The sequence below is a fragment of the Cryptomeria japonica genome, chromosome 3 (assembly GCF_030272615.1).
Source record: "Cryptomeria japonica chromosome 3, Sugi_1.0, whole genome shotgun sequence".
Taxonomy (NCBI): Eukaryota; Viridiplantae; Streptophyta; class Pinopsida; order Cupressales; family Cupressaceae; genus Cryptomeria; species Cryptomeria japonica.
Window position 1 is genome coordinate 956710596 of NC_081407.1, and position 72089 is coordinate 956782684.

The following is a 72089-nucleotide window of genomic DNA, read 5'->3' on the forward strand; positions in this document are numbered from 1 at the left end:
TAAGTTTAGAGTATAATAGACTAATAATTAAATAAATAATTATTAGCTAAGAAAAGATAACTCTAACATTTATGTTCTTATTATTGTAAATTTTAAATATTATTGTATATTATATATTATATATTATTTTAAATGTATTATTTATTTATTTTGATCGATAATGGGTCATAGTCATAAAATTTTATTAATTAAAAGAAAATGTTTACATATTTCATTAAAAGTTCGATTCAGTATGGGCACCGGTAGGAAAGAACCGAACGAAGAAAACCTTCGGTCTTGCCCGAGGATAAAATCCTAGAACATAACTTATTGTCTCGTGAATGATCAATACAAACCCAAATGAGCCATTGGTTGGCTGCAAAGGGTGGTTACATATTATATTTCCCCCCCATGCTGAAGATACTGCATGAATAACCTTGTCCTCCTATGTTTGAGACTCCAATTACAAATAGGAGAGCCTTTCCATCTATGGAAGAGTCAGTTCTGCAATAACCCTAAAAGAAAATGCCTTTTCTACCTAGTTACAGAGATCAGAGAGTATTGGTTTCTTTAATTGCCTAAGGGTCTTGCAAATCACTGTAAAATATTTCTCTTGCTGACTGATAATCCATGTTAATCTTGAGATAAATTAAACCAAAAGTATGAATGAAATTATCAAACAAGGGAAGATGATTAGCATTTTCCTAACCAACTTCTTATAGCAAACCTCAGATGTGAAGCCGTGTACCATTAATGCTTCATGAGTGCCCAAAATTGACCAATTTTTAAGCCAGTCCATTAACACATAAAAAGCTAATACCTACATCGAAAACTTATTAAAGAACCTTGATAAAGACACGCAAAAATCGTGACCAACCGGACCAGGGCCATGAGAGTCATGGACCACTGTAGATTAATTACAAGAGAGCAGAGTCTAGACAAATCGTAGTCGAAAGCGATCTCAGAATATAGGAGAGGAATATCAACTATATAAAGAAAATAGCATAGGCCGAAAATACCTATGAATTTATATATTATCATATTAGAATAAAGATAAATAATGATCAGAAGAGGCTAATCTAAATAGATAGATTAGCCAAAAGATATAAATGAAAATACAGCTAAGATTATATAGGTGGAAATGATATTGACAATGACAATACATACATACATATATATATATATATATATATATATATATATATATATATATATATATATATATATATATATATATATATATATATATATATATATATATATATATATATATATATATATATATATATATATATATATGTATCTTTACATGTGAATACATATATACATATATGTGTGTGTGTGTGTATATATGTATATGTGTATATGTATATATATATATATATGTATATGTATATATATATATATGTATATATATACATCTATATATCCACATATATATATACCAACAAAGGAAATCATATATGTAGTTTCGAAGGGCACCAGAAAGATTATTGTACTTCGAAATATGAGAGTCGACAGGCTACTACAGATAATTATTGAAGTTTCAAAAAATTCCCGAGTCTGGGTAATAACAGAAGAGATTGAAAGTATATATATATATATATATATATATATATATATATATATATGTATCTTTACATGTGAATACATATATACATATATGTGTGTGTGTGTGTATATATGTATATGTGTATATGTATATATATATATATATGTATATGTATATATATATATATGTATATATATACATCTATATATCCACATATATATATACCAACAAAGGAAATCATATATGTAGTTTCGAAGGGCACCAGAAAGATTATTGTACTTCGAAATATGAGAGTCGACAGGCTACTACAGATAATTATTGAAGTTTCAAAAAATTCCCGAGTCTGGGTAATAACAGAAGAGACTGAAAGTGGCAGAACGTCTTGATTAGTTCAATCCAAAACCATTTCACATAATCTAACTAAAAGTGGCTAACCCCTTTCCTTTGTTCCCTACATGATCTGAAGGCAGGACCTTCAAAGAGGCTGAAATCTCCAGATTAGACTCCTCCATTGTGAGACTTTTTGTCAGTTCCATGCTTAGTCCCTCATCCCTTAGTTAAACAACCAACCAATACTTATAGGGGGGAAATTTCATATGAAGCAGCCACCACATAAGTAAATTTATATTCCTCAGAATGATAGGGTGCTTGTTTGCAAATTTTATCGAGTCACCAATTGCCGGAATTGGGAACTGGGGGACCTGACAATTATTCCACATTAGGATATCATAATGCCTGGGTTTAGGGGCCAAAATATCATTGGTGACATTTTCCATTACTCAGTCTAGTTCTCCCAGGGTACTGCGCTTAAATACCTTTACGCATAGCTACCTAATGTTCTCCCTATTGGGATCAAAATGAAACCGCACTACTAAAAACATAGAGGAAATATCAGAATTCACTCTGGTTCTGTTCTCATTGTGAATAAAATCCTCCCCGAGGATTTGCAGTATGGCATTAATAACCAGGTCATGAGGAGAATTGATAATACCTTTCAAACGAGTTGCCTTAATCTCACCAGAAACAATCATTTGTCTCTTCAAGCACTTGAGCTTAAGGATTGTGTCCATTTTAAACAATATTGAGCTCTTTGTCAAAACTACACCCTGCAAATGGAGAAAGGAGTGTTAATAAATGGCCAAAAATTCGGTCGAAAGATAGCAAATCATGACACAAATGATTGATGGATCGAATAAGCTAGAGTTAATTATCCATCATAATGTTGCGCTGGATTGAGGTACTTGACAATAGAGCCAAAGTACCAACTCACTTAGAAGTGATTACCACTATCTAATCATGATAACAATAACTTGGCGCCGCACAAACCAAGCGAGTAAATAAGGCCTTGCTTAAATGGCATATGTGAAAGAATCATTCAAACCTTGGGGCCAAAGTTAGCTAAGTAGAGAGTGGTGGGGCCTTTAATGATGGCATGGCAAATATGAATAAGAACAGATACTAATAATGAAATATATACATGTAAAACAGAATTTCAATGAAAGTTATGAAATAATTGAAAGAGATGGCGGTAGGAGAAAGGACAACGAAATTGTATAAGGAAGGAAGAGTAGTCAACTAAGTGGGAGAGGGAGAGAAATAAAACAAGAGAAGGAAGAGAAATGAATAATGAGGATGCGAGGAAGTTATGCTAAACTATGAGATAAACAACAAAATAGAAGGTGAGGAGAATAAATGAAAAATAATATGAGTATACAAATATATACGTATTCATGTTGGCGAAAGTTTATAAATATAATATGTGTACCTTCATATACATCTACATATATGTATATATATATACAAGCAAATGAATATAAATACGTACTTGTCTATATAAATGTATGTATATATATAAATATATATAAATACATATATAAATATATGTTACATATATAGATATATATACATATATAGATATATATACATATATATGTGTTATATATATATATATTTAGACGTATAAAAATGACTATATTCCTAAATGAATATTTTATGTTCATTTCCCTATTTAATTAAATCCAATTTAATTAAATTACCTGTATTCCTCTATTTAATTAAGTAAATTACTCAATTAAATTCACTATACCCATTTAATGAATCAATCATTTTATTCAATTAAATCCCTTCTATCCACTTTTAATTAAATTCGAATTTAATTAAATAGTTATCCTAAATTGAATAAATCTAATTTATTTAATTTCCCCAAATTGCAACCAAATTGAATGAAATTAACTTTATTTCAATTAAATCCTATTATCCCTCCATCCACTTGCATTTTTCTACATCACCCACTTGCATTCTAAAACTTATTCCTAATTTCTTCTAGACCCTTCTAATCACTTCTAAATTAACCTAACCCATCTTCTAAACTTTGTCACATCCCTAAGCAAAGGGAAGTCACTTCTCAAACCCTTAAAGTCTTTGATAACCGTTAAAGGCTTCAAGTCTTCAACCACTTAATTTTCCAGAGTCTCCCAAACCATTAATGGTTAACTCAACCCTCTAGCATGATTAGAGACTTTCTCTAAACTCCACCTCCATGTATCCCAAGGGTCTCATCAAGCATTCATTGCTTTGACTATGGTTATCCCTTAATCATTTTCACAAGAGTTTATCCTTGGATTAACTCTTAATCCAATGGGTAATCTTAACTTAAGCTTGACCCTTACCCTCTAGATAACCATAAGGTCTTCTTAGGCATTTAATGCCTCCAACCCCTTCTCTCAACCCAACCCTATGTTGACATTTGTCACCATTTCATTGGTGCAAATTTCAAACATGGATTCCCAACTTTCAAACTCAACCCTTGATTAACTCTTTCAATCCTGGCCATCCATTGCCCTATTTTTGCTATAAATAGAGCTCTCATTCCTCCATTCTAAGACATCCAAGTTTGTAGTATCATACTTATGCTCAAATACATTCAAGCTTTCATTTCATATATGCTCATCATTTAGCCTCTCTTTAAAATAGAAATTAATCTAATATGCATTTTAGAGTATTTCTATTATCATTAGCTTAAATCATTAACTAATATAGTATGCTAGGATAGTATTGCTACTAACCTTGTCATCTTATAGTTAGTTTATTGCATTTGTAGCATCATGCATAGCTTAGGATGCATCTCATATTAAATCAACAAAAAGCATCCCTCGTTCTTGCATTTGCCATCCCTAAACCATTTTGCTCAGTGATCTGAGAGCAAAAACATTGGTTTGAGGGACCGTGTAAGATAGAGAACCATGGGACCAACCTTGGGAAGCTGAGTGATACTTCATTACTCCATAGCTTGCACCAAGAAGTCCTATGAGTGTGTGAGAAAGGCTCCCTAGAACTCCATTTTTCACATTTCAAGTTCTATCGACTCGCTTTTCTCGCATACAATATATATATATATATATATATGAATATGTATATATATATATACCTATCCATATATGTATGTATATATACATATATGTTCAATATACATAAATATAAATATTTATGCACTGAAATAATTTATACCTAAATGTATATATATATATATATATAGGGATTAAGGGGAAAAAAAATTCAAATGTTAATGGAGATCTAAACCGACCAGATCTCTATTTTATGCCTTGATTCACAAACTCCCTGCCATCAACTCCCTCATTGGCTAGTTCATCTTCTCTTTTGTTATCTTCCCTATAAATATGATTGATGAGGATGGAGTTAAAGTATGACAGAAGATCCCTAACGCTTCTAATTAAGTTGCTTATTTTCCAATTGAGGGACATGCCTAATCTGAGAGAGTTTATGATGATCACGAAATCCCCTTCAATTTCAAGATTTTGAATTCCTAGCTTGTGACAAAGCAACAAGCCTTCTACTACTACATTAACTTCTGCTACATTGTTAGTGACTATCCCTAGAGTTTTTGCAAGTGCAGCAACCTCTTTCATGTCCCAAGAGTGAATAACACAACCTAAACTTGTTGTGCCTGGGTTGCCCCAAGAATCTCCATCAAAGCTGAGTTTGTGTCATCCTAGAGGCGAAGGAGCCCAAACACACTGCTTCCTAACCGTAGAATTGTGGTTCTCCCCTGAGCCAACATACAGGGGAAGAATGAGGCCCTCCCAGTTTCCTAAAGGCTTCGTCCCTAAGTGAAAATTTAGAATTATTGAAAGGGCATTTCCTAATATAGTTGTTGGCAATCTCTATAATGGAAGCTTCAATTTTTACAAGGAGAGTTGCGGAGTTGAGGGATTTCTCCTTAAAAATTATTGTGTTCCTTTCTTTCCAGACTTCCCAGAGGAGGATAGAGGGGGAAATAATCCAGATATGCCTGTAGTAACCAAAATTTTGGGAGACAGGCCAGCTCTGCAGGAAGGAAAGTAGGTCCTTTTGACAAGCCAGACTCAAGTTAAGTTTACCAAAAAGCCATTGCCAGCAGGAGGCAATAAATTCACAGTTAAGTAATAGGTGGTCTGCATCTTCCTCCATCTTACAACGTAATGGACATCTAAAGGGGTCAGCATATCCCAGTTTCCGGAACCAATCCATTGTGAGGATTCTCTTTTGCAGAGTAGCCCAAAGGAAGGTCCTTGTATTTATTTATATATTATATTTTATTTTAAGTGTCTATTTAATAATTAATAATATGTAAATAAATATTATTGTATACTATATTATATGTTATTTTAAGTGTGTTATTGAATTCAGAATAACATATAGATATTATAATTCTAAATGTATCTTATTTATTTATATTGTATTATTTTTATATGGACAATATTATAAGAGATGAGGCGAAACTAGTTCCTTTCATGTTGCTATACTCTGGCATGCCCTAGGTCATTTCCTATCATGATGCCATGTCCTGCCCTAGGTTGTTTCCCATTGTGATGTTGTGTTGTACCCTAGGTCATGCTTCATGAATAACATATTGCATCCACCAATGCTTTGAAATGGCGAGTTTTCAAACCAGTTTTTGCGATTTTCAACGATTTTTGTTTAAGAAATGCGGCGAGTCTATTGGAAAATGTGGCACTGAATATTTCTACAAGTGACCCGATGCCATTTCTAGTGCTTGAGTACTCACACCTCTAGCGAGTTTTTCATGATTTTTTCAACCAAGCTTGAGAGGACTAGGGTGCCTAGATATAATGTCTATCCATTTTGAGCTCAAATTTTAGACACAAGTCCCTCTCTACATCTCATTTTTCAATTTTGTACATCTTAGTTGATTCTCATATTTGTATTTGTTTTTTATGCTAATTATTGCCACTTTTGCACTATTTAGCCTAGTTTTTGCATTTTCAATCTCTAATCATATGCAAACAATTGAATCAAAACAGAACAATTTAATCAAAGTTCTTAGCTTTCCTAAGGGACTAAAGTTAGGCCTAATTGTTTGTTCTTCAATATAATTGTTGGGATTGGGTTTGATTCCTAGCTTGCATGTTTAAACTAGTGAACCCAATTTTCACTACATTACAAACCTTCTCAATATTAGTGTAGGAAGTTGTTCTACTACCTTAACTTCCTTTCAATTGGCATCAAAGATTGATCACCTTTAGTTTCGATTGTAGGTTGTTGGGTTTTTTAAACTAATCTAGATTTGAGTGGGAGCTTGTGCAGAAGATGCTTTATGATAGTGTTATAACAATTTTCAAGTGACAAGTTCCTCCTAGGTAGAATAGAGGTGGATAAATTTTCTAGAAATAATTTTGAGATATAGAAGTTGAAGATGGAGGATATGTTTATAGATTGAGATCTATGGGATGCTATTGATGAGAATTTCTTCAGACCTATAAATTGTACTTCAACTTCATAGTATGATGTTATCGACTGTAAAGGTAAGGGTCTAATCATATTGTTCTTGGTAGACTATTTTAATAAATGTCCATGAAGAGTCCTCTGCAAATAAGCTATAGAAGAAACTTGGTGATATGTATCAATCCAAACTTAAAGTTAAAAATATTTTCTTAGGGAAAAAATTATATTCCTTGAGAATGGAAGAGAGGAAACAAATTATAGACCATTTGGAAGCATTCAATATGTCGGTGGCTCAATTAGCAACTATTGAAGTCAAGATAGATAAGGAGGATAAAAGTTAGATCTTGCTTTGTTCTTTATCTAATTAGTGGGGTTCTCTTGTTATGGATATCAACAATACTGTTATTTTGAAGATTGATGATCTAATCGGTTTTTTTCTTTCTAAAGAGATAAGAATGAAGGTATTCATCAATGCCAAGGATTCCATAGATATTTGTGCAATACCTAAGGAAAATGAAAATAAGAGGAGGATAATAAGTCCAAATCTAAGGGGAGATCTTTATCTCTTAGAAAGTCCAAAGTTATTTCTTGGAATTGTAGTAAGCCTAGACAATTTCATAAGGAGTGAAAATAAGAAAAGAATAAGGAAAGGAAGAAACGTGACTCTAATTCTAAGTCCGAGAAGGAATATGGTGATGCATTAATTGTAGCTTTGGCCACTTATGTAGGTAATAATGCATGATTAATTGACTCAAATTCATATTTCATATGACTTCTAATAGAGATTGGTTTTCTGAATATGAAAATTTTGATGGAGGTAAGGTGTACTTGGGTGATGATTCTGATCTAATATTGTTGGTCATGATAAAGTCAAAATTAGGATTCCTAATGGTAGAATAAAAAGGATTAATGGTGTATTTCATATCTTTGGACTAGCATGAAATTTTATATCTATGACATAACTAATAGATGCAAGTGTGTAGGTAGCCTTTTTCAATACAGGATGCAAAATGGTAAGAGGTGCTATGGTGATTGCTAGAGGTCTCATATTTGGCACATTGTATAAGTTGGATGCATATACTGTTGAGTGTAATGGCAGTTCTATGAAAAGTAAATCTATTAATAATTAATTGCAAGAGATAAGGATTTCACCTTCAGTAGATGGTTAATGGTTCAGTTATATATTAGAAAGAAAAAAAAAGTTTGAGGATTCATAATGGCAGTAATTTTTTTCTAATTATTTTTATAGATTAGATAAATTTATAGATAGAAGATAACTCCATATTAAGCACAATAGAATGAAGTTGCAAAAATAATGAATAGGACACTGATGGAGAAGACTAGGATTATGTTGAGTGGTATTGGTCTAGAACAATTTTTTTGGGCTAAAAATGTTGTCACTACTTGTTGTCATATTAATAGGTCTCTTACATTAGTTGTTGTTAATAAAATTCATGGTGGATTCACAAGACTTCATTAAGAAATCTTAATTTTTTTATTGTGAGGCATATGCACATGTGACATGGAGAACCAAACAAAGTTGGAGAACAAGGTTGTGAAATGTATCTTCATTGTGTATAAATATGGTGTGAAAGGATACAAGCTTTTGGATATCGTTGCACAAAGGGTAATATATAGCAGAAGTGTTATTTTTAGATAAACTAACTATCCTTCTATCACATTGCATCCAAAACAAACTAAATAGCAAGATGTAATTCAAATTACTTCTATACATGAGAAAGTTGAATCAAGACCCCTAAATAGACAAGACGTTTATGAGAGATAATCTAGCTCTAAATATTGAGAAGAGGGGAAGATCCTCCAACTCATCTTCCTCAAAGGCCTACAAGACATAGGAAACCAACTGAAAGGTATTCACTTGATTATTGGATACATATTTTTTCTTTGAATACTAATATGGATGAACCTAGATCTTTAGAAGAGGAATTAGGTATGAATGATGTTGAATCCTAGAAAAAATTTACGGAGGAGTAAATGGAAGCTTTGAAAAAGAATGATACATGGCATCTAGTACTATTTGCTAAATATTAAAAACATGGTTGCAAATGGGTGTTCAAGAAAAGATTGGTTCAGATGGGGATATTAAGAAGTATAGAGAAAGGTTGGTTGCAAAAGGATACTCTTTGATTGAGGGTGTTGATTATGGTGAGATACTTTCTCTTGTTGCAAAAATAAAATCTATTAGATTTTTGTTTTCTATTACTACTTATGATATAAGAAAACAAATTTTCTTCATGGTGATTTGGAAGAGGATATATATATGACACGGATGGAGCACTATGTGATAAAAGGTAAAAGTAATTGTGTTTATAAATTGAAGAAATATTTGTATGGCCTTAAACAAATCCCTAGGATGTAGTACTAGAGTTTTCATACATCTTTGTTGAGTTTGGGATTTGAGTGTCCTAAATCAAATCTTTGTGTTTATTATAAATTTGATGGTGATAATTTCATATACATTGAATTATGTGTTGATAATATGTTACTCATTGGTAAAGGGAAAGGAATGATTTTAGAACTAAACTCTTAGCTTACATCTAAATCCAACATGAAAGATCTTGGTGTAGCTAAACACACTCTTGAAATGAAAATTAAAATAGATAGATTGAACAAAAAGCTATGGCTAGGCTAGAGTAAGCATGCAAATTTATTTTTACAAAGGTTTAACATGCACGACTGTAGACCGTTATGTCTTCCTTTTATAGTTAGGATGAAATGTTCTACTTCAGATTGTCCTACATCCCCATCAAAGATGGAAGACATGAACAAAGTATAAACTAGAGTGTGGTTGAAAATTTGATGTATTTTATGGCCTGCACTAGACCAAGTAGTGGGATTTCTTTCCAAATTTATGTCTAATCTTGGTAGAATTCATTTGGATGCAATTAAAAGAGTCTTCAAATATTTGAAGGGTACTTTAGCATATTCTTTGTATTATCATAGTAATTTGATAGAAGATCAGATTTCCTTTGATATTCATGGCTATATGGATTCAAATTAGGCTAGCGATGTTGATAGTAGAAGATCCATCAATACTTGTGTGTTTAATTTAATTGGTGGTGTAATCATTTGGATGAGTAAGTGATAGATTGTGGTTGCTTTGGCCACTATTGAAGTTAAGTATATGGAAGCTACTCATGCTTGTAAAAAAATCATTTTTCTTAAGACATTGTATTGAGATATTGGAAAAAATAGGTGCAATGAAATTTCTTTGTAATAACTAGAGTGTGATTTGTCAAGCTAAGAATCCAACACTTCAATTAATGACCAAGAACATTCATGTTCAATACCATTTTGTTGGAGATATGGTCAAGGATGGTAGGGTTAATTTGGTTAAGGTGGAAACTTTGATGAATGTTACAGATTCTTTAACTAAGGTTGTACGCACAGAGAAGTTCAGATGGTGTTTGGATTCTATGGGCCTCGTGGATACCAGCGATTAAATTGTGGTGCAAATACTCCCTTTTTCTCTTGTAAGGTGTTTGACAAGTGGAGAATGTTAGGAAAATTGTGTCTTAACCTTGAAATTATATCAGGTTACTATTCATAGTAAGTTTATGTTTAATTGGATTGGTCCAATATTTTCCCCAAAGCTAGGCTATATAAGTGTGTTGATATATTTTAGTTGCAAGATAATGTCTAAATTTGAAGCTATTAAAATTTCTATTTTTGAAACTTTCAAAGTCAAATTCGAAGGCCTTAGAGGAATTTTTTGGGCCTGATATTGATCATAATTGATGTGTAAGGAAGTTAAGGTAGTAGAACAACTTCCTACACTAATCTTGAGAGGAGGGTAATGTAAAAATTTTACTGATATTTACAACAACTATAGAATCTTAACAAAAACAAACATAAATAGCATGCATACCACAACAGAGTTATTTATGTCAGGAAAACCCTTTCAAGAGAAAAACCTCACACTCCAATAGTTGCCCAATATATTATTTAGAAATCAATGATAGATTATAATATACTTGCATATCAAGCTTCTCATAGGAGTATTACCAATGGATATCCAAAGGCAGCTCAACAACTATTAGACTCTCAGAATATATCACACAACTCAACTATAATACAATGCCCTCATAAAACAGGGTTGTCTATTAGAAAAATAAAGAAAAAAAATATCCATCATTAGATCTATGACCTAATGATAAATAGCCAAGATTTACAATGATAAATTATACTTAAAATGTGGCTCCACGACGCTACCCCCAAAATCCCTCGGCGAGGCGTGCAGCCCCTAGACTCCCTATCAAGGGGGGCATCCCCTTTGAACCTCACAAAGTGGTAACCCCCTCTTACAACCCCCCTACTCATTTAGCTATAGTATCCTTTTTATTATTGTAACCTATTGAGTCATCATCTTCCTAACATGATGCAGTAGGTTATATCTCTATATAGAACTTCACAAGGTTTCTGGTGGTTCAAACAATTCGTCAATTGGAATTACAAATCAAAAGTTATGGCCTTCAAAAGTTGGGTCTCCTAAAGTGGTAAATATATAAAGATGTATTGAACACATAAATGAGTTGTAAAGGCCAGATACACTTGTTCGTGTGTTTTTGACACATCATAAGGTATCTTAAACTGGAGATAAGTTGGGTGCCACTTTTTAGATGGCTAGCTCATTGTTTTGTAATACCATTTGATGATTTCAAGTATTTCATCTCCTAGATATTTTGTGCGTGAGATGGAGGTTGTGTGTAAGAGTCTTAAATTTGTTGAGTTACCTTTGAATCTCTAGTGGGTGATACTCTTGTGAGAAGATTTCTTTGCAAGTATATTGTATTTTGTTGTTGATTTTCAAACAATATATTTGATGGCTTTTGGAATGTGGGGTTTTTTCCCAAAAAGATTTTTCCCATGTAAATCAACTTATTATGATATGGAATCCATTTGTGTTATTTCTATTTAATATCTGTAATTATTGTAAGGATCTAAAAAGTATTGCATAACCCTCGTCTCAAGGTTAGTGTAGGAAGTTGTTTCGCTAACTTAAGTTCCTTTCATATATCCCAAGTGGATTGTAATGATGTGTTAAAACGTGATCAGAGATTTTAACAAAACCAAGGATGTTGTTGAACTTTTTTATTTTTACAATTTTTTTGTTTTAAAATTTTGAATAATTTTAGATTGTCCAAAAAAATTTTGTATTTTTTTGAACTTTTGTAAATATTTTTGGATTTCTTGGAATTTTTAATAAAATTTTGGATTGTTACATGTTTTTAACTTTTTGAATTTTGTAAACATTTTTTTAGATTTTTGGGATTTTCTAATGTTTTTTAGATTCAGGGAACATTATACTCTAAAGAGGATATAATATTCCTATTTTTTTAATGCATCAAAAAAGGTATTTTAATGCTACTAATTATGGAAAAAGGGTTCATTTTTGTGAAGTACAATGGTTCTAGCAAATCCAAAAAAATAGAAATAAATGTCTACACTTCAGGTGGCTCCAAAATGGTTGCAACTTTCGAATCATTGTCAATTGCTTAGACTCTCATTCAATAAATCACAATCAAGAATTTTCACAAATGTGGTATTGTGTCTCATGAAACAATCTCTAGGTTTTAAAGAAGTTAACTCCTTTCCTATTTTGGGATTTTGAAAAGGGTATAGAGAAATATTGAAATTAAATTAAACAAAGAAACTAATCTTAAGATGATGCACCAATATTTTTAAGTGTATTTATTTTATAGAAGCATAACACAATTCGCAACAATAATAAAATTTATAAAAATCAATAAAATAACATATTCCATGATTTAAGGATTCAATTCAATATATGTATCCCAAGAATCATATAAGCCAAAATTATACCTAAACATAAAATAAATAACTTTAGAGAAATTGACCACTAGATGCCACAAACTCTTCATTTTTTGAATGAGAACAAAATACAAAAGGCTATTATGATACAAAGTAAAATATTTGAATCCTCATGTGAGAAGCACCCACTAAGGCTCGTTGGAATAAAAAGATTCTAATATTCTATAATTTCTAACTTGCTAATCAACCCTTTTTATATTAATTATCAATGTCTTTATTAGACAAGACTGTAAGGAAGTCAAGTAGCAGAACAACTTCCTACACTAACCTTGAGAGGAGGATAATGCAAACAAATTTACAGATCATTACAGCAGTTACAAAAACTTAATAGAAATAGACACAATAACATGCATACCATAACACAATGATTTACGTGGGGAAAACCCTTTTGGGAGAAAAACCCCACACTCCAAAAGCAACTCAATATATTATTTAGCAATCAATAACATATTACAATATACTTGTAGAGCAAGCTCTTCACATGAGTACCACTAATCAGAGACTTAGAGGTAACTCAATCACCATAAGACTCTTACACACAACCTCGATCTCACTCACCTCGTATATAGGAGATCTAATACAAGAAACCGTCAAACGATATTACAAAACCATGGGCTAAAACCACCCAATAAGGTGTAGCTGACCTTATCTCTCTTATAGATGCTCTATGACATGTTAAAACACACATCAAAATGTGTCCCTCCCTTTTACAGTTCATTTATGTGTTTGATGTATTTTATATTTATATTTCAGGACTATAAACTTCCAAAGGCCATAACTTGAGAACCGTGTGTCCTATTGACGAACCGTTTGAAGCGCTAGAAAGCTCGTGAAGTGCTCTACTACCTTATAAGCCTCTACGCCTCTTACGCCCACTTTTCAAGTAATTTTTGGACCTCTAAAGTACTCAAAATTAAATTTAAACCTTTCATTGCACCTCTCCAAAATAGAAACTAAAATATTTTCAAAACTAGTTGTGATCTTGCAACGTAACTTTACTGGAATGCTTATCTAGCCAACCAAAATCTTTAGGGATAATTTTGCACCATTTTATGCTCAAATGAAAACTTACTATAAATAGTAACCTCATGTAAATGCAAGGTTGAGACACCATTTTCCCAACAAAGACAACTACCATTATGATAGTGATCTAGGCCAAAGAACAACCTTATTGGAGCTTATTTTTGCATTCACATGAGAATGGTGAACATGCAACTTAATTTACCATCAAAACCTTGTGGTTACCCTTCTTTGATCATGGAATGCATTGGATAGGATTTGTGGAAAATAATTGGCCAATGGAACTGCTCTAAAATCTATCAAATCCTCTCTCGCTCCCAAGGAGCACTCTATTGACATGTGGTGTAATATAAAGACCCTCCCTTTAAAAGGATTTCATGATGTTTATTTTTGTTCAAAACATACTTGATTGTTGTATGTCTGCATAGAATGTGGCCAACTACTCTTTGTATAGATAATGCATGCCAAGATGATACATGTCCATGTCCATCCCAAAAGAAAAACACTTAGCTATAAAGATTATTGAGGTTTATTTCAAAACACTCTAACTTAGCCAAAATGGGAATATTATTTTTATTGATGCCTCAAGAGAATAATTCCAAAATGTAGAGATTTTCTCTACAGATGTGGTGACTCTCAAATCTTCACATGTGGAGATAGGGCCCAAAAATTATTTGGTTAGTGAACTCAAAAGTCAAAAAAGTAAAAAGGGAACATGTCTCCAACAAAAGTATAGCCTCTAAAGGGCAAGATAAAGGGATGCCCACTCAGTATCAAAGGTTTGAACTTTCTTCTTCAAAGCTTCAAACACTTTTTCCAAATAGATAATCTCCTTGAAGGAGAAAGTGTGCAAACTATGAACCATGTCTCGTATTTGAAATTTAAGGTGTACAAATGGTTGAAGAATAACCTCTACTTTTGCAATGCTCGGTATTTGACCCTATAAAATCCACCAAAGATCTAGAGACCTAATAGAAAGAACAATAACAATAGAGAATCAATATGACAAGAATAAACTATATTCCTATCAAGAATTTAATAGAATCGATGAAAATACATAAACCCCCTAGTTAAATAGGCCAAGATAAAACATAGGAGTGCATAAGATTAGGAAAAGTGTCATAATCTTATGACATGACACATAACGTGATAACCAACAATTTTTTTAGTGGTAATTTTTTGCCAATTGGTGAATATATCGGATTGGATATTTTAAAAATGGCAAATACTAGCACACCACCTAGTTGGCCCATTTGCCATATTTTTACATATTTTGGTCCTTGTGCAAGTTAATTCGTTGTCATTTTCTTGGATCATGAACATACATATTTAATATTTTTTTCTATAGATTCAAAAGGTTCTAATGTACGCAAATAATATTTTCGCCTAAAATATTGGATCAGCATGCATTAATCCACCCATGTATTCGCCAATACCAACTAAACGGTTCAATACCACAATCATGTAGGAGGACCCATTTTGCAAGTCATGTTATGAGTGAACAATAATAATAGGTCCATGATCATCTTGGAAATCAAATTGTATCATTTTAATATTTAGGGAGATTCAGCCAATTTTACTCTACCATGTAAATTTCATACCTAAATTCACCAAAATTTAAGATCACATTTTAAAATGCCTCACGGAATTCACCAAATATGGATTGGTATAAAGATAACTGAAACAGTACTTTTTTTACATAGTTTGGTCGATTTTGAGCTCTCAATTCATATCATATACAATTTGTTACTACAAGCATTGTCATATAATGAACTTTGACAAAACCTATCGACAAGTGACAATTTCTTGTATAGTATTATAAGATTATATATCTCTCTGTCTTCACAAATTTTAGTTTGTTGTTACAAATTATTTAGTATGGAGACATTCAGTGTCTAAGGAATTAGGGTCCAGGGATCCATATTCTTATATTCTATTACTATGATTATATACCTTGTAGTTTCTATTTCTTGAGAGATGTCAAGCAACAAGAATTAACCAAGAAGGTTAATATCTTCTACTCTTTAGGCTCTACTAAACCTTGGTAGGTGAACCAATATCACCTTTAATTATTAGCTCTTCAATATTATATGGTGATTTTAAGCAAATAAAACCACACACAATTTTCAAAGGTTTATTTGATCATAACATCAATTTAGTTTTCCTTTTATCTTCTATTATCCATAGCCATGAGGTGAAAATAGAAAATCAAAATGAACTGAACTTATAACAAAATTGAAATATATATGAATTTGAAAGAATATTTTTTGGGAGAAAAAACTAATTGGTGTCTTTTCCATAGGGCAATGGAATCAAACCAAAACTTATGTGTATCCCTTTAATTGGCCATAACTCTTAGTTATTTAGCACTTTATTTTTTATGTCTAGCATAAATGTGTAATAACCTCTATTATCAAACCCTTCTTCTTAATCCAAACTGAATCCTCCAAGTAAATGTAATCTACTTAATTCAATTTAATTCCTACTTTCAAGGAAACTAATCAAATAAATCCTACAGAAACATAAATATGCATCAACAAATCAGACATATACTCAATACACTAATTCATATAATAAGAGAAAAAAATGGATACAACCAAATAATATTTTTTATTAATTACCATGAATAACTTAAATCAAAATTTGGGACACAAAATAATTGCATCTTCTCCATTATTGTTTCCAAGTTTTACATTAATGCCCTATGCTCCAAAAATATCCCAAAATCCCTATATATGTGTTGAACACCCAATAGGACTGAGAGGGGGGTGAATCAGTCCAAAACTTCAAAATCAATTATTAATGAACAACATTAACTTACTTATCATTAACACATTAATCATCAGTACATAAGCATCAACCATCAACACATGAACACCAGATTTACGTGGAAAACCCAAATAGGGAAAAACCATGGTGATAATCTAACTCACAATATGAATAAGGGAACCTTGAAGATGGATCCAAGCAAAGTGGAGGCAATCTTGAATTGGCCTGCCCCTAAAACAGGGACTAAAGTTAGGAGTTTCCATGGTTTAGCCCAATTCTATAGAAAGTTTGTGAGAACTTCAGTGGCATATGTGCACCAATACTTGACACCATAAAAGGAGGCCTAAAAACCAAATTCAAGTGGACTGAATAGGCTGATAAAGCATTCCAATTATTGAAGCAAGAAGTAGCCACAAAACCCATCCTACTCTTACCTACTTTTGACAAGCTATTTACATTGGAATGTGATGCAAGTGGCATTGTAGTAGGGGGTGTATTGAGTCAAGAGGGAAGGCCTGTGGCATTTTTCAGTGAGAAGCTTAATGAGGCAAAGAAGAAGTACTCAGCCTATGACCTAGAGTTGTATGCACTAGTTCAGTCTCTCAAAACATGGAGGCATTACCTACTGCCAAAGGAATTTGTGTTGTTCACAGATAACCAAGCTTTGAGTTACATTAACACTCAAGAGAAGCTTAGCAATAGACATTTGAAATGGATGGAATACCTCCAATCCTTTACCTTTACCATCAAGCATAAAAAGGGGCAACTCAACAAGGTGGCAGATGCTTTAAGCAGGAAGTTGTTGACTGTCCAAGAGTTACAATTGTAGAGCGTAGGAATAGAAGGCTTCAAGAACCTCTATGAAGTAGATGAAGACTTCTCATCAGCCTACAAGGTCTGCAAGGAGTTTGAGAATCATTTTCATGGTGAGTATGCAAAATACACTCTTCAAAGTGGTCTCTTGTTCAAAGGTAATCAATTATGTGTACCTAGAGGATCCATGAGAGAAAATCTCATACAAGAAAAACATAATGGTAGTCTAAGTGGACACTTTGGAGTCAATAAAACTTTGGATCTAGTACAGAGGTACTACTATTGGCCTAAGTTGCCAAGACATGCGAGAAAGTATGTGGAGCAATGTGGTGTGTGTCAAAGGGCAAAAGGAGGATCAAGTAATGCAGGCCTTTATCAACCATTACCGGTCCCAAATAGGCCTTGGGAGTGTGTGAGCATGGACTTTGTAGTAGGACTCCCCAAGACAAAGACAGGTATGGATAGAAACTATGTGGTAGTAGACAGGTTTTCTAAGATGAGCCATTTCATTCCATGTAAAACTACTCATGATGCTAGCTATGTTGCACATCTCTTCTTTAAGGAGATTGTAAGGATTCATGGACTCCCACTAAGTATTGTTTCAAATAGGGACAACAAGTTCATGGGCCATTTTTGGCAAACCTTATGGAAAAGACTAGGGACCAATTTATCATTTAGCTTAGCTTACCATCCACAAACTGATGGTCAAACTGAAGTCATTAATAGGGTGTTAGGCAACCTGTTGAGGTGTCTAACCAAAGAGTATGGGCAGACATGGGATCTAGTCATTCCATAAGCGGAGTATGCCTACAATGACATTGTAAATAGGACCACTGGAAGGAGTCCTTTTGAGCTTGTCTATGGCAAACATCCAAGGGGAGTGTGTGAACTAAGAGAACTTGGTTCCATGGAGATGAAGAGTGGGCAAGCAAAGGACTTCACTCAAACCATCAAGGAGGTCCAAGAACAGGTCAAGAGAGCCATCCTAGAGTCTACTCAAAAACTGAAAGCTAAAGTGGATGAGAAAAGGAGAGAGGTTCAATTCAAAGTGGGTGACTATGTGATGGTCCATCTAAGCAAAGCTAGAATGCAAAGCAGCAAGCCTACTAAACTGAAAATGAAGAGGGTAGGACCTTGGAGAATTCTATCCAAATATGGTGAAAATGCCTACAAGGTAGATCTTCCTACAAATTTGGCTATATCACCAATCTTCAATGTTGCTGATCTGATACTATACAAGGGTGAAATAGCAGGAAAAACTGAGAATCAAGCCAAGGTACTACAAGACTTGGATGTGAATGCTTTACCTCAAGTGAAGCAACCCATAGCAGAGGAGATCTTGGATTCAAGGGTGAAAAAGTCTACTAGACACCAAGTCTATATGGAACACTTGGTGAAGTGGGCAGGTCAACCTGAGTCTGAAGCCACTTGGGTTGAAGAGGGCAGGTTCAAGAAACTTGGTATTGACCCGACTCTCATTTCTCCCCTAGTTCCTTAATTTTGTGCAGAGGGGGAGTATGGTGCAGGAGCACCCTTATAAGGTCTTCCTCCTTTTGGTTTTTGTTGGTGTTATGCTTCTTTAAGAAGCCATTGTAAATGTAATAAGAGCCATGAGCTCATTAGTCTTAATTAGGTCCTAGTTTAGGTCCTAGGTTCTCAAGTCTTGGTTGAGGTTTCTTGAGGAGGAGAGGGTATGTGTTCCATTGATGAGTTTGGGGTCATTTTAGCATGGTGGTGTCCATAGGATAGCCCAATGTAGGCCTAGGAGTCAAGAAAAGCAACATTGCAAAAGTTGCAAAAAGTTGCATGACAACTTTTCAAAGTTGTCAAGCAACTTTTCCACCTAATAGGTCAAAAACCTTAGTTTAGCGTGGAGAACCCTAATTTTGGCACATAGACTAAGGAAAGGATACTATATATTGTTAAAAACCCTAAAATGATGAGTTGGATGTTAGTTTTTGTACGGTCCAAGAAAAGAGACCTTGACTATGACTGTAATTTTGTTGCCAGTCGGCACAAATGGAACATCAGAGAGTGATAATGGATTGTTTTGCAGACTAAAATATGTTGAGAGATTTGTGTTGTGTTTACTCTTCCATTTTGAGAAATTATTTTTAGTGTGTTGTGCAGGTTTTGAGTCCTTTGTAAATATTTTGTAAAACACTCTTTCACTGTCCAGGTTTGGACTGTTTTGTGTCAATGGGTTGACAAATCCTATCCCCATTGTGGAACCACCATGAAACCATGGGGAATAGGAGTGCACACCCTATACATTACCTCAGAGAAATTAGGGCCCTTGAAGATGTATGGAAGCCATCCAAAGACCCTCTCCTTGGTGAGACTAGATAGTGCCCGACTAGGAAGGGTTAAGGTTGCAGAGGTCTGTGAGAGCAAGGAAAGTTAGAGGAGGATGCACCCTTTGGAGGAGTTGTAGAGGGGTGTGTGGAGAACCATTGGTGAGAAGGAGGAGCTTCCACCAATCCAAACAAGGTGGTAAGAACACCAAACCATCACTGTGACCCTGGCAGGCCTAAAAACCCTAGAATTCACCTAGGGTAGTGTACGGACACTTGGAGGCCCAAAACCTAGAAAAAATTTGAGATTTTGCCAATTGAATAGCAGTCCTTTTGGGGAGTTTCACAAGTTGGGTCATCGTTTGCAAGAGATAGCCCTAAAAGTCCAGAATGGAGGCCTAATTGGGCTCATTCCTTGTAGCCCTCTTTTGCAGGAAAGAAGCAAAATAGTGAGATCGGTAACAAATAGGAAGGTCTAAACCTCTTGGGGGCACATGAATGGATGGAAAACCATGTCTAAGACCTGTCCTATCCTTGCTAGGACCTAAGAAGGTGTAGCACAAGCCAAACCCTTATTAGCCTAAATAGGGGTTCTTTTGAATCTCATGAGTAGGTGAGACCTGAGGAGAAGTATTACAAGTTGTTGGTGGGTGGATTGGGAAAGGTCAAGGGATTCCATAAGCAAGGGAAGTCCTAGAGACCCTAGGGTGTGGTTAGAACACCTGGTGATCCAAGGAAAGGGTCAAAGAGCATAGACTAGGCTAGTTTATCCCATACCCATTCCCATCAAATTGGTATCAAAGCAAGTTAAATATTTGGTGGACCATGCATGTCTCTATATTCTAGTGAATTAGTAGGGGAGAACATAATGGTAACTAATGAAAAGCTGGCTAGGGAGGTAGAAGAGAAGAAGGAGAAAAATAGACTCCTTGAAGATGCTATGAGGGAAATAAGGAACAAGTTGCAAGAAGTGGTTGACCAGAGAGCACAAGAACTCTGGGGTGCAGACAATAGTGACAGAGGCAAGAAGGCAATTGATCTTGATGACATCATACCTAAACCAGACCGCTTAATCAATGAAGAACCTTTTGTAAAGGCCATCAAGGCTTTGAATACTAAAGCTTTTGAAGGATTGCCACATTTTAGTGGAAGGATGGACATTGACACTGTCATGGAATGGATTGAGGGTATGGAGAACCACTTTGAGTGTCAAGGTGTGATAGAAGCTCAAAAGGTTAAGGCTGCCAAATCAAGACTAAGGGGAGCAACCTTGACATGGTGGAAGTACCTGCAAGAAGAGAGAGTTAGCATGGGAAAGCTACCTATAGCCAACTGGAAGGCCATGGTGAGTAAGATCAAGGAGAACTACTTACCAGAGGATTATGAAGTCCAAATTCATAAGAAGAGATAGGGATTGAAGCAAAAAGACCTTGATGTGACCTCCTACATAGAGGAGTTTCAAAAGCTTTGTCTTAGATCCAAGGTCCAAGAAGAAGAATCTATCAAGGTGGCTAGGTATCTAAGTGGTCTAAAGTGGAACATCCAAGAGGAGATAAGCCTATGGACTCCTACCACTGTCCAAAAGTGTCATTAGCTTGTTGCTAAGGTAGAAGGAAGGGAGACTCCAACAACAAGGGTAGAGGTAGAGGTAGAGATAAAATGAATCACCGAGGTGGTTACCAAAGCAAGGCAAATGAGCAAAGGAATCAAGGAGAGTCCAAGTTGACTGAACATAGCAGTGAAACCAATCTCAAAGGAGGCCATTCTAGAGGAAGAGGTGCACAAGGGGGTCCAAGTAGTAGTAGATGTACCGGCAGGGGTAACTCCTACTTTGCAACCATGAAATGCTACAACTGTGGTCAATTGGGACACCCGGCCTATAGATGCCCTGACAAGCCTACCTCATCAAACAGTGGAAAGAGGGTTGCTTATGCTCATGAAGACACATCAAGAAGCAAAACAACGGAGGTGGACCATATTGAATCAGAGATTGGAGAAAATTTGATGTTCAATAGAGTCTTGATAAGACAGTTGGTTAAGGATGAACCTAAGCATAGGAGAGCATTGTTTAGGGTGAGATGCAAGATCCTTGGTAAATTTTGCAAGGTGATAGTTGATTCAGGGTCAACTGATAACATCATGTAAGATGAGGCAGCCAAGAAGTTGAAACTCACAAGGATACCCCACACTAGCCCTTAAAAGGTGACATGGTTGAATCAAGAGAAGAGTATGCTTGTCAATGAACAGACTTGGGTAGAGTTCTCTATTAGAGGATACAAGGATAAGATCCTTTGTGATGTGTTACCCATGGATTCTTATCATCTACTGCTAGGTAGACCTTGGCAATTTGATAGGAAGGTGATCTATGATGGAGAGGAGAACTCCATTTCCTTCAAGAAGGACAGTAGAACCTTTAAGATTCAGTCTCTGACAGAGAATGATGAGGGAACCTCAAGAACACCTAGTGTCTTACTGAATACTGGTAAAGAGTTCTTACACTTGCTACATGAGGAGGAGATAGTGAGGTGTGCCATCTTTGTGAAGCCAAAGGAGGAGGAAGACAAGTTGCAGACAGAGGTACCCAAGGAGGTGAAGCAAATGTTGCAAGAGTATAAGGACATAGTGAGTGATGGAGCACCTGCAACACTTCCACCAAGAAGGTCTATAAGCCATCAAATAGACTTTGTTCCTGGTGCATCCCTACCCAATAAAGCTGCATATAAGCTCACACCTTATCAAAACAAGGAGGTGGCAAGGAAAGTGCAGGAGTTGTTGGATCAAGGACTGATCAAGAAGAGCATCAGCCCATGTGCAGTCTCAATAGTGCTAGCATCAAAGAAGGGAGGCAAGTGGAGACTTTGCACTGATTCAAGGGCAATCAATAAGATTACCATAAGGTACAGATTTCCTATTCCTAGAATAGAGGATTTGATGGATTGTTTAGGAGGTGTCATGTATTTTACCAAGTTGGACCTTAAAAGTGGTTATCATCAGATTAGAATTAAGGAGGGTGATGAGTGGAAGACCGCTTTTAAGACCACAAAAGGGTTGTATGAATGGCTTGTGATGCCATTTGGACTCACCAATGCCCCAAGCACCTTAATGAGGTTAATGGATGAGGTGTATTTAATTCTTGAGATGTACTTAATTCTTGAATGCATAACCGAATTCTTCTAAATATTTATAACACTAATATTATCACACATAATAGGAATAGCTTCATCATACACTAATTTTATATCCTTAAGAGTTTGTTTCATTCATAAAACTTGATTACAATAAGATATTGTGGTAATATATTAAGCTTCTGTGGTGGATAATGACACTAATTCTTTTTTCTTACTCATCCATGAAACCAATTTGTCTCGCAAAAAGAATGCACCACCATTAGTAATTTTCTTGTCATCAATACTTGCTGCCCAATTAGCATATGTATATGATTTCAACATAAAATCTCCATCCTTCTTGTACCATAGGCCAAAATATTGAGTTCATTTTAGATATCTAAAAATCCTTTGCACTTCTTCATCATGAGTTTGCTTTGAACTAGCTTGAAATTTTGCAACCAAACACACAACTTGCATAATATCGTGTCTAGAAGCAGTAAGATATAACAATCCTCCAATCGTAGATCTATATTTTTTATCAACATTTGGAGATGTATCATCTTAGCCTAATTTACATCCAATGACTAAAGGGGTAGTAATAGGTTTACAATTCTCCATATCAAACTTTTTTAACATCTCTTTATCATACTTAGCTTGAGAAATAAATATTATAGCATTCAGCTGGGTAACTTGAAGACCAAGAAAGAATCACATCTCTCCAAACATAAACATCTCAAATTCTTTATGCATCTCTTCTACAAATTATTTCCACAATTCATTACTTCCTCCAAAGAAAATATCATCAACATAAAGAACAACAATCAACAACTTAATAGCCTCAACCTTGAAATAAAGATTGTTGTCTATTGTTCCTTTACTGAAAATTTTGCTACAACAAATATATGTCTAGTCTTACATACCACACTCTAGGTGCTTGTTTGAGTCCATGCAGTGCCTTTTTTAATCTCCAAACCATGTTTGAATCATCTAACAATCTAAATCCGTCTGATTGTTCAATGTATACTTCTTCCAATTCTCCATTCAAAAATGTTGACCTAACATCCATTTAATATACTCTAAAGTTCTTGTAGGCAAAAAAAGCAATAAACATTCTAATAGCTTCCATCCTAGCAACTAGGGGAAAAGTTTCTTCAAAATCAATACCTTCTACCTAAGAATAGCCTTTACATACTAATCTTGCCTTGTTTCTTGTTACTTGTCCTTATTCGTTCATTTTATTCTAGAACACCCACTTAGTTCCTATCACATTTTTATCCACTGGTCTAGGTACTAGTTCCCAAGTCAAATTATTCTATATCTAATTCAATTCTTCTTCAATTTCTTTAACCCAACTTTCTTCTTTACTCACTTCTTCATATGATTTAGGTTCAATGAGTGACAAAAAATAGAAATTAGTTTTCTCATTTACCTCTATAACACTTCTTCTTGTTTGAACTCATTTGTTCTTGTCTCTAATTATTTGATCTTCTGAATGATTCCTCTATACTTATTTCAGGGTCTTGAATTGTTGCTCCAGTTCTTCTTTATCTTGTTCTGCTTCATCTGATTTTTCTTCACTGTTTCCTTCTAGATCTTCCTTTTCTTCTACAACAATAGGAATAATCTCAAATTTGGTCTCTTGAACAGGTTTGGGGGCAGTCTAATCCCATACCTTGCATACTTTCACATTTTTACTCTCCACCATCTTGTTTATCTCTTATTGTATCACCGATAGCATTTTTTATTCATATAATATCCCAAGAATATTCCTTCATCTACTTTGTTATCAAACTTTCCAAGGTCATTCTCATCTCTTCTGATATAGCACTTATTTTCAAAGATTCTAAAATATTTAACACTAGGTGGTCTTCCATACCACAACTCATAAGGTGTCTTAGTATGATTTATTCTTATTTGAACCCTATTAAGCATGTAAATAGAAATATGCACAGCTTCTTTCTAGCACATGTTAACCAAGTTAGAATCTTTCATCACAATTGTAGCCATCTCAATGATAGTTCTATTATTTCTTTCTACCACACCATTCTACTAAGGAGTACTCAAAGCATAAAGATGTCTCCTAATCCTATATTTTTCACAAAAAAATTCAAATTCATTTGAAGTAAATTCTCAACCTCTTTTATATCTCAAACACTTAATTCTAGCATCAACTTGATTTTCTACCATTCACTTGAAAACTTCAAATCTTTCAAAAGCTTGATATTTTTCTCTCAAAAATGTAACCCTTGTCATTCTAAAATAATCATCAATAACATAAAATACCTTTCACCATTAAGTTTGTTTGTCCTTGTTGGATCACACAAGTCTGTATAAATTATCTCCAATGGATATGACGCAAAATACTCCTTGCTCTTGAAAGTGCTCATTTTTTGCTTCCCCAACTAACATTCCTTGCACACAATGTCAATAGGCTTGATAATCTTTGGTAAATATCTTCTTGCCTTAAAGTTATTGATCTTCATCATGTTATCAAAGTTAACATGTCCCATCCTCTTATGCCATAACTAGCATTCATTTCTCTCTCAAATAACATTTACTTCCACTTTTGTCCTTTATATAATAAACATTTCCACTTGTCCTAATTCCTTTTGCTACCAACTTTCCTATTTGACCTTTTATGATCATACATCTAGTATTTATGAACACAACTTCATAACCTCTATTACACATTTGACTAACACTCAACAAACTATGTCTCAATCCATCTACATAATAAGCGCCATCAATTTTATGCTTGCCATTAATCAAGAGAGTTCCTATTCCACAAATTGGTGGAGCTTCCCCTCCTATAAATTTCATTTATCTACCATCATACTTCTTCAGAGTGACAAACTTGTCTTTGTCTCTAATCATATGATTTGAGCATATGAAATCAAGGATCCATGGTCTTGGTTCAACTTTATCACGCAGTGCAGTCTTCTCTTTTGATCTTCTAGATCTATACCAATTCTTGTCTTCAATAGCCATGAATAAAGACTCTTCATTTGATTCTTCAACATCTTCATTTCTATATGGTTGTGCCTCCATAGAGAAAACCTACTTTTCCCTTTATCTCTATCATCTATTCTTTTCTTAAAATCTTGTCTTCTATATGTACTTTTCTTTTCATCATTATCAGATTTTCTATAGTCTTCTTTGTATATACATTTAGAGGCATAATGACCAATTCTTCCACAATTAAAGCATTTCAAGGGCAACTTACCTGTGTACTTTCTAGTTACTATATTTAGTCTTCTTAAAAAGTTTGCTTCAATCTCATCCAAGTTCTCACTTGTTTCTGGATCATCATCTGATATCCTTGAAATGTTAAATGGAGCTTCTCTTCGATAGTTTATGTCTTCCATCTCTCCAATTTCATAGGTAGAGAATGTTCCAATAAGTTGATCAATTGTGTAGTTATTCAAGTCATGACATTCTTCAATAGCACACTTCTTCGATCTGAAGGATTTGGTCAATGTAAACAAGATCTTTTTGATGACATCACTTTCTCCTAACATTCCACCAATAGCTTGGATATTTTTAGTTGTATCATTCAATCTATGTATGTAGCTCTCAAATCTTTCATCATCAGCCATTCTGAAACCTTGAAATTTCTACTCCAAGTTCAAATGTCTTGCTTGATGAGTCTTCGGATCACCTTTATATGCATAACACAACTTGTTCCATATTCCCTTAGTTTCTTTCATCCCTTTAACCTTGCCAAATACTTCATCACTAAGATAGTTGATAAGTATTCTTGTAGCTTTTGCATTTATCTCTTGAGCCTTAATTTCATCAAGAGTTGATGGTTTATTCAGAGGGCATTGATAACCTATCTGAATAATCTCCCAAATTCTATTTTGCAATGCTTCCAAGTAACACTCCATTCTTTCCTTCCAATAATTAAATTTTGTTCCATCAAACATCAATTATTTAACAAGAAGTTCATTAAGCTTTCCAAAGGAGAATCTTGCTCTGATACCAATTGTTCAACACTTGGCAGTGTTAAAATTTGAGAGACATATTTAAACCATAATCGAGTTGAAATTATTAGAATAAAAAAACTGGAAATAAAATGGATATAATAACAATACTAGAGAAAATTGATGTGAATTCTCAGTGACAAAATTGCATCAAGATAAATCTCTATATCTCCAATATGCAATATGAAAATACAAGAAAAGTAGTATGTTTCTATAGACTCAAGTGAGAGGCACGGGTGGCAATATTAGCCAATGAGGAGAGACCGCCATGATGGTCTTAACATATGAAATGCACCTCCTCATAGAATGATAACACTTCAATACCCACTTGTTTGAAGTAAAAATACTTTATTAACCTATGCAATCTTAATAAAAGTGTAAGATAAACCTATGAAAGGGAAAATAATAAACCCAACTAAGAAAATAAAAACCTACACTAACACCCCCCCTTAAGCATAGCTTAGGTGAATGAAAATATGAGTCCCTGCAAATGAATACTGATGAAGTACCCATGTACATAGTATTCTCCCTAACAAATAAGAAGTCCCCCCCAACAAAATACAGTGTTGCTGCCCCACCCCCCCCCCCCCCCCCCCCCAAATAGAGAAACAAAAGAACCAAGGAGAAAATAATCAAGAATAGAAACCGGTTGCACCAAAAGAAAATTGATCACCTGTCTCATCTTCTCAAAAAGAACAACATCGAGGTGCCTGATATTGTCAAACCAAGTTCATCTAAGTAATCTTCAAAGGAAAAAAGTAAGGGGAAATCAAAGGGCAAGGCCCTAGTTGTTGTTGCTTCACAACCTAATTATTGGATTATTGATTTGAGTGCTTCGCACCACATGGCTTCATCACAAGATAGTTTTTCCTCTTTGGAGTCATGGTCTATGTCATTTATTCTATTGGGTGATGGCACTCTTTTTGAAGTCCATGGGAGAGGGTTTGTTGACATGGGAGAAGGATGTTGGCATTTGGCATAACTGATGCAAATTGGGTCATCCAGTTGAAGTTGGATGACTGCATTGGTAAAGAATGGAAGTTTATTTGTAATGAAGAGATTGAGATTCTATGAATAGATGACATGATCAGTTATTTGTGTTGTCATTACTGGCAAATGATGTTCCTAATTTTTTTTTTTTCATCTAAGTGATTTAGTTTACCAGATGACAGGGTTTACCGACAGTGATCTAAAGTCTGTGAATTAGGACTTTAACTGGTAAAGCTGAACTATTTTGATTGGATCAGTCAATTGGCTATGATTGGTGATTTGCGGTTTGGATGGTGAACTTGTATGATGGAAAGATTTATGTGACTGGAACCGGAACTTGTGATGATTACCAGAAGGCATGTTTCAAGTTCTGATGAAGTTTTGCTAAGGTTTTAGTAGGGTTTAAGGAACGGTGAAGAAATCTTCAAACCGGTAAGTATTTATGCTATGACGGTGATCGACATTGAGTCTACTTAAAGTTGGTAACACAACACAACCCATGTGAAATATTTAATAGCTATTTTAGCATGATTCAAGGAAGATTTTCTTGCAAATGAGCAAAATACTTTGGAGAGTGTTTTTAGGTTACGAATCAGATTTTTGTGATGAGTTATGATCAATCAACGATTGATATTGCATTGTAATTTGTTGTTATGATTTGGATAGTGATCTACGATGATCTTTTGTGATCTTATTGTAAATTCTGGATGTAATTAGGTTGTGTGGCCAACCTAGTTGATATGGCCATTTATGTGGACACAATTCATGTTTATTGAGTCGATGGTCTTAGAGAATGTGTTAAGTCATCCAAGTGAAGTGTGTAATCTACCTGAGAGTTGCAAAGTGTTGTGTATAACTAGATCTGATCAAGAAAGTAGAGAAGTGCAAGAAAACAGATCATTTTATTACTGTTGTTCCCTAACAGTTGCAGTAGGTTAAATCCCTTGATCGGGTAGGTTCTAATAGGCCTTAATCATTTAAGTCCCCTAACAGGGCAGCTCTTAAAAGAGTGTTAAATCCTCTCATGAGGTTGATCCTAACATATCATCAAGCTCCTAATAGGGCTAAGCTCCTAACAGGGCATACTTCGAAAGAGTACAGATATTTTTGGGTGCCAACTCCCACTGCGGTTTTTTCCCTATTTGGGTTTCCACGTCAAAAACTTATGGTGTTCATGTGTGGAATGTATTTCATGTGATGTTCTTGTTTATATTTCATTTCATGCATTATTTCTAAGAAACTGGTTATGATGTTTTATCAGAAGTTTATCAGAGGTTACCGGTACTGATAAGAAGTTGTTTGAGAAAGTTTTTTATCTTATTGATAACGTTAATTAATTGGTAATTGATCAAGTTTATATGATTACTTTGGTGGTGAAACTATTGGTAAATGATTTGGTTAATATGTTAAGTAAATATGGTAAAGAGGTTATTAGATCTGATTACAAAAGTTGAGATATTTTTCAGATCAGAGATAAGTTGAAATAAGCTTGATTTTGAGTTTTAGTTGAATTGGTCTTAATACTGATTCACTCCCCCCCCTCCTCTCAGTATTAACCGGATCCTGATAGGATTAACAATTGGTATCAGAGCTTTAATCCTATGTGTGCGGAAAGCCTAACCGCTTGAGGAAAAAGATTCTCAATAATTCAAGATGATGAAGAAAGAGGGTCCCAAGTTCAACAAGGATAACTACAAGATCTGGAAGGACAGGATAAAGATCTACATTAAAGATCTTGGTGCACAATATTGGAAGCAAGTTGAAATGACATATGTTGCTCCTACCACTACTCCCTTGACACCGGATGAACTTAGAGAACAACAAGATAATATGAAAGCCCTAGAAGCTATTGTAAGTACTTTATCTGATTCAGAATATATTGATGTTCAAGGAATGAAAACCGCAAGTGAGGTTTGGGAAAAGTTAAAGACAATCTATAGAGGAGATGAGCTTGTTCAAAGAGATAAAGAGGAAAGCTTGATAGGAAATTTATATGAAATGAGAATGCTTGAAGGAGAGAATATTGGACAGTATGGTCAAAGAATCAAAGAAGTTGTTGGCGGCATTACTTGAGTGTTGGAGGCAAAATAGAAGATGATACAAGAGTAAGTAAAATGCTCAAAAACTCTTCAACCTCGGTATGCTATTAGAGTATCAGCAATCCAAGAACTTAGATCTATTGCTAAGGATAAGGTAGTTGTTGATTCATTTATTGGTAAGCTTACACCTTTTGAATTAAATAGTTTTGACAATAGTGTGACAAAATCTACTGAATCTGCCTTTAAAGCTTTTCTTACCGGTTCATCTACTAGAAAAGGAAAAAATATATATCAAAATCATAAGTATAGGACAAGTCATGGAAGTAACTAGGGAGATGAAGACAGTGAAGATCAAGTGATGGAACTTGAAGCATTGTTAGCAAAGAGATTTCCAAGAGGCACTGGTAAGTATAGAGGAGAGCTACCTTTGATATGTTTCTCTTGAAATAAAATTGGTCATATTGTTGCTAACTACCCTAACACCGATAAGAAAGAAAAGTTTACAAGATTCAAAGGAAAGGGCAAGAAACATTGTTATGTTGTAGTAGATGAAGGTGTGACCGTTGAGGAGTTGGAAGAAGAAGATGATAATGAAGAAATTGTGTTTGTAGTTGTGAAGGAGGAACTGTCTGTTAAAAAGGCACTAGTATCTCATATGGATAATAGTGATAAGTGGATTATAGACACCGGTTTCTCACACCACATGACCGAAGACAAAAGTAATTTCATAATCCTTAATGAATTTGATGGAGGTGTTGTTATATTTGGAAATAACTCTCATTGCATGGTGAAAGGTAAAGGTTCTATCTCTCAAAATGGAAAGAGTAATGCTAGTGATGTATTTTGGGTTGATGGTCTTAAGCATAATCTTTTAAGTGTTGGTCAGCTCAATGATAAAGGTTATTTGCTTGAATTTAAGAGTGGAGTCTGTAGAATTCTTGGAAGTAATGATGAACTAATTGCTATCGGGAAGCAAACGAGAGGTAACTTATTCCATTTGAACAGTAATATTAATAATTGTCTGGTTGCAAGAATGGATGACAGTTGGTTATGGCATAAATAAAAGATGTTGTCATGTTAATTTTGATAATTTGATTAAGATAAGCAAGTCAAGTGTTGTAAGAGGATTACCACAACTTGTCAAACCTGATAGTGTGATATGCAAAGATTGTCAAATCGGTAAGATGACCTCTATTTCTTTCAAGAGAAAGAATGGTATATCTAAGGATGTTTTAGATTTGGTACATATTGATCTTTGTTTCCCTATGAGAACAAAGAGTTATTATGGTGATAGGTATTTCATGATCTTCACCGATGACTGTTCTAAAATGATGTGGGTAAGATTTCTAAGAGAGAAATCAGAAGCATTTAATACATTTAAATCATTTAAAGCTCTAGTTGAGAAGGAAACAGGTAAGAACTTGAAGTGTTTAAGATTAGACCAAGGTGGTGAATTCACATCTGATGAATTTGTTAAGTATTGTGATAAATGAGGTATAAAGAGATAGATGTCATCTCCAAGGACACCACAACAGAATCACATTGCAGAAAGAATGAACAGAACAATAGTTCAAGCTACAAGAACTATGTTATTATAGAGAAATGTATCCAAAAAAAATTGTAGAGAAGCATTCAGTACTGTTGTATACACTCTTAATCGGGTACTGGTAAAAAGAGGTAACAATAAGACACCCTATGAGCTATGGTATGGAAAAAATCCTTCTGTTAGTTATTTTAAAATCTATGAAAGTCAATGTTTTATCAAGAGAGATAACTACACTGATAAGTTTGATGCAAAGTCTGATGAGGGAATTTTTCTTGGTTACTCTTCTAAGAGTAAAGCATATAAATGTTACAATAAGAAGACTAAGAAAATTATTGAAAGTACTAATGTAAAAGTTGATGATTTATCTGATAAGTCTGAAGGTACAAGCAGATCTAAACCTAAAAAGGATGATAATGAGGAAAATTTTGTGATCATTGAACTGGAAGCAAAGAATAACGAACAACCGGCAAATGCAGAACTAGGTGCTCAACTGATGAGCGATGATAGTGAAAATGAAGAATCTGATGAAGAAGATGCAGAACCGACACAGGAAATACCTAGATATGTCAGACTAACTCATTCACAAGAACAGATAATTGGTGATAAGAATGCATTTGTGCAAATCAGGAGAAAGATCAGAGAGAATTCGTGATTGATATCTATAATTGAACCCAAGACAGTTAAGGAAGCACTAAAGGATGATGATTGGGTGAAGGCAATGAATGAAGAATTAGATCAAAATGAGAAGAATTGGACATGGTCACTTGTTCCTAGACTAGAGGATAAAAATGTAATTAGAACAAAATGGGTCTTTAGGAATAAATTGGATGAAGAAGGAAGGATTGTAAGAAACAAGGCAAGGTTAGTCTGCAAAGGGTATGCTCAAGAGGAAGGTGAGGACTATGGTGAAACATTTGCACCTATTGGTAGATTGGAAGGTGTAAGAATGCTACTGGCATTTGGTGCATATAAAGGATTCAAAGTCTACCAAATGAATGTCAAATCAGCCTTTCTAAATGGGATTTTAGAAGAAGAAGTATACATTGAATAGCCTGATGGATTTTCCTTGACCGATGATAAAGACATGGTGTGAAAATTGTACAAAGCTTTGTATGGTCTTAAGAAGGCACCGAGAGTATGGTATGAGAGATTACATGCACATTTGATCAAGATTGGATTCCAACATACTAGTGAGGACAACAATATTTATTTGAAGACTGATGGAGATAAGATGTTGATAGCAGAAGTGTTTGCTGATGATATAATTTTTGGTGGCAATGATGATATGTGTATGGACTTTGTTAATATAATGAAAAAGGAATTTGAAATATCTCTAATCGGCGAAATTAAGTTCTTTATTGGCTTACAGGTCCAACAACTGGATGGTGGTATCTTCATTTGTCAGACCGATTATATCAAATAAGTGTTGAAGACTTTCAGCATGGAAGACTGCAAACTGGTAGGTACACCTATGGTGATTGGTTGCAAGTTGTCAAAAGAAGATGATTCCCCTGTTAGTGAAAAAGAGTAGAGATATATGATTGGAAAGCTACATTATGTTATACATAGCAAACCGTATATTGCTCATGTTGTTGGATTAGTTGCAAGATTTCAAAAAGAGCCTAAAGAAAGTCACATGGTGGTTGTGAATAGAATTGTTCGGTATCTCAAAGACACAGTAGACTATGGTTTATGGTATCCCTACAAAGGTGATTTTACTTTGAATGTCTTTACTGATGCTGATTGGGCAGGTAATGTTGATGATCGGAAAAGCACAAGCGGTGGAGCTTTTCTACTTGGAGAAAGATTAGTGGCATGGACGAGAAAGAAAAAAACTTGTGTTTCTCATTCTACAGCTGAAGTTGAGTATGTTGTTGCATCCATAAATTGCACACAGTAAATATGGATGAGACATGTGCTAGAAGGATTCAAGATAGATATGTCAGAACCCGTGACTATATATTGTGATAATACAAGTGCAATCAATATTTCTAAAAATCTTGTGTTACATGCTAGAACCAAAACCATTGAATTGAAGTATCATTTCATAAGGGAAAGAGTTCAAGATAAGGAACTGAATATGGAATATGTGAAGAGTAAAGATCAGTTGGTTGATATCTTTACTAAACCCTTACCAAAGGCCACTTTTGAGTTTCTTAGAGGTAAACTAGGGGTTAGACCTCTACATCGAAAGAACTAGAATGATGGAGATCCATCAATCCTATGGATTTCATGTTTATTTTACACTAAGGATTGATGAAGGTACAAGCTACTCCTTTGGGGAGAAAGTCTGATGTAAAATTTTGATTTAATGCTCAGTTATAATTTTTTGATTTATGTAGCAGAGATGGTAAAAGAGTCAACAACAAAATTAATAAAAAGTGATGCATTTACATATTTGACATTGTTGTCAAAGGAGGAGAAGAAATGAATACAAATCAGATTTGGCAGACATGTGAGAAGTTGAAGATCAGATTGAGTGAAGCATTGGTTTAAGGGGAGATGCAAAGGAGAGATCATGTGATATTGGCAAGCAAATTGATGATGATGATGGTATTATGATTGTGTATCTGATTAGTGTTTCCATCAATGTCAAAGGGAGAGATTGTTGGCATTTGGCATAACTGATGCAAATCAGGTCATGCAGTTGAAGTTGGATGACTACATCAGTAAAGAATAGAAGTTTATTTGTGATGAAGAGATTGAGATTCTATGAACAGATGACATGATTAGTTATTTGTGTTGTCATTGTTGGTAACTGATGTTCCTAGTGTTTTTTTTAATCATCTAAGGATTTGGTTTACCGAATGACAGGGTTTACCAGCAGTGCTCTGAAGTCTGTGAATTAGGACTTTAACCAGTAAAGCTAAATTATTTTGATTAGATCGGTTGATTGCCTATGATTCATGATTTGTGGTTTGGATGGTGAACTTGTATGATGGAAAGATGTATGTGACCAGAACCGGAACTTGTGATGATTATCGGAAGGCGTGTTTCAATTTGTGATGAAGTTTTGCTAAGGTTTTAGTAGGGTTTAAGGACCAGTGAAGAAATATTCAAACCGGTAAGTATTTATGTTATGATGGTGATCAACAGTGAGTCTACTTAAAGTTGGTGACACGACACAACCCATGTGAAATATTTAATAGTTGTTTTAGCATGATTCAAGGAAGATTTTCTTGGAAACTAGCAAAATACTTTGGAGAGTTTTTTGAGGATATAGATCGGATTTCCATGATGAGTTATGATCAATCAATGATTGATATTGCATTGTAATTTGTTGTTATGGTCTAGATAGCGATCTACGATGATCTTTTGTGATCTTATTGTAAATTATTGATGTAATTAAGTTGTGTGGCCGACCTAGTTGAGATGGTTATTTATGTAGAGACAATTGATGTTTATTGAGTCAGTGGTCTTAGAGAATGTGTAGGTTGTCCAAATGAAGTGTGTAATCTTCCTGAGAGTTGCAAAGTATTATGTATAACTGGATCTTATCAAGCAAGCACAGAAGTGCAAGAAAATAGATCATTTTCTTACTTTTGTTTCCTAACAGTTGCAGTGGGTTAAATCCCTTGATCGGGTAGGTTCTAATATGCCTTAATAATTTAAGTCCCTTAACAGGTCAACTCTCAAAAGAGTGTTAAATCCTCTCACAAGATTGATCCTAACAGATGATCAAGCTCCTAATCAAGTTGCAAGGCAAATCCCCTAACCAGGTGACTCCTAATAGGGCCTGCTCTTAACCATGCATATTGTAATCTTCTAACAAGGCTAAGATCCTAACAGGGTGTACTTTGAAAGAGTACAGATATTTGTGGGTGCCAACTAACATCGTGGTTTTTTCCCTATTTGGGTTCCAAATCAAAAACTAATGGTGTTGATGTGTGGAATGTTTTTCATGTGATGTTCTTGTTTATATTTTATTTCATACATTATTTCTAAGAAACCGGTTATGATGTTTTATCAGAAGTTTATCAGAGGTTATCGGTACTGATAAGAAGTTGTTTGAGAAATTTGTTGATCTTATTGATAAGGTTAATTAATGGGTAATTGATCAAGTTTATATGATTACTTTGGTGGTGAAAGTATTGGTAAATGATTTGATTAATGTGTTAAGAAAATCTGGTAAAGAGGTTATTAGATCTGATTACAGAAGTTGAGATATTTTCAGATTTGAGATAAGCTAAAATAAGTTTGATTTTGAGATTTAGTTGAATAGGTCTTAATACTGATTCACCCCCCTCTCAATATTAATCGGATCCTCATAGGATTAACAAAGGAACATTTTAGGATGTTCTTTATGTTCCATTTTTTTCAAATAATATCCTATCTATCTATCAGATCACTCACATTGGCTCTGGTAAGCAAGTTGAGTTCACTCCAGACATTGTGGTAATCAGTGAGATGCACAATGGGTCTACAATTGCAGTGGGAAAGGTAGATCACCAGTTTAAACTATATCACTTTTCTCACTTTGTTCCTTATTATCCTTTGTTTTCATTTCTCACTCACTCAGATGAGGTGAGTCATTTGTGGAATCAACAGCTTGGTCACTTTAACTACTGCTACTTGCAGCAGCTCAGTCAACATGACATGGTTAGATGATTGCCTTTTATTAGATTTTCTGATAGCGTTTGTCAAGGATGCATTCTTGGTAAGCATCCTAAAGAAAAGAATAAGACAAATCATGGAGATCCACATAAATATTGGAGCAAGTACACAGTGATTTGGAGGGACTTAGGAAAAGGGAAAATAATAAACCCAACTAGGAAAATAAAAACCTACACTAACAGACAGAACTGAATCAGTCTAGAACTTCAAAATCAATTATTAATGAACAAAATTTAACTTACTTAGCATTAACACATTAATCATCATCACATAAGAATCAACCATCAACACATGAACACATAAACACTAGATTTATGTGGAATTCCCAAATAAGGAAAAACTAAAGTGAGAATCTAACTCACAATATGAATAACAATATTTACAACATTTCAAGCTTACTTTGAAAGAGCTCTAACACCTGAAGGACTTGTATAACTAAGGTGCACAACGTGAGGCAAGATATAAAGAGGAATTGCACATCTAAAGATCACTTCTTCAAGACAAGATACAAATTGTTTCCAAAAGACTCATTGCTAATCAGCAATGAGTGAAATAGCTAAATTGAAATTGAGAAGGATTCTCCTGAATATGAAATTATCCTGAACAACTGGATCAAGCGAACAATATCATGGAAAATATTTTCGATAAGCTTCACTGTCACACCACACTATCTTGCAAAATATCTCACCTTTAAATCTCTTCTCAAACTATCTTTCGCATCACCACAAACTCAAATCTGCTTGCAAATCAATCATATAAACATCTCACACAATTCACTTCTCATCCACACATAATTCATCCATCCATACATCTTGAATATGAGATACAACATTGAAATTCTAATTAAGGGTCACCCAAAGTAGAATAAGCAATATTACACAAAATAAGCCACCCAAACTTAAAATATTTAGATCAGTCCACTCCAAGAGAATGAGGGAACCAAGACATATCACAATACATCCTTCCATGATTGATCCAACAATCTACACATTCTAACACATACTCTAAAGGTGTTACACAATATAACTTGTAGACATAATCAATCAGTCGGCCACATAACCACTTTCGATGCAAAATAATCCATGTGGATATCCACACACCATGGTGGACCTTGATTAACATCTTCCGACACATATTCAGACCAAAAGAATATAATTCACTAAACTACAATGAGCAACATATCCAGAGGGCACCAAAAGCATTCTAGACTACCCTAAATATAGGATGACACAACCAACAACAAAGTCTTATCCAAATCAGCATCCATCTAGTACCAAGTTTGACAAACCATATCTGGACCAACATCCATCTGGCTAACCAAGTTTGACATCAATGAAAACCATACAAGCTCATGCTATCAACAAATTTCAACAATCTCCAACAATAAGGCCTTGGTTTCCTTCCTATAAAGACGGGGGAATAAAAACAAGCTACATACCATTTACATTTTCTAACTAGTTGAACAATAGTTCAACTTCTCAAAAAGACAAAATACCCCTAATACAATATTATACAAGAGTGGCTCCAACTTGACTTGTCAATGATGAATACAAATAACCATTGCAAATTGAAAAGATACTAAAAGACAAAGTGGATAGTGGCAAATTTGAAAATAGAAGAATTGGTGAACGCAAGTAAGCTTTTCTTCAATATTCTTGCAAACACCTATGACCCTATTATTATGAGGATCCGGTAACTACTGAGAGGTGGGGTGAATCAGTTTTTAAACAATTCTACAATACTTCAAAAAATAGTACCGATAACTACTCAAACAATCTGGTTAGCTGATTTACCAAACCATTTTCTCAAGTGTTCATCAACATGCAAACATAGTAAAGAAATCAAATGCTCAAACCAATAATGCAATAACCATATGAACATTGATATTTTTTGCATGGAAACCCAAATGGGAAAAAACACAGTGGGAATTAGCACCCACAAAATATTTGCACTCTTTCATAATGCACTTTGTTAAAGTCCTAGCCCAGTTAGGAGCTTAAAATATGCCCGGTTAAGAGAGACCCTATTAGGAGTCACCCGGTCAAGGGATTTTGCCTTAGCCCTATTAGGAGCTCTACCCTAATAGGAGTAACCTTGTTAGAGAATTTTAAACCCAAGTTAATAAGCCACCCGGTGAAGGGATTTATAAATAAGACATGTTAGGATCTACCCAGTTAAGGGATTTCAAACTGCTATAACTGTTAGGGAACAACCGGGCAAATGATCTAATCACAACACTTCCTTGCTTTCTAGTACAATCCTTTTAAGCTCAAATCTACTACACACATGTAGACACTTCCATTTGGTTCAGCACACCTTCTCTCAAACTACCGACACACAATCTCTTCTCCAACTAGCCCTAAATACATTTTTCATTTAGATCGGCTACATAACCCCAACTACATTCAAAATACAATGAATTTACATTTTAGATCATTACAGATCATTAAGAATTATGTACAACAAATTTCTAGACAATTTCCACCATTGAATGATTGCCGCATATCACCACACATCGATTTGATAAGCAATCAAACCCTTGTCACATTCTACTAAGCACGTTGTTGTTTCCCAAGAAATCCAATCCTTGTACGCACTAAAACACCATCTTATCATTACACACGGATTCTGACATGTCATCACTAAGTTATGAACATGATAAGATTCACCGCCAAACCATAAATCATTACCGATTAAAGATTTGTTACCGATATACATTCTTCTTTACAGAGTTTATGACAGTCAATCATAACTCACTCAATATATTGAATATGTTGATGCGGTTTCAATCACAGACTCATGCCAATGTCACAAACATATATTCCAAACCGCAACATCTAGCTCTTCATTGATTGTCGTACCAGTATCTTGATCATCACTTTGTTCCTATTTACCTTGTTGTAAACCAGTTCCACTATCAGTTAGGCTATACCGGTAGGTCTAGATGACTTAGATGACTAAGAAAACATGGTTTCCATCAATGACAACATAAATAAAGTCATCAAACAACTTACAACTATATCATCATCATATAGCCAACAATCTCCATCAACTTTACAAGTTATGTCAACAATAACTTTATCGGTGATCTTCTCATCTCATCATCATCTCCATATGCCAATAATCTCCTCATCATTATCTTCATCAATTTTTCCAATAGACCCAAAGATCTGGCAAGGTTCTCCATTTTGCAGAACATTCTACATTTCATTCACCATCACACCACTCAAGCAATGAACAAGTTGACTTGGGAAAGGTGATCAATATACCTTTGGCTTGCATACGTGTCAACTGTGAAAAAATATCTTTCAATGGAAATTCAAGGGCAAATATTCCTTCAAGATGAGAATGGGTATTATCGATCGTGATTTGTGCATCATTGATGAAATCGAGAGCCCGAGGCAACAATTGAGCTAATCCATCTTTTCACATGCTCTTCTCCTTCAAATCCCCATTGCCATCAAAGAAAGGGGGAAAAATAATATCCAATGGCTGGACAAATTCATTAATTTCTTTAGTAAGCATTGCATACAATCTATTGTTCTTGTCAATCCAGCCATCTAGAGCCTTCAACATAGCATCATCAACATCACCTTTTGATAATAAGTTCCTCCCTTTTTGACACCAGCTTGAGTTGCAACCTGTTATTCTCTTTGAGAGCACTATAAATTATAGCATGGATGGCCCAAAATCTGTCAGCCCATGAAACGATATTTTTAAATCTCTTCTTTATCAAATATAAAACAACACCAAACTTAACAGTCTTCAATTCTGCATTGAGTTGTTCTTGTTTCCTTTAAAACTTGTTTGCAATATCCTTCCAATAGGTGCTCTCACTTGTCATTTCAAGCAACCTAATATCATGATCTAACACGTATTGATACAAGCAAGTGTCATATTACCATTGGTCTCTCAAGCTAGCAAACTCTTGTTTCAATTGAGTGTTTTCTACAATGTAACACCTATTCTCCTTGAACAATTTATCAACATGTGATTTGGTTAATTTAGCAACATTAATGTTCAAAGCAATAGTTTCTAATGGATCCATGTCACCAATCCTCTCCACAAAACTCTAACCATATATTTTGTTGTGGTATTCAATAGTTAATGGTCTTTTACCGAGTGGGTAAATGGCCCATATAGCCAAATTATGATCATTAAATCCTGAACTTGTATACACATAGTTTGTTGCCTCTACACTCAATTTTATTGTCATTTTTAATTTGATGTTAGACTATCAAATTCCATGGCAAAGCTAAGATCCCAAACTACAAGAATCATGACACCTGCTTCTTGTAGCTCTTCCCTTCCCTTCTTTGAGCTCATACTTTTCATTTCCTCATTTACTTCATTGAGAAATTGTTTCTCAATTTGTTGTTGGGTCTTGAGACATATGTCCTTTATCTTATTTCTCACCTACTTCACTTTATAATCCAAAATAAAATCTTTAAACTCAGAAGAATTAACAAAAGAATCATTAGAAATAAAATTCCTTTAAGCAATATGTCTAACATCATCAAACAACTCATTAGAAGGCTCAATTTCAATTACTTTTCTATCCTCGGGAGGTTCATATTTTATAATCAATGGTCTAGTAATTTTATGACACTCGTCATTGTTATCACTTTCCTCTTCTTTATATTGAACAATATCAATAAAAACACTTGTTTCTGGTGTGGGCTATGGAGACACATGATCGATAGGGGGAATTCTTTTTTCTTCTATTACTTGAATGTCATCATCATGTAATCGTCTCCCCTATCTTGTGAAAACATGCCAGGGAGCTCCTCTAGTCAACTCAGGCTCATGTTGTAACATCATTTCTACCCCCCTCAATTGGTTTTTTTACTCAATAAAAGCACCCTGATATAAAGGATTATGCCTAATTTTCCTCCTCAATGAGAAACATCAATACGTTGAAGGGACATAAAAGAACTCCCATTGATGCAATTGTATCCCCCCGATGAACTATTTTTATTACCTTAGATGTTATCAACCCACACTTTTTATATTGTTCTTGATCGATAAATCAATGGGACATAGAAAATCTCTAATTGATATCGTTGTGTCTCCTCAATATACTTCATCCATCATTGAAACCATTGATTGGGTCCACATTTCCTTCATGGTTAGGGGATCGATGGAGCCTAAACAGTGTTTCATCGCTATGCCAAATTATCTTCAATGACCCTACTCACCATGGTCATTCCTATCGCATATCGTTGAAGGATCATTGGGACACAATAATTGTCCCACCGATGTAAGGAATTACTATCGATGCACTCAAGCTCTCCATCCTTTCAAATTGTCTTTGAACTAACCAATGGGTTGATGGGATCGAACTGTTGGTATTTTGGTATGGTTTTGTCATTGATGTCAACACCTACTAAACACCTATCAACTCTGGCACTTTGGAGAATTAGCAACATTCACCAGCAAGCAAGTGACTCATGCACAGTCACCGGTATCTAGTACACCGACAAGATATAATGTTCACCGACACTTGGAATGATATGGAAAACACTTGGTTATGTCAAAGACATTGTGTGGACACTTTGTCTTGGAGTTTTGTTTATTGGTACATTAGCATTTGCATATTTGTTGTTATCGGCAAATAGGTCCAGGGTTACACCGACAGGTTTATCTTTTCCAGATTAGCACGAGACGCTATGGAGATGATTAATTATTGTTGTAAATGCATTAAGCTAACATGTTGAATTAGTTATTGCATCGGATATTGTATTGTTTGTAAAATGTTTTTATTGTAATATCTTGTAGAGCCGACCTACTAAAATTGGTCTTAGGTTATGGTATAAATATAAGATCTTATTTGTAAGATCAAGTGTGGAATGCAAAAAAGGATTGTGTGAAAGTATATGCGAGAATAAGCATAGCTATACACGCAGACATCATTTGAAGATTGAAGGAGGGTTTTTGTGAAGACAATCAGAACTACACTGGTACTAAATCGAACATATGAAGATGCTATTTTGTGAAGTACATTCTTATTGGATTTAATCATCCAACTCTAGTCAGTGTGACTCCCATTTTGTGAGTGAGCAGTGAGCTCTAGGCGCTTGGCCTTTCTGCATGTGCAGACCCCATTTATGTACACTTACTATCTGCAGTAGTATCATTTGATTGTGGGTAAGGTTTCCCACCGTGGTTTTTCCCCTTACAGGGTTTCCACGTACAAATATTGGTGTTATGTGTTGTGGATGACTTTGTCTTTATGTTTCTTGCACTAATCCTTACCGGTATAGTAATTAACTGTTAAATCTGTCTATCGGCATATTAAACTAGTTTACCGGTATTAAGCATTAAGTTGGTTAAGTTGTTTTTGGTTTGAATTTATTAGACAACTGATTCACCCCCCCTCCCTCTCAGTTGTCTCCGGGACCTAACAATTGGCATCAAAGCTTAGTCCTCTTTTGCAGAAGTTTAACAGCTTGAGGAGATCCAATGTCTACTAACTATATCATAAAGGATAGTCCTAAACTTGATGGAACCATGGCATATGGAAGATCAGAATGGAGACACATCTAAATTGCATTGGAAAGGACATATGGGATGTTACAAAGAATGGCTATATTGCTCCTACTCAGAGTCAGCCCACTCCACCCAACTTGACTAAAGATGAGGAAAATGATTGCAAAGCAAGAGAAGCACTTCTGAGTGCATTATCAGATCAACAAATCATGGGACTATCAGATAGGTCTACTGCTAAAGCTATTTGGGATCATTTGGAAACTCTGAATGAAGGAGATTCCATAGTCAAAATTGCAAAACTTGAAAGCTTCCGGGTCAGGTATGAACATCTGAAAATGGAAGAAGATGAAAGGATTTTTGCTTTTATGGAAATAGAATGAGATTGTTTTGGGTATTAAATGTTGTGGAGGAACCTTAAGTGAGGATGAAATTGTTTCAAAAAATTTAAGAGGATTGCCACCGGCATATAAAATGAAAGTCGCTGCTATAAATGAGTTAAGAACAATGCCTAATACATCAGTAACTAGGGATACATTGATTGGGAAACTTTCAGCTTTTGAAATTGAAGAATTTGGTCTTGTTGCTACTATAAAGACAGATTTGGCCTTTAAAGAAACAACATCATCTGCTCCATCATTTGACAAATCTGATTGGAAAGCCTTTTATGCAAGAGAACTTGAAGAAAGCGGGAAAGAAAATAAAGAACTTGAAGCACTATTTGCAAGAAAAATGCCTAAAGGACCAGTTGGAAGTAAGTATGAAGGTAAAGCACCCTTTAAATGTTTACAATAAGATTGGTCATATGGCTTCGAGATGCCTTGATAGACATGCTAGACTAAGAGAAGAAGCTAGAAGGAAATACAAGCCTAAGCCTGAATATCAGAGATGCAGATTTAAGAATAATAAAGACAAATCTTGTTACATTGTTGATGAAGGTGTGACTGTTGATTCTGATGAGGATCCGACAGACAATGGATTGGTTTTTGTTGCTATAACAGAAGATCAATCGGCACCTACTACTCAACCGGTAGTACAGGCCTTGGTAGCTAAAGTTGAAGTAAAAGATGAATGGATCATTGATTCAGGATGCTCACATCATATGACAGGAGACAAAGGTAAATTTTTGAACTTTCAAGAATACAATGGAGGCTTAGTGAGATTTGGAGATGACAAAGCTTGTTTAATCAAAGGTAAGGGTATAATATCTCTTGATGATAAGCATAACATTGACAATGTTTACTATGTTGAAGGATTAAAGCATAATCTTTTGAGTGTTGGTCAATTAGTTGAAAAAGGATTCCAGATACAATTCAAAAATGGAAAATGCAAAATCATGAATAGAATTGGTTTGGATATTGCAACCGGTAATTAGACTAGAGGTAATATCTTTCATTTAAATAATAATGAAAAGACATGCTCAATTGCACATATTGATGAACGTTGGTTATGACATAAGAGACTCTGTCATGTAAACTTTGATTGCATGGTAAAAATCAGTACTACTAAGGCAGTTAGAGATTTACCTAAAATTGTCAAACCTCAAAATACAGTATGTAAGGAATGTCAATTTGGAAAACAAGTAAGAGCTAGTTTCAAAAGTATTCCAGAAAAATCCAATAATGCTCTTGATTTAATTCACACTGATTTATGTGGTCCAGCTAGAACTAAAAGCTTACAAGGTGATAGATATTTCATGCTAATCATTGATGACTATTCTAGAATGTGTTGGGTTACTTTTCTCAAAGAAAAATCAGAAGCACTTGGAAAGTTCAAATTATTCAAAGCAATGGTAGAAAATGAAACCGGTAATAAAATCAAATGTCTAAGATCAGATCAAGGAGGAGAATTTACATCTAAGGAGTTTAATACATTCTGTGAAGTAAAAGGAATCGGAAGACAACTATCAACACTTCGGACACCACAACAGAATGGAGTTGTTGAAAGGAAAAACAGAACTATCTTGGATGCAGCAAGAAGTATGTTATCAGAAGCAAACCTACCACATGTATATTGGAGAGAGGCAGTCAGTACAATGGTCTATACATTCAACAAAGTTCACATCAAAGGTGAAACCGATAAGACCCCTCATGAACTATGGTTTGGTGTTACTCCTACTCTTAAATATTTCAGAATTTTGGAAGTAAATGTTATATCAGAAGAGATGAGTGTATTGGGAAATTTGATCCTAGAAGTGATGAAGGAATATTTCTTGGTTATTCATCTAAGAGCAAGGCATATAGATGTTTTAACAAAAGATTGCAAAAAATTGTTGAAAGTACAAATGTAAAGATTGATGAACAATTCAGAGGAACTTCAAGGTATATAGACTTTGAACCGGCATCAAAAATTTTGACAAATGAACCTACACTGAATCCACCGGTACAAAATGAAGATCCAGTTACCCACGGTATCATCTGAGGATTCCACAGTAACTGAGGAACAACAGCAAACAAAGACACCCTGGTATGTAAGACTGAATCATTCTGAAGATCAGATAATTGGAAACAAGTTTAAAAGAGTTATGACAAGAGGAAGATTGGCAAATGAAGAGGTATGTCTTATTTCTCAAATTGAACCATCATCTGTTAATGAGGCATGTGAAGATAAATTTTGGATTAAAGCTATGGAAGAATAATTAGAACAAATTGAGAAAAACAACACTTGGACATTAGTTCCCCGGCCTAAAGATAAAAATGTAATTGGAACCAAATGGGTATTCAGAAACAAACTTAATGAAGATGGTAAGGTTGTCAGAAATAAAGAAAGACTAGTGTGTAAGGGGTATTCTCAGAAAGAAGGAATTGATTACAATGAAACCTTTGCACCGGTAGCTAGAATTGAGGCAGTCAGATTATTTTTGGCTTTTGCAACACACAAGAACTACAAAGTTTATCAAATGGATATTAAATGTGCATTTTTAAATGGAGATCTTGAAGAAGAAGTGTACATTGAACAACCTAATGGATTTTCTTTGACAGATGACAAAGATATGGTTTGTAGGTTAAGAAAAGCTTTGTATGGATTGAAACAAGCTCCAAGAGCTTGGTATGCAAGATTGGATAAGTATCTTTTGAAGATTGGTTTTTCTAAAGGTAATGCAGACAACAATTTATACTATAAAGTGATTAATTATGACATCTTGATTATAGAAGTATTTGTTGATGATATAATCTTTGGAGGAGAAGATGGATTATATAAAGAATTTTCTATTAAAATGCAGCAAGAATTTGAAATATCTATGATTGAAGAAATAAAATTCTTTTTAGTATTGCAGATTTCATAGACTGATAAAGGTATATTCTTGAGTCAATCCAAGTACTTAAAAGAGTTACTAAAGAAATTTGAGATGGAAAAATCTAAACCAGTAAGCACACCTATGACAACAAATGACAAACTATCACTAAGGGATGAATCTACACCTGTTAATCCAACTAGATACAAATCTATGATAGGAGGTTTACTATATTTAACACAAACCAGACCTGATATTATGAATGTAGTATGTATTGTTTCAAGATTTCAAAGTAATCCTAGAGAAAATCATGAATCAGCAGTAAAAAGGATTTTTCGGTACTTACAAGGTACTATAAATCCTAGATTATGGTATCCTAGAGATGAAAACTTTGAATTATGTGTATACACAGATGCAAATTGGGCAGGAGATGTGGATGATAGAAAAAGCACCACCGGTGGAGCATTCTTTCTTGGAAATAGACTAGTTTCTTGGTTGAGTAAGAAACAAAGTTGTACATCTTTATCAACAGCAGAATCAAAATATGTTGCAGCAGCAACTAACTATACATAGGTACTATGGCTTAAGCAAATGTTGAAAGACATAAAGGTAAAATGCAAGGAACCTATTACTATCTATTGTGATAACACTGTAGCAATTGATATATCTAAGAATCTGGTATTACATTCTAAAACCAAACATGTTTCTATCTATGAGATTTTGCCAGGATCAAGAGGCAATGGAAAGCACAAATAAGAGAGAACAAAATAGATGATAGAAATAAATTGTATTCTATCAAGATGAAAAATATGATCAACTGGATCATTAAGTATTACATACAATAAATATAAGCCTGCTTATATAGGCAAGGCTATATGGATATGTGAGCACACAAACATGACATGTGGCTCAATAAGAAACAAGGGTAGGTAGGAGAAATAATATAATAGTCCACATGAGGTGGATCACCCACTGAATGTGGAGTGTAACAACAAGATCAACACCATAAAAGGTGGAAATTCTCCTACACACACTATCCCAATGTGGCACAAACACCCAAGTGTCTCATACCCAAAATATTATGAAATGCATTTCCTAAGTAAACTTAAGTAAGTGTAATAATATCTAAGATGAATAATTATTTACACCAACACCCCCCCTTAAGTGTAACTTAGGGGAATGCACTTAAGTCTACAATGCAACTAAGCAATGCAAGATGGGTCCCGGCTACTAGGCCATGTTAGGTACCCATGTACAAATGCATGAAAACCATTGCAATGAAATCTCTCACAAAGTGGAGAAAGAGAGAAAAACCCAATGGGAAAAAACCCTCCCCCAAAAGAGAGATGAAAAACTAGATACAAAGAACTCTCATAGAAGTATGTGAAGGACAAAACCCCATGTGAGGAAAAAGTCCCCCCATATGAGAGAAGAAGAGAAGCTAGGAAGGTCCCCCTCAATGTGGAATCTGCACTAATGATAGAAGCTCGATGTATGAAGAAACTACTCCATGAGCGTCGAACAACATTCCTCCCCTTAGGAAGAAACAAAACCAAAGGTGTATCCATGAAGTCTCCCCAATCATGAAGGGAAGATGTATGAAGAAAACTCATGATGAAAGGAATCTCTAAAAACTGCTCAAGTGTCCCCATGTCGATGTTGAAAGATACCCCCTCCAAAGGTGGTAAACTATGCCACACTGCTGAAAAAGGCACTCCAAGATCTAGTGGAGATGGATGTAGAACATGTCCCGAAGACTCACATTTCTCCTCAAAAAATAAAGAGACCTCCTCTAACTGCTGTACATAAGTATCCACAATCATGTCAACCTCGAAAGAATGATCATGTAGAGAATGAACAAGAGGGTCAGAGTGTTCCCTCGCAACAATCGAAGAAGGATCACCTTCATCAAAGAGAATATGAATGTCATCAATGATGTCTCCCAAATCTGCAATGTAGAATTCCATAAATAAACCTACAATGTCTGTCAAGTAATCATCCCATGAATTTGAAGCTGGAAGACAATGAATATCCTGCTGCACTAAATCACATGAAGGCAAAACTGTCGCACTATCTACATCATCAAGTGCAATAGGTGATGTGATATCAATATGAGGAGATGAAATACAAGATTCAAGAATAGGTTCACATGTGAGAATCCCCATGTTCAAGTGCCCAAAGTTCTCCTCAAAATCTGAACCATCACAAGAAGTGTGATCATTATGTGTAGAATCATCAAATGTGAAAAATCATCATCATCAACAAAATCTGAAAAGGAGTATAACTGAGATGCATGATCAACCACCCCAGTTGCAATGATAGCTCTAGTCTCCAAGTCTCTAATGAAAATTGACTCAGGTGTGAACTCCACAACTCTCTTAGTTGTGCCATGTGTGATTTGATAGATAGAAAGGAGATTGTTTGTCAAGTGGGGTACACACAACACATTATTGAAGGAGTTATCCCTAATGTCAATAGATCCTTTCCCAATCACATCCATGTATTTATGATTGCCCATCAATATCTGCGGCATGGTGCAAGGCTCAAATGTAGAGAACATAGACTGCGAAGATGCCATATGATGAGAATCCCCCGAATCTAGAAGCCATCTCTCTGAATCATGACTGATAGTAGCATATAGAACTTTTTCTTTTCTTGTCTCAAAAGAGTGAGTCTTCCCACTTGTAGAAGCCATGAATGCTTGCCCTTTTCCTTTTGAATGTGAGGAAGTAGAAGTTGATGAATCATCCTTCTTGTAGACATTAGGCAAATCAATGTTATGCGTTTTGATGATATGTGTGAGCTCATCAATCTTCTTAGAATGGCAATGATGCTCCTCATGACCACCCTTTTTACAATAGGCACAAGTAGGTCTCTCCCTCTCTGGTGAGTTATCTCTCTTGGAAGAGGATGAATCTCCTTGTTGTGGAGAAGATGGTGCTTTGTCCTTAGGCTTTGATTGCCATTTCTTCTTGTTTGAGTTGTCCTTTCCTTGATTTCCTTTGTTCCCTTGATTTGCCACTAATGCTTGAGACTTAGAAGCCTTAAGAATTCCCATTATTATCAACTTTTTTTGTTCCATCATCAACATTTCATTGACAGCATCAAATGTAGGCATTGTGTATGTTGAACCCATTGTCATCCTATGGGTTTGGAAACTAGAAACAAATGCTGCATATTCTTGTGGAAGCTTGCCTATCAAGTTGAATATCAATTGAGTATCCTTCTTATCAATGCCACAATCTTTGAGTTGTGCCCTCAACTCATTTGCCTTAGTGACAAAATCTTGTATAGTATCAAAGTTCTTGGGATCTAACATGGTGAGATCACTATCAATTTGATATCCCCTAATCTCATCAACTTGACCATATAAGTCTTGAAACTTTTGCCAAGCATCCTTGATTAGAGTGCATTTCTCAATATGAAAAATGAGATCCTTTGATACATACTTTCTTAAGGTACCAATTTCCATGATATTTTTAGTGAGCCAATCCAAGTGACCAACTGGATCAACCTTAGGATCAATGGGAGCAACATAGTTCCATCAATGTAATGAGTTAGTCCTTTTTCCATAAGTTTACTCCATGCATCAATTTTCCAAGTAGCATAATTATGAGGAGTTAAGAGATGAAACTTAGAAGAATCCATAGTAGCAAAAAGGAAGGAACACAAGAGCACAAAAGCACAAGAGACACCCCCCCAAATTCACTCAATCAAAGTACCCCCCAAAAATGATGATTTTGGTACTTTATATGTAGTGCATGTATAATAGGCCACTTGCAAGACAAGGCTAAGTGGACTTCTGGTTTCAATTTACAACTTCTCAAAATGAGATCTAAGAGACTTCAACAAATACTGCTAGTGATCTAAACTAAGATCCAAGCAAAATGCAAGTACCAAATATGCCAAAAATGGCCAAATAATGAAAGTACAATTTCTACTTAAATTTACTACAAACAAATGGTAGATTATGAAAGTAGATGAAAAAATATGCACTTTCAAAAAAAATGGCACCTGAAAAAGAGTCCATACGAGCCCAAACGAAGCCTCCAAAGTTGTAAAAATTGGGATTTCACGATTTCTGAAAAACCTGTATCCACAAATTAGAAAACTCCTGCACCACTATACCGATCATGAAATTATACCCCAAAACAAAAAACATTCCTTGAAAAAATGAGTCTGGATGAGTGAGATATTGCTATTTGAAAAATGCCTGCAAAATTATAATTTCTAGAAATTTTCCGCCACAGCGTCAAACTTCAAATGCCTCTAAATTTGGCCTCCGAAGTCCGATTTGGATGAAACAAAAGACAAAACTAACTTTCTTAGACCTCCTCAATCCAATGATAACCTCAGATTTGACCCATCAAGCTTCAATAAAAGCCTGCAATAAAAAGATCCAAAATGCAAACCCCAAATAGCATCAAATTTCTCTCAATTAGCAAACCAATGACACTCTAAGGGCTCTGATACCATGTAAGATTTGCCCAAGATCAAGAGACAATAGAAAGCACAAATAAGAAAGAACAAAATAGATGATAGAAATAAACTGTATTCTATCAAGATGAAAAATATGATCAACTGGATCATTGAGCATTACATATAATGAATATAAGTCTGCTTATATAGGCAAGGCTATATGGATATGTGAGCACACAAAAATGACATGTGGTTCAATAAGAAACAAGGGTAGGTAGGAGAAATAATATAATAGTCCACATGAGGTGGATCACCCACTGAATGTGGAGTGTAACAACAAGATCAACACCATAAAAGGTGGAAATTCTCCTACACACACTATCCCAATGTGGCACAAACACCCAAGTGTCTCATACCCAAACTATTGTGAAATGCATTTCCTAAGTAAACTTAAGTAAGTGTGATAATATCCAAGATGGATAATTATTTACACCAACACTATCAAACTGAATTTTCTAAGGGAAAATGTTGAAGCAAAGGAAATAAAACTGGTTTATGTGAATACTAAAGAGCAGATTGCAGATATCTTTACTAAACCTCTGCCTAAGGAGACTTTTTAATATCTCAGAGATCAGCTTGGGGTCATACCCCCACCGGTAGAGACTTAGGAAGTTGATGATTGTCATCAACCGGCAGAACTAACAGAGAAATCTTTTTTTTCGGCTTTGATGGGAAGCTACTTCTCAGAGGGAGTAATTGGTAAACTAAATTGATTGGTATATTGTATATGAACTTAGCTTGGTAATAACTTTGGCATTTTATGTCAAAGGGGGAGAGATTGGTATGGAAAAACACAAGGAAAACACATGTTTCTCCCAGCGAGAGAGATTGTTGTTTGAGAGAGATTATTACTCTCTGTATATGTATTTTGATTTCTGGTTATGATCTCTTTTTGGAGATTGTTGGTTTTTGGTATTTGGAATTTCTGTTTTGGCACTTTGATGGTTTTTCCATCTTGTGTTGCCATCAATGCCAAAGGGGGAGATTGTTGGTATTTTGGTATGGTTTTGTCATTGATGTCAACACCTACTAAACACCTATCAACTCTAGCACTTTGGAGAATCAGCAACATTCACTGGCAAGCAAGTGACTCATGCACAGTCACTAGTATTTGGTACACCGACAAGATATAATGTTCACCGGCACTTGGAATGATATGGAAAACACTTGGTTATGTCAAAGACATTGTGTGGACACTTTGTCCTAGATTTTTCTTTATTGGTACATTAGCATTTGCATATTTGTTGTTACCAGCAAATTGGTCCAGGGTTACACTAACAGGTTTATCTTTTCCAGATCAACACGGCACGCTGTGGAGATGATTAATTATTGTTGTACATGCATTAAGCCGACATGTTGAATTAGTTATTGCATCAGATATTGTATTGTTTGTAAAATGTATTTATTGTAATATCTTGTAGAGTCAACCTACTAAAATTGGTCTTAGGTTATGGTATAAATGTAAGATCTTAGTTGTAAGATCAAGTGTGGAATTCAAAAAAGGATTGTGTGAAAGTATATGCGAGAATAAGCAGAGCTATACATGCAGACATCATTTGAATATTGAAGGAGGGTTTTTGTAAAGACAATCAGAACTACACCAGTACTGAATCCAACATATGAAGATGCTATTTTGTGCAGTACATTCTTATTGGATTTAACCATCCAACTGTAGTCAGTGTGACTCCCATTTTGTGATTGTGTTGGCATATGGACACTCCAATGAGACATTGTGTGTGATTGAAGGTTTTGTCATTGATGGCAACCTTGCAATCCTATGGCACCAGCAAGACATTCTACCGACAAAGCATTATTCAAGAAAGACAGTGCACCGGCATCAACAAGACCACTCTACACCAGCACTGGCATAGAAGAAAAGATGTATACCGGCACAGAGGCCGACAGGATTTTTGATATGTAATATTTTGTTTATTATTGTAAGCCGACTTGGCAAATTGTAAAATGGCTCTTATATATAAAGGAGATCATTGTAGACATTTGTAGGAGAAGGGAAGCGAGCATAAAGAAAATTATTAGACAGGCTTAATGTGTGAATTATAGGTCAAGGGTATATGTAAAGAACAGAACAAGAACTAGTATTGAATCTGGCATTAAAGATGCTATTATAAAGCAGTACAGAATATTGGATTAGCATAATCCTCATTGTAAGTCAGTGTGACTTCTCACTGAGCAGTGTGCTCTAGGCAATTGGCCTTCCTGCATGTGCAGGCCCTTATTGTAAGTAATATTCTCTTATTGGCCAGTAAGTGAATATTGTGGGTCACAAATCCCACCGAGGTTTTTCCCACACCAGGTTTCCTTGTTAAACATCTTGTGTTATGGTGTTCTTTTCATGTCAATGTTTTTTATTCTGTTTATTACATTAATTCTTACATACCGGTACACTGTTACTTTATGTTCTACATGATTTTAAGAAAATTACATTACCGGTCAGATACTGATTCACCCCCCCCCCCCCTCTCAGTATCTGTGGGAACCCTAACAATTGGTATCAGAGCTTGGTCCTCTATTTTCAGTAGCCTAACAGCTTGAGGAAGATCTTGACACCGGTAAAAATGGAAAATCTGATGAAGCAACTTGAAGGAGCTCTTACTGACTATGATACAGAGAAGTTCAAAAATATCAAATTAGAAGATGATTTAAAAGCAGCTCAGGATATCATTCAGGCACTTCAAGAAAATCTTACTATTACAAGAAATAAGAGAAGAGAACTTTGTGAAAAATTGTAAAATGAGAATGATGAAAAGGAATCACTTAATGATATGATAAGCAAGTTGAAACAAGAGATCATGACAACAAAAAATGAAATGTAGGATATGACTATGAGATTTTGCAAAGAGATTGAGGACAGAAAGAAGAATGAAGAAGAATTGACCAGAAGACTAAGTGATGCAGCAAATGAGAACACAAGACTTAGCTATGAAAATGACATGTTGAAGACGGATCTGATGCATACTCAGAATGACTTGAATGAACTAATGAGACAAAAAGAAATCTTGGAAAGGGAATTGGAAACTACAAATCAACACAAAGAAAAATTCAAGAAAAGCTTAGAAGAACTTGGTACCTTATTGAAGAATCAAAGACCCAAAGGTGACACTTCTGGAATTGGATTTGAAGTTGGAGAAAGCTCCGGTACTACAAATACTCAGGATCATAGCAAACTGGTAAGACCTCCTAATACTTATAAATTCAATGGAAAATGCTTTAACTGTAATAAATATGGTCATAGGGCAAACGAATGTAGATCTAGGAATTATCAGAATATCAATCCTCCCACCGGTCAATGCTCCAAATGCAATAAAGTTGGTCATAACTCTGAAAAACTATAGAATGAATGTAAGATGTTATGTTTGTGGAAGATTTGGACATTTATCAAATCAATGCAGAACACAAACTGGCATAGGTTATGGGAAAGCTATTCAAAAAAATAATGTAGCTTGTTATGCATGTAACAAGATTGGTCATATTGCTAAATTTTGTAGAAGTAAAGGTACACCGGTAGACAACAAAAATACTAGCTTGAAAGGTAAAGAAAATGTTGAAGAGGTTAAGCAATGGATTAGAAAAGCTGATCTAAAATTTGGGAATACTCCTCCACTGGTAGAACCAACAAATGCTCCACCAGCAGGACAATGTGATGCTCCACCGGCAGGACAGAGCAGTACTCCACCGGTAGGACAGAGCAGTGCTCCACCAGCAGGACAGAGCAGTGCTCCACCGTTAGGAAGTTCTTCATCTAATTGAAGAAAATTATCTTGAGGGTTTGGCAATCTAATGACACGTGCTATTATTCCCTCGGTTAGAGAAAAGAAGTTGAAAATCACTTATTACCAGCAAATAAAGTTAAGTGAATACATTACCAGCAAGCAATTAATGTGGTAGGTAGCGAAAAAGACTTTATAAAATAAGGTTTTGGCTCCATTTCATTTCACCATGATTTCAAACTTTCAGAGAGCGCGAAGATTTCCAAACTAAGGCATTTCGAGCAAGAAGCAAGCACACTCCAAGCAATCATTCATCCAAGATAGAAAAAGGTATTTTATCATGGCATCCATCTCTGCAATTGAATACATAGCGAACCCTACTGTTGTGGAAGTAATTAAAAGACCTAGGCCCGTATTTCAGTTGGTCCCTGAAATAGCAAAGAAAGATGATACCTTAGGTGCATTCTCTCAAATCCCTAAAGGTGTTGTATATGCTGAAGACCCTAGAATGTATATTCACTGCAATATTGAAGAGCTAGGAGATGAGGAAATCAAAACCATGTACAAAATTGAGATATGTGATGGTACCAGCAATATCAAAGCTGAACACAAAATCATTGAAACCCTAGGATTCACAGAAATCCTTAGTATTCCTGAATTTCCTAAGGATGTGATTAGGATAGTATTAAGCAGAGTTCATGGAGAATTTTTCTAGTTAGATACAATTCATAAGATCACCAAGCAAGTGGTAAAATTTGTCACAAGGTTACTGGCCACCGGTAAAAGACCAGATAAAAACAAGAAAGTTTCAAATGATTTAGTCATTGACCTAACAGGTGCAACATCTGATAAAAGATCTCTAAGGGTTAATGATGTAAAAGATACAAATGTGAGATTCATAAGCATGATATTAGGTTACAAAGCCACTCATGCCAATAGACTCAACTCAGTTTCAAGTTTATGCATCAAGAGTGCTTATGACATAATAACCAACAATGCAAAAATTGACATCTGTGAATGGCTAAAGGATGAACTAGTAGACAACCTTGGAAAGATAAAGAAGGATAAGAACGGAACCTTCAGATTTGGAAATCTGTTAGTGTGTCTAATGCTTCATATAACAAAATAAGTTCCCGGTATAGGATATAAAGATTTTGGATATGACATACCGGTAGGAAAGCAACTGACAGAACTATTCAATACCATGGGCGAGAATAAGGAAAACATCATTCATGACTTTTTCCAATCACTAAAGACAAAAATGAAGAAAAGGACAAGGTTATCATAGAAGATTGTAGACAAATACAAAGATGATATATGCCTTGTTATCAAAAAGGATGAAATATGGATGGAAGCAATCATCCCCAGGACAATCTAGGTAACACAAATGGGCTATGAAACAGATGACCACATAGTTGAAACTTATGCCAAAGCACTTCTGGAAGCTCCCAATGAACCTAAAGAAGAAATATTTGGTAGTGTTGAAACCATAGAAAGCCAAATTCAATCAAAGAAAAGAGTGAAGAAGGTAGAAGCATTTGTGAGAAAAGGATCCAGACAAGCAAAATCCATTAAGGAAGATATATTAAAGAAAACCGGCATAACTGAAGATGAGTTGGCAGCCCCACAACCTGAAGCTCATCTATCACTGGTAGGTACTTCCTTAGAAGGAGATATGCCAACAACTTTTAAAAGGGTTGTTAGGAAAAGAGATCCCTCACCGGCAACCACTCCTTCACCTAGAAGGACAAGGCAAAAGCAACAAGCTGTGAGATCTCTGGTCAAAAAGGTCACACCTAAAAAGAAGTTGACCCCTAAGAAAAAGAAAAAGGCAAAAACTGACTTGGCACCTCTAGACATTTTGTTAAATGAGATCACAGAGGAAGGAAAACTGAAGAACATAGGGAAAATTTATGACACCCTATCGGCTGATGAGAAAGGGCAAGTTGAGGAGAGTGTAATATTACACATGGACATGTTTAAAAAGTTTTTGATGCAAGTCATAAATGAAATTCTTGATGACTTATACAAAAGACTTGAGGCCAAAAGGCAAGGAGTAATTGAACTGGACAAGAAAATAAAAATAGAAAAACTACTTGTTGTATATCCGGTAAACTCCCCAAAAGAAATTGATGATCTGATAGCTCAGGCTAACCGGACAGTTTTTTCCACTGCACACCGGCAAATTTCACTGATGGCAAGTAGAGTTACAGAGGTTTCAGAGGAAACAGAAGATGGTTGGGACATATTTTTGGTTGAAAAAGAAAAACAAGAAGAATATAGGAATCCCAAGCCTATTAAGGTATATCAGAAGGACAAGGTCAAAGGGAAAGGGAAAATTGGTGGACCTCCAAGCATAAAGGTTAAAGATAACCTACCTCCACCTATAAAAATTACAATCCCTGAAAACCAACCGGCAACTGAAAGCATGGATACAGAGGATAGCAATACAAATCTTGAAGTCCTATTCACTGTAAATGTTGATACCCAAAAGATCAACATAACAGTTGATAAAGACCCAAGTGAAAAATCAGATATGGCCAAAGAGCCTCTGGTAACAGGAAATACAGAGCAACCGGCAGCGGATATAGGGAAAAAGATGGAATCTGAAGCACAAACAGAGAAACCGACAGAGCTAAAGGCTCCAGAACAGATGCCACCGGTCAGAAATGAAGCAGGAAAATCAGTGCTAAAGGAAATGCAGACACAAACTGACTTGCCAGAGGTCAATACAAGCATGGTCACTTCCACCGGTACTTAGTTTGTTGGGTCACCATCAAGGTCAACAAATGTGACTAAGGTATTACTTGAATCCATCAAGAAAATAACTGACTATATCTGACAAGCTTACAAAGCAATAGATGATTCAATACCATTTTTGAAAACAATCGTTCCTAATTGTAATATAGATAATAAAAATTCTTTAGGACAGTTAGATACACTATTTAAATACATTTCTGGAAATATTGAGCAAATAAAGGTAGAATCTGTAAAGGACATTGTAGAAAAGGAGAAATAGAAATTCTTTGAGGAAGAAATTAAGAAGTGTAATAGAGATTTTGACACACTTCTACCGGAACTGTGTAGTTTGTTAAAAGAGTACAAAAACCTGTACAAAGACACATGCAAAACAAACTTCCTGACTATAGATATAGACAAGAAGATAAGAAAGACACAAGAAGAGATAAACAAGCCTGTAGACAATTTTGTCAACTCACCAGATTCATTATCTGTTTTTGAAGATAAGTTAGCAAATTTTGAGACAGAATTACTTAAACAGGAGAAAGAGAAAGAGACAATAATAAATAAGGCAAAATACTTGAGATCTAAACTAAGTCCAAGATTGGATTATCTAGCATCTATCTCTGAGGCATTAACACCGGGAAGTAAAACACCGGTAGAGCAATTGCAGCATCTCACCGGCACTGTGAAGAGAACTGAAACAACAATAAAAGATAGCAAAAAGTTTATGGATAGTATAAACTTAATTTTGGGTGATCTTTTTCAGATAATAACTACCCAACTACAAGGTTGAGGTTATGGACCGGTATAACTACAAACTCTATTAACATCTTGACAACCTTTGTCATTGATGCCAAAGGGGGAGTAGTAGGATGAGAAAATTCAAAACACAGGGATCATATGCTCAGGGGGAGTCCCTCATTTTTTTGGTAAATTTTTGGTCTACACATTTTTGGACATCTTTTTGAAATTTCTCATGAGTGTTGCCATCAATGCCAAAGGGGGAGATTGTTGGCATATGGACACTCCAATGAGACATTGTGTGTGATTGAAGGTTTTGTCATTGATGGCAACCTTGTAATCCTATGGCACCGGCAAGACATTCTACCAGCAAAGCATTATTCAAGCAAGATAGTGCATCGGCATCAACAAGACCACTCTACACCAGCACCGGCACCGGCACAGAAGAAAAGATGTATACCGGCACAGAGGCCGACAAGATTTTTGATATGTAATATTTTGTTTATTATTGTAAGCTGACTTGGCAAATTGTAAAATGACTCTTGTATATAAAGGAGATCATTGTAGACATTTGTAGGAGAAGGGAAGTGAGCATAAAGAAAATTATTAGACAGACCTAATGTGCAAATTATAGGTCAAGGGTATATGTAAAGAACAGAACAAGAACCGGTACTGAATTTGGCATTGAAGATGCTATTATAAAGCAGTACAGAATATTGGATTAGCATAATCCTCATTGTAAGTCAGTGTGACTTCTCACTAAGCAGTGTGCTCTAGGCAATTGGCCTTCCTACATGTGCAGGCCCCTATTGTAAGTAATATTCTCTTATTGGCCAGTAAGTGAATATTGTGGGTCACAAATCCCATTGAGGTTTTTCCCACACCGGGTTTCGTCGTTAAACATCTTGTGTTATGGTGTTCTTTTCATGTGGATGTTTTTGATTCTGTTTATTACATTAATTCTTGCATATCGGTACACTGTTACTTTATGTTCTGCATGATTTTAAGAAAATTACATTACCGGTCAGATACTGATTCACCCCCCCCCCCTCTCAGTATTTATGGGAACACTAACAGATTGAGCAGTGAGCTCTAGGCGCTTGGCCTTTCTGCATGTGCAGACCCCATTTATGTACACTTACTATCTGCAGTAGTATCATTTGATTGTGGGTAAGGTTTCCCACCATGGTTTTTCCCCTTACAGGGTTTCCACGTACAAATATTGGTGTTATGTGTTGTGGATGACTTTTTCTTTATGTTTCTTGCACTAATCCTTACCGGTATAGCAATTAACTGTTAAACCTGTCTATCGGCATATTAAACTAGTTTACCGGTATTAAGCATTAAGTTGGTTAAGTTGTTTTTGGTTTGAATTTATTAGACAACTGATTCACCCCCCCCCCCCCCTCTCAGTTGTCTCCGGGACCTAACACGAACAAGAGTCCCACTGATACCAAGAACTCCTATCAACCACTTAGTCTCACTTTTTCGTCACTCCATTCTCCATTGATAGATCTATGAGATTCACCAAAGCTCCCATTGATACAATATATTCACACTGATGCACTTAGAAGACAATTATGCACACGGTGATCAATGTACAAAAGTTGTTTTTCAATTAGGACATAAATAACTTAAGGAGTTGAACACATATACAAAAAGGAAAATTTAACCACAAAACCTTTAGCTGATAGGAAAATAAAGACATAACATAAAAAAAAATGACCACTATAACACAACAACAAATAAGCTTTTGACTTAAAATTTAATCTCATGAATTACTAACAAAATGGAACAAAAAATGATAACAATTTAGATTTTAGAACTTTTCAACAAGAAAATATTAAAGCATTTTTGGATAAAATTTACATGTTCTAACAAGTTGTCCACCACATATAGGTACAACATCAATATTTGCACCAGATATTAATTAAGGAAAAACTTCTAGGAAAGATTAAAATGAGTTAATTGACTTAGATGCCAATTCCACAGATAATGTTCCAATCGAATTGGATACCCAAAGTAGTTAGAATTAGTCACTTGAGGTTGATGACAATGTCGCAAACGATGTTGCTAAGAATGTTGCAGATGATGTTGTGGGAAGTACATGCAAGGAAAAAAGAAAAGAAATTAATATTGGGGCACAAGTGGGATATGACAAAGAATTTTAAGTTGGATTAGATGTTAAGATACCCATTCATTGTAGAAGTGCCAAATCCAAACAAAAACAACCCTTTAATAGAATGCAAGTGTATGATCTATAGTTGGAAACTTAAAAGGGACAATAAGTTGCAGCTAAAACTAGACACCATAGAAAAGCATATCAGTAAGTGTATGAAAAACAAATCATAGATGGAAAGGAATGGTCAGTGATTAGATGGAAAACAAAGGAAGAATTTAAATATTTTAAGTATGAAGAACACTATAAAGAGCATATACAAATAGAGGAGAAGATTTCTAAATGTGGAGACTCGATTGATAGTTAGTTCAAACATATCGTGACAAAAACATACAGGCCAAAATTGTTCAATCAAGTGTTCTTTTTCATATTTTGACTAAAGGTTGTCCTATGTCAAACTACCTTGACTATGGTACTTTATTAAAAAAATTGAATATTCCTAGATTTCCTCATATGCATTGATCAATAAATAGTGAATGGGAATGGGCAAGTTATCTTGTTGGGATGGAAAAACAAGATGTCTAGGAAAAAATAAAATAGTCAAACTTTATTCCATTATCTTTAGATGGCGTTAAAGCAGTAGATAATACTTCTTGGATATGTATGCATGTGTATCATAGGGGCCTCACTAGCTAGGCAATATTATATCACATACATTCATATTGGGGGGTTTGATATCCCAAAAATGAGGGTGCAATAAATTGCTTATCGGTGAAAATAGGGGGGTTTTTAATTCCGGCTATGAAAAAATACAATATTTGATGAAAATAGGGGGGCTTTTAATATGGGCTATGTATTGGGAGGGGGTGAGAAAAAAAGAGTTTAAGGCAATATTTTTTGAAAATAGGGAGATTGTTTAGTATGCCATGAACGCACTTGCTATAACCCAGGTTCACTAAGTGATGCCCCCTGTGATGTGTATACTGTATGAAAACATGTATGTCAACCTCATTTACTTTGTGTTGTTAAAATAAAGAATAATTCCATAGTGCAAAATATATATGTAGTTAAAAAAACTTTAAATAAAATATGTGGTATGGATGACTTATAAATTGCTGAAAATTTGGTGTGTGTAGGAGATAATATAGTTGCAGTGTGTCAAGGTCATTGGAACAATCTTTGTGCAAAGCTATACTACTATTTCAATATACATGATTTGCATTCACTATAAGGCCCATGGACTGAATTTAGCATTTAGATTTGTGGTAATTTTTTATTCAACAGCTAAAGTTGAAAACCTAGTTTGTGAGCTCTACTCATACTTGTATCGAAATCCCAAATGGTTTACAAAATTTCAAAATTTTGTTGAGGTAATGATCTATAGAAATAAGATTCTTAAGGATATTGATACCATATAGATCTCCTTGTGCGGGTCAGCACAAAGAGTTTTCTCAAAATATAATCCCTAATTGGACTAATGTGTGAACAAGACTCAATAAACAGAGCTTTTGAGCATTTAAATAGGCTAAGTGATGTAGAGGCACCTTGATGAAAACCTAGCAAACAAATGCCCTGTGTAACAAAAAAAAATGGAAAAGTGAAAAAAGTAAGGAGAAATAATTTGTCCTCTGGTGAAAACCACTCTAGTGGTGCCTTAGGAAAGTACCATGGTAAAAACCTAGCAAACAGGCGTCATGTGTAGTGAGCCAAGCTTCTCCATCTATCATAATAATAAATTGCCCATTTTTCTTCCACAATAAGTTTCCATCCCATCCATACTAAAATTTTTCAATGCCTATCATAGCCTGATGATGTTGATTTTTAGTTTGATCCCATCATGTCTTTTCGAAGTGAAGTCAATCTTTCCCCTTATCCTAACATCAACAAGCTTTATTCATAACTGGGGGCACCTCCTTCACCTAGTATTGTGGATGAGATATTCGAGAGTTACACCAGATGAGATGTTCCATTATCCTTGGGCATGCATTTTTGTATCAAAAACCATCATAACTATCTACCTATCGTAGTAAATCTAAACTTGCACCATGTTGGATATTGTTGTTGCTAGGATATGTTGTTGTCATTGATGTCAACATATTCTTGTGTTTTGGTATTCCAGTAATTGCAGAGAGTTGATCTAGCTGGTTTATCTATTTTATATGTTGAATCAACTAGCTATAATTTGTTCAGTATTGGTTTCAGGATGGTATGTGGAGATTTGATTGGGTTATGGATTTTGTCTTGAAGATTGATTTTTCAGTGTTCATTATTGCAGTGTTCTGGTATTTGATTCGTTGTGCTCTGATATGATTATATCTTTGGTTGCAAATTTGGGAGAGTGTTTTGGATTATCTTGTGCATCTTCAATTTAGGTGGTTTGTGATTTGGTGCTCCACAAGTTATCTTTCTAATCCCAGTTGTTGTTAAGTGTTCTTGAGTGTTAATGTGTTGATCGATGGAGATTTGATTAAGTGGTATAGGTGCAGCTATTGCGGATGGTTTAAATGTGCTTGTTGGTGTTTCCTAATCGTTTCCTATTTGTATTGGTTGTTCATATTGATCATTATATGTGTTATTGAAGATCTTATGGGTTTGGTGATGTTCTTCATGTTATGCGGTATTTTCGGTGGTGTAGCATGTTGCAGATTATCTTGGTGAGATTTTTGGGGTTGTGTGTTTGAGGATTTGATTTGGGTCCATGCTATGTCATAAATGGAATTGTATTGGTCGGTTAGTTGATTTATGTATCGTGTGATGTAATTTTGCAATTAGGTGTTGAGGGTTGAGTCGACCTTGTAGTCAAGGTTGATGATTTGTATAAATGGGTGTTATATTCATGTAATTAAGGTAAGGGTGTTGTGTCTAAATTATAAAAGAGTGGTGTATGTGTAAACAAGTGAATTTATCTTTTGGTGTGTAGTGTTGAGAAGAGTGTGGCGCAGGGAAGACAAATGAGCTTATTCGGAACTGTCATCTGGATTAGGAGATGTTATTCTTTCAGTTCACCTAAACCAGATTGTAGTTTGAATGTTATTACATAAGGTAGTGAACCTTCCCTAAGGGTTTTAGCATTCTGGGTTATTATATTTTGAGTAGTGATCTCTAGGCAATGTGCCTGAATGCATGTACATTCCCCATTGTAATATTACACATACTACTGTAGAGTATCATCTTATTGTGGGTAGGTTCCCACCATGGTTTTTCCCTTAACTAGGTTTTCCATGTCAAAAGTCTTGGTGTTATGTGTGTTGTTGTTATTGTGTTTATCTTTATTCTTGCTACAGTTGATCAAATTTGAATTTGTGCTTAAATTGTTTGATCCGGTGGAAACTGATTCACCCACCCCCCCCCTCTCGGTTTTCCTTCATTGTTGCTGCCAACAATTGGTATCAGAGCTAGATCCTCCAGAAGAATCTTCACTGTTTGAGGTGATTTGGGATGGAAACCTATGTGTTCAAGAAAGAAAGTCTGAGATTTGATCGAAACAATTATACTGTATGGAAGGATCAAATGGAGTGTACATTTTAAGTGTCTTAGAGAAGATTATTAGGAGATTACAAAGAATACCTATACTTTTCCTCAGAATGGTCCACAGGGGCTTCACTAAATAGGCAATATCATATCATGTGTGTTCATATTGGGGGGTTTAATATCCCAAAAATGAGGGTGCAATATATTGCCCATCAGTGAAAATAGGGGGTTATTAATTCGGGCTATGAAAAAATGCAATATTTTTTGCAAATAGAGGAGCTTTTAATTCAGGTTGTGTATTGGGAGGGGGTCAAAAAAAGGAGTTTAGGGCAATATTTTTTGAAAATAGGGGGATTCTTTAGTATTCCATGAACGCAGGTGATATAACCTAGGTTCACTAAGTGAAGCCCCCGTGGAATTGTCTGGTTACTGCTAATGAGATCAAGGATGTTGAACATAACGTAAGAGCTAAGGAAGCATTGTTGACTGCCTTGGCCGATTTAGAGATGACTAATGTGATGGGATTGCAGACTGCACATGAGATCTGGGAAAAGTTAGAGACCTTGTATCAAGGAGATAAACATCTCAAAGTTGCTAAGATACAAAGTTTGAAAGGAAAGTATGAGATGTTGAAGATGGGAGAAGATGAGAAAATATCATCCTTTATGGATAAAGTGAATGAACTTGTTATGAACATCAGATGTGTCGGTGGAACTCTTGCAGAAGGTGAGATTGTTGCTAAGGTGCTGAGATCTTTTCCTCCTACTTACAAATCTAAAGTTGTTAATGATAGATCCAGATTGTGACCACTGTGACAAGAGACATGTTGGTTGGTAAGCTTGTTGCTTTTGAGTTGAGTGAATTTGAAGAATCACATGGTAAATCTGAGATTACATTTAAAGCTACTGTATCTAGGAAGAAGAAGTATAATCTGGGAGAAAGTACATCGAGGGTTTCTAGATATGAAAGAGAAATGAGAGAGATGAAAGAACAGGAAAGAGAGTTGGATGAGCTTGAAGCACTTATTGCTCGGAGATTGCCTAAAGGAGCCAGTAAGTATGACGGGAAGTTGCCTTTGAAATATTTCTTCTAATAATATAGGACATTTTGCTTCTAGGTGTCCTAAAAGAATGCCTATATATGATAAGCATGATAAATTAGAATGATAGATATGAGAAGCATCATAAGTATGATAAGCCCTATAAGCGTAATCGGAAGTAAAAAAAATTAGAAGAGTTGTTATTATGTTATTATGTTGCTGATGAAGGTGTGACAGATGAAGAATCTAAGAATGGGAATTTAGAAGATGAATTTGTATTTATTGATATCAAGGAACATGATCTCATACCAATAAATTCTACAAGCTGCATTGTTGAGGAGAAAGCTTTGGCTACTAAGATTGAAGAGAAAGATGAATGGGTAATTGACTGTGGTTGTTCACATCATATGACAGGTGATGAAAGTAAATTTAGAAATATGGAGAGGTATGATGGTGGTAAAGTGAGATTTGGAGATGATAAGGCTTGTGTGATTCATGGTAGCTTGGTTCTCTTTCTTTTGATGGTAAGCATAATATTGATGATGTCTTATATGTAGAAGGTTTGAAGCATAATCTTTTGAGTGTTGGACATATGGCTAATAAGGGCTATGATTTGCAATTCAAGAATGGTAAATGCAAGATTCTGAATGCCTTTGGTATACAGATTGCATCAAGGACTAAGACTAAAGGTACTATCTTTCACTTGAATGCTAGTGAGAAAAATTGTTTGATTGCTCAGATAGATGAAAGTTGGTTGTGGCATAGAAGGATGTGTCATGTTAATTTTTATTGCATGATTAAGATAATTTCTACTCAAGTTGTTAGAGATTTGCCTAAAATTGTGAAACCTTCTAATCCGGTATGTAAAGAATGTCAGTTGGGAAAGAAAACAAGAATTGCATTCAAAAGTAACTTTTATACATCTAATGGTTTATTGGATCTTGTGCATACTAACTTATGTAGTCCTACAAGAGTGAGAAGCATGCAGGGACAGATATTTCATGTTGTTGATTGATGACTACTCTAGAATAATGTGGGTTACCTTTCTAAGGGAGAAATCAGAAGCACTGGATAAATTCAAAATATTTAAATCTAAGGTGGAGACAGAGACAGGGTTGAAGCTGAAGTGTCTGAGATCTGACAGGGGAGGATATTTCAAATCCGATGAGTTTGATTCATTTTATGAGAAATGTGGAATTAGAAGACAATTATCTGCTCCTAGAACCCCTCAGTAGAATCGAGTTGTAGAAAGGAAGAACGGAACTATTTTGGATGTTGCTAGGACTATGTTGATTGAAGGAGATGTTTCGCAAACCTTTTGGAGAGAAGTTGTTAGCACTTTTATTTACACATTCAACCATGTACATATAAACGGTGACTCTGGTAAGACTCCTTATGAGTTATGGTTTGGTCATGTTCCTACAGTTAGATATTTCAAAAAATTTGGAAGCAAATGTTATATCAAAAGAGATGAGGATATAGGTAAGTTTGATGCAAGATGTGATGAAGGAATCTTCTTTGGTTATTCTACTAAGAGCAAGGGCTACCGGTGTTACAATAAGAGTTTGAAGAAGATAGTGGAAAGTGCAAATGTGAAGGTTGATGAATGTCATGGAAAGCAAATTAGAGCATTCGGATATGAGATTGATGATCAGAGTGAGATCCTGAAGCAGAATGATGTGGTAGAGAAAGTTAATTCAGATATTGTTGCTGCCAGTGAAGAAGTTCAGGGACCTAAGAATCAAAATAATCAGAAGACTCCAAGGTATGTGAAATTGAATCATTCAAAAAATCATATTAGTGGTGATAAAAATAAAGGTGTGATGACTAGGAGAAGGATTGCTATTGAAGAGATATGTTTGATTTCCAAGATTGAACGTAAAGATGTTGCAGAATCTTGTAAAGATGAAAATTTGATAAAATCTATGGAAGAAGAGTTCAAACAGATTGAGAAGAATAACACATGGGAACTTGTTCCAAGGCCTAAAGACTAGAATGTGATTGGTACTAAATGGGTGTTTCAAGAATAAATTGAATGAACCCAGTGAAGTAGTAAGAAACAAAGCAAGATTGGTATGTAAAGGATGTTCACAGATGGAAGGAATTAATTACGAGGAGACTTTTGCTCTAGTAGCTATAATTGAAGGTGTTATATTACTTCTTGCATGTGTTGCTTACAAGAATTTTAAGGTATATCAAATGCATGTTCACAAACTCTAATCTAATTATAATTAATCCTAAATATCAATCGAATAATGTAAATTGAATTGAGCAAATGAATCTAATTAAGACTCCCTCAATCGATTTGACAAAGCTTCCATTGCTCTTCTCCTTAGTTGTTGTTGAATTGGCTCTCAGGTATTGCACTGATTTCCTACATAGATTAGCAACTATTTCAAAGACAATGATTCTATGATTCTGTGATTCTAGATTGAATTGAGAAAAGAGGTTGAATTTATAGATTTTCAACACAAAGGAGGGAAATAGAACTCAAGTGTTGATTGATAGATAACTAAGTTTGATTGATTAGTGAACTCAATTGATTGGTCTATTAACTCAAATTGATTGAAGAGTGAATTCAATTGATTATCCAGTTGATTGGGTTGATTGGGGAGATGACTGATTAGATGGATTAGAAGACTGAATTGATTGATTGGTCAGAAAAACTGATTTTGAGTGAAAATGGGTGATTGAAGAGTTAACTAATTTGATGACCTAGTTCTGATTTCAACATGTGTTGTAGGATTTTGAAATTGAATTTGATTTTCATTTTCAATTTGGATTTCAATTTGGACTTTCGAATAATTAACTGAAATTCATTGAAACTCAAATTTAGTGAAATTAGATGAAATGTGATGAAATTAGAATTTTGGAGAATGTGAATTTGGGATAAATGAAATTAATTGGAATTAGAATTTAGGGATTTGGAGGAATAAATTAATTAATTTAAATAAAATTATTTAAGCATTAGAAATGGGATTAATTAAATAATAAAGATTATTTAATTAAGGAATAAATCAGAATTAATTAAATAAATAATATTTAATTAATATTTGAGATAGGTTTATTTGATTAATTAATTAAGGAATAGAAATTGAATAATTAAAAAGACGAAGAATGATGATTGAGTCAGTTTAGAAGAAATAGTTAGTTTAATCAAATAATTAAAGAATTACTTAATTAATTAGACAAATAATTAGTATATGATTAAAGAGACATTTTTAGGTGTCTACATTTGCCCCTCTTTGACACAATGTCGAGACAACATTGTTTCAAAGAAAACAAAAAATGTATGCCCCAATATGTCCTAGTGATGCTTAGGGTATAATGTCCCCTCGAGAGATTGTTTGTGCATTGACGACATGAATGATCTCTCAAAAGAAGAAGGATGTTAGATGAGAGATGGAAGAATGGTTAACTTGGTGACACGAATGAGTTTGATTAGAGGAAAGAAATGGTTAGAATAATTTGTAGATTGATTGAATGATAAGATTGATGAGATTAATAGGATAAAGATAAAGTCTGGTTTCAAGAAGGACGCATCCTGTATAAGACAAATATGATCAAAACATTTGGTTTCAAGAAGGATACATCTTGTATAAGACAAAGATAGATGCTCATGTCTAGTTTCAGAAAGGATTAATCATGTATAAGACAAATGAGAGATCAAAAACATCTAGTTTCAAGAAGGATACATCTTGTATAAGACAAAGATAGGTAAAAAAACGTCTAGTTTCAAGAAGGATACATCATTTATAAGACGAAGATAGGTAAAAATTGGACGAATGATAAAATATGATGAAGGCAAGGAATAATTGATTGATAGATAGAATAGTTGATGTGAGAAAATGATAGAATTATAGATGAAAATATTGGAATTAAGAGGTGAGAGAGATCATGTTAGAATGATTGGAAGAATTGAAAAGGTTGATTCAAGAAAAGATTCTTGATGAGAGAATGATCTTGATTGATACAATCAGCATGATGAGATTTTAAAAAATGAAATGATGTGATGATGATGAATAGTCTTCTTGTCTTTATTCATAGTGCAACATTCTCATCACGAAGCCTTATTATGTAACAATGAAGTTTTGCACACCAAGGTATAAGGAACCAATATGTAAAGATATCTCATTTCAAAGAAACAAACACATAGTAGACAAGGAGTGAACCCTCCATTCTAGGAATAACAACAGGGGTCGAGGTATGTGCGGTAGTCACAAGCATAGTTATCCTTCATGGGATACTTGCCTAATGAATGTACCAATCACAAACACCCACTGGAACTATTGCCCCAGAACTTCATTAGTTCACACCACAAACAACAAACAAAGAAAAAAATCATGCCCATCACAGATCCTCTAGTCACTTGTGGACATCCTTGAGTAGCATAGTAACATAATCTGTCACCAAATGATAAAAGATAAAAACTAACTAGGACAAAATCCAACAGCCATACTGATTTGTGTCTTCGTGTGATTGCTTGATGTGATAGTTGATGATGTCTGGTTTCTGAAAGTTGTGGACCTCGTATAAGACTGACCTATCTAGTTTCGAGTGTATCATCTTTTGTTTGAGATGAGATAATGATCACGTGATAAGGATAGATTGTCGATTGATAAGACTTGATCAGTTTGATTGCAGATGTTTGGTTTAAGATAGTTATATACTATGTGAACTTCATGCGAAGTGTTTGTTGGATAGCTGCTAGGATATTTGATTCTTGCAAGACATGTTATTGCAAGTTTTTGATGTCATTCAATTTTTAGTTTCTTTTCGAAGAGATTTTCGATGTTTAGGGTTTTTGGTATTTTCTCAATGTTTTTGTGCTTTTTTCAGGATCGTATTTGAATTTTTTTGTTGTAATCTTGATGTTTTTTTTATTTTTAATTTTTTAAGGACTTTTTTCGAATGCTTTCATATTTTTATGGTTTTCAAATGTTTTTGGTATGTTGATGTTTTTTATTCATTTTTGTATTTTTTTGAAACATGACCTGCCATTAATTGATAAAGATAATCCTAAGCTAGACAAAATCCAACAGCCATATTGATCTATGTCATTGTTTTGATTTGTGTGATCATTGATAGGAATGTCTGATTTTAAAGAGTGAGTACCCTGTATAAGACCAATCTGTCTAGTTTCGAGTGTACCCTTCCTTGTATAAGACATGTTGATGTTTGATAAAGTTTGATCGATAGATTGATTAGCAAGATAGGTGATCAGTTTGATTGTAGACTTTGAGAGTTTTTCTGTTATTGATTTGATTTTTCAGTTTTTGATTTTGTGATTTTGATTGCTTTTTTAAGGACATTTTCCGATTTTTTGGATGTTATAATTTTTAGATTTTTTTCCAGTTCTTTTTACAATTTTTTAGATTTTTTTCAGTTATGCCCCCAAGTATGAAAACTTGTATGATATGATCATCTAGGCAATGCACATGGAGACAATGGATTTTTTATATGAGTTATGCTAATGCAAGATGCATGATGAAAATGAAGTTCCTATTTGAACAAAGATGGTTGTGTGTGTTCTTGATTTTGAAATGCACTAATTGAATCAAAGGTAGGAAATGTTTCAGAGATAGGAGTTCAATCTATTCTCAAAAAGCCTTAGACCATCCAACCTAACACACTATGTAACCAAGATTAATGAATGGAGGTGCAAAAAACTTGTCCATCAATTCTTGAAACTTTGATCTTGTTTTTCCCATGTGTGTGCAATTGAATTTATTCTGACTTATAACCATCAAAGACCCTTGGAATCCTATGTGACTAGCTATGTAGGTTATTCTGACTTCAAAAGCAACCTGGATAGAGCCTCTCTACTAACAAGCATATAGGGCTCCGATGAGGTTATTAACTATAATCTCTCAAATATTGCTCCATTGCCAACAGGCGTCCATAGCCCTAATGGAGTTAATTGTATGTTCCCATAGTCAAGATTTTATTATCACACTTTTGTCCATGATATTTCAGTTATATATCTTTTCTCTTTTTGCCATGATATTTTGATATTGATTTTGTCATAACTCTTTTCTTTTTTTTCTTTTCCTTGACTTGTAAGTAATGAAACATTCTTGGGTATGATTATTACAGCAGTGCTAAAGTAGAACTTTGGGTTTTTCACTAGCCACATGACCAACTAGGTATCTATAATGACTTAGAGCTATTGATTTATGTGTGAGATATAGAAATTGATAGATTTTGGGTAACAAGACTTGATAGTGAAACTTCTACCCAACCAAGGATAAAGCTTAATCACAAGGTGATGTTGAAGATGATTGACTAAAGGCCTCCTAAAGACTTCATGAATATGTATCTAGGATATGAGACAACCTTCGTTCCTTTTAGTGCAGACAGGTGAATGACTCCGACAATCATCATGTTTTTTATTTATGCAACTATATGAGAAAAAAATAATGATAGACAGCTATATGTTGTGCAATGGTGATATGCAAGCAACTATGATATACTCTGAAATGAGGATATCCAATGTAGTAAAGAAATATGCAAATGCAGTACTGAAAATTGAAATGAACCCACCCTTAGATGTAATCTCTTTTTAGGTGCATGTTGTTATTGAGTTGGTATGAACTTTGTGTGGATAATTCATTCATCTTTGTTTGAAGAGTTGGATGAACTCGTCTTTTTCAATAGGATATTCAGTTGGGAGTCTTTCATGTACAGTTTCTCCTATAGCCTCTTTATTTTAAAACCAATCTAGTTGTGGTAGACCTTCTTTCCCCCAGTCTTTCAAGTGTAGGTGTATGAGGCAAATAGATTTTGGTTTCAAAGTTGTTACATGAGCAAGTGTTATGCATGTTTCTATTGATACACTTGAAGAGGATGATGAAGCCAACCAGGTGTTGATCTCACTAGCTGGCGTTATGCATGTTTATGTCATTACATTGGCCTGTGATGATGGTATACATACAATTATTGACAAGTTTCTCTTTGCAGTATGATCAAGATTGGTGATTTCATTGATGAGGGGTTTATGATCAACTTGTGTAGAGGCATTGGGATCATGAGGGAGACTAGGAGAAATGGTAGATTCATTTGAGAGGCAATCTTGTGAGAGAAATGGAGGATTATTACATGGAAATTAAGGGATGGAGGGATCTTGACAAGAATATGGAGAAATAATGAGATCTTGTTTGGGACATGAAGGTAAAGGTATGCTTTGATCTTGGCCTGGAAAGGAATTATTATGAAGGATAGAAGGGCTATCCTGATCTTGCTTGGGAGGTGGATGTTGGATGGGAATTGAAAGAACACTTTTCTCTTGAGATAGAAAGGGATCATTATGAGTGGAATAGAAGAGAATGAGGGGATCATCATAAGATTCTTGGTTGGTGAGATCTTGATCAAAAATTGGGTAGGATGGAAGGGTTTGTTCTTGATCCTGATTTGTTTTGTGATTGATTTCTTCTGATTTTGGATTATTCTCTTGACATGGGGAAGGAGTTTGCATGGGATATTTTTGGAAGGTTTCAAAACTTTGGCATGATGAGGAAGGATTTTGAATGAGATCCTCTGAATCATGACTTGAATTAGATTGGATTTGTACGAGGGATAGCACTTGGGAGATTGTTTTATTGGATAGAGATGGCATGGACTGGTCTTGTGTGCCTTTGGGAGATGATGAAATGGTGGATAGATATGGTTGATTTGGACTTTGGTTGAAAGGGATTTGAATTTGGTTGAAAGGAGTATGATTTTGGGTGAAAGAGGTTTGATTTCGGTTG